The sequence below is a fragment of the Vulpes vulpes genome, chromosome 2 (genome assembly GCF_048418805.1).
Source record: "Vulpes vulpes isolate BD-2025 chromosome 2, VulVul3, whole genome shotgun sequence".
Lineage (NCBI taxonomy): Eukaryota > Metazoa > Chordata > Mammalia > Carnivora > Canidae > Vulpes > Vulpes vulpes.
This window is the reverse complement of record NC_132781.1, coordinates 21,170,994-21,240,966: the sequence shown is the minus strand read 5'-3', so window position 1 is coordinate 21,240,966 and position 69,973 is coordinate 21,170,994. Positions and strand designations below refer to the sequence as shown.

Here is a 69,973-nt window from a genome sequence, read left to right as displayed (position 1 = left end):
TCTATTCTCTGTTCTCTAGGAGTCTGCTCCTTGGGGACAAGTGGATTAGCACGTGACTAGAGCCTTTCAGAGACCTGGCACTACTCCGCACACAAGGAGAGGATGGCCCAGAGACGTCCTGGGTGGGAAGGGAGCTGAGCAAGTGTTGAGGGCCTGTCTCCTCAGGTGTCCTCACGTATGCCTAAGTACATGGCCTGTAAGTTTGGGATAAAAGCTCTAGTTCCATTCTACCTCTCGCCTTGCCCTACTTTTTTTCATAGGTTGGTGTTCTAATTTCTATAAGAGTTCTTGTTCCTAATATCTCTCCATTCCAAATACTGATCTAGAAAAGTAGGAATCAGGAAAGGAAAACAAGAGTCAGTCTCTTTTGTGAGCTGGGCCTTGGGTTCCTTCACTTGATTGTTGTTTGTGTTCTTTTTTAACACTGGTAAGTGTAGACACCACTGAATGCAATAATATGATTGATAGATAGATGATCCCAACTACATACAAATAAAAATGGATGGGGGCGTATACCTGGGTGGCTCAGTTGATTAAGCATCTGACTCTTGATTTCAGGTCAGGTCATAATCTCAGGGTCGTGAGATGCAGCCCTGGCATTTTCAGGCTCTGCAATGGGCATGGAACCTGCTTGAGATTCTCTCTCCCTCTGCCCCTCCCACCCTCTAAAAATTAAAAAAAAAAAAAATAGGTAGAACCAAAGCTCCAGGGCTCACTAAAATACAGAATAAACCAGCCACAGTCCTCCACCAGCTGAAGCACACTGACACCTCAGTCACCTGAGCAGGGAAGGCACAGTCCAGCATAGAGCTCCAGCCCATGTCAGAGGACTAAGGAGCAGTCCAGGATTCTGGGTGTGGAGGAGGGGATAGAAAAAGGAAGGTGAATCCAAGGCACCTGCCCCCATCCAGCCTAGCCAACCCTGCCACTTCTCATGACCACTAGATCCTCCACCCTCTGCTGTGCTCTCCTGCTTTCTACCTACATATTGTGTGTGTGTCTAAATTTATAAAAGATTAATTAATATATTGTTACATATTTACTTATACTAAATATTTCATATAATGTGTATTAATGTGTAATTATATATTATATGACATGTATATGTATGCATATGATATATATGTGTGTGTACATGTACAGTATGTACATGGTGTGTATATCTGTGTATAAGATATATTATACTACCTTAGTGCAATTTTTCTTCAATTTCACCCCAGATATTAGCTGGACTTCTCTCCTCAGAGATACAGGTTTGGACTCTGCCACTTCCATAGCTTTTAAAGATCTGAAGACCTCCCAAGAATTTTTCTTTTTTTTTTCCTCCAAAGAGAATTTTTCTTTTTTTAAGATTTTATTTATTTATTCATGAGAGGCAGAGAGGCAGAGACATAGGCAGAGGGAGAAGCAGACTCCCTGCGAAGAGCCTGATGTGGGATCCAATCCCAGGACCCTGGGATCACCACCTGAGCCAAAGCCAGACACTCAACCAGGAGCCACCTAGGTGCTTCTCCCAAGAACTTTTTTAATACCCAGCCACACTTTTTAAAAACATCTACCTTGGAATCAACATACAAAGCAAAAGATACAAGTGTCTTCAGCATCCAGCACCATGATTCTCTACCTGCTGTGTTTCCATACAGTGTGCAGTTTCTGCTTGGGACCCAAAAGCATCCCTCATGCTCCCTTCCAGCACTGCCTGAAACCACCTCTCCTGTGTGCACCCCAAGTGTGACTACTCTGTGATTCCTATAAACCCTGATTCCTTCTGCTAGGCTCACTCTTGTGTGCTTCTGTATATTTACTCAATTCATCCTCCTCAACATCCTGTAAAACACACTATTATTGTCACCCTACTAAAGATGAGAAAATGGAGGAGTATGGTGTTTATGTTATTTGCAAGGTTATGCCACTCTTAAAGAGCAGAACCAGGATCCAACCCACACACAGACTTGTTCCAGAGTCACTTTCATCAGCTGAATATCATAGCTACCGACCAATAGTCCAAACCAGAGGAGTTAGATGTGTCAAAGAATAACCATTTGCCCCTACATAGCATTTTGCAGATGGTTTTGCATTTGCTCTAAGGGTTTGCATTTTCTAAATTGCATCTGGGAGCCCCAAAAGGAGGCATGAAGCTTGGAGAAGAGGAGGGACTTGCCCAAGGGCCAGAGCTGACAAGGAAGAGAGTCAAATTTGAGTACAGCATAGACTAGGAGCCATTACTGATTTCTTCTGGTCACAAAGGACAGGAGAAACCTGAGGCCAGGAGGGTCACATGAGCTCCCTCTGACCAAGTGATGCTGAGCTTAAGTAGAGTCCCAGCCATTCTGCATCTCTCAGACTCCTTGCCTCTCTTACTGGGGCCAGGACATTTGCCCAGGACCTACACAGCCTCTGTAGGGAGAGAAGACAATTAACAAGAAGAATGAGGCCCAGGTGAGCAGGGCTCACGCTGTCTATGAATCCAGGACTCCAGTGGAATGGCTTGTAGGCAACTGCTCTGTCCTGACAGCCCAGAACAACCTTGGGAGAGGGGACCATGGTATCCATTCAGTGCTTCAGACACACAATTTCACACAATGTAGATATCTTTGGTTAATTAATAAGCCAAAAAATTGTACATGTGTAAAGATCATGCTGTTCCCTCAATGCAGAAAGGAAGGGTCTTTTTGATGGAAACAAAATGGTCTTAGTTCCAACTCTTTATTCATGCATGAGTCATTCCAAAGAGTTTCCAACCCCAGCTTTATGTCAGATTGAAATGACATATCTCAATCTGTACAGAGCGCAGGGGGTTCAGGAGGTTCAGGGCTCACTAATTTGCTGGGTTTCACAATATTTCATCTTATCTTCCTATCAGAAGAAATGTTGAGCACACACCTGCAATATGTTTACTTATCTTTATGCACTATTATATGCACTTATAATGTGTGTATATGCCACCACTGTAAAATTTATGTGTTATAAAATATACAGTGTATGCTACTAATAAAATTTTTTAAAGGAATAAGTAATCTATGATAAAACTTTTTCAATTATATTTGCTGTTATTTTTACATAAGCATAAACACTTGCCCTCCCCAAAATATCACGATTGAATGAAATGAAAGGTAATACCAACATTAATAATACTTTAGTGAGAGGAAAGTAATTGAAAATAAGTCTTTTTTAACATTGTGGTTTGATCATTTATAATACACTGACTTGATAGTCTGGACCTGAGTTGATTTAATTCCTTTTTTTGCCAAGCTCTTTGATGAAGTATATTATGAAATTTGTAAGCACAAACATCATTACTTGATTTGGATGGTGAAGAAAACCTCTCCAATACACAAAGATAGAAGTCGAGGAAGATAGTTGTTGGCTGAGTACATTTTTTCCAGTTCTTTCTAGGTTACAGTATTTTCATGTTGTCAAGAGGTATGGCCTTACTTTCAAGATTCATTTGCCCCTGATGAGGTCCCATTTCTGTAGTTCTCTTGCCTATTCCCTCTGAAGAGCTAGACAGAAAATTTTTGTAGATACTGTCATGTGAATTTGCCATTTGTTCCACTACCAACTTCCCCACGCACAAGAAATCCACATCAACAGGTGGGTGATGTCTGATGGAGACTCCTTTTGAAGGAAGTCACATGATCCCTTCATCTGGTAAAAGAACACCACTTACATTTTATTGATACAAGACATCCAGTTTGGGGATGAATGAACAAAGAAGGACAAATGATCATATTTGTGCAAGAATAAGTTTATTAGGAAGTTAACAAGGGATCCTTACTGTATCTCCGAAGACCAAAAGAGTGACAAGGAAGATTTTTTTCCCAATTATGTTCAGTTTTATAGCCTGCCTTTTGGCTCCATTACACTTTCATGTGATTATTTTGAAATCACATTTAAATAAGTATTTGTTCAAGCAGAACATGTTATGCAAGTGTGTAATTGTGATAATAGATACTGCCCAAACCTGCTGTAGATTTCTCTATGTGCTCAGAAGACAGAAGAAGCTGATAAGTAGACTTTGCTTTCTAAAGGATCCAGCCAGGAAATTCAGTGAAAGGCAGAGTTGACACTTAGAAGCTGGTACTCGTAGAAATTCTTCCTTTGTCCAAAGTGTGGTCACCTTAGGAGATGCTTGTATTAAGTAGAGTTGAGATGTGACTTTGGAACCCTTCTCCTCCTCCTGGCACCAGGGCCACTACCGCACAAAGGTGTTGCAAGGTCCACACCAAGCACGCTGGGCACAAGGATTGGAGACACAAGGCCCTATTGGCTTGTCACATGCATTGGTTGTGGCACATGGGTTGCAGGGAAGCCTGCAGACAGAAGACCATGGGTGCAAGTTAGAGGAAAATGAACTGAACAGATAGGAAAATATTAAGTGTACTTTGTGTAAGAATATAACACTTCCCCAGACTACCTCTGACCAAAAGCTCGAAATTATTGATTTGTTTCCATCAAGATGACTTTCATTCCCACAGCAACCTCATGCATCCCCAAGGGGAACAGTACTAGCTTCCCACTCACTTGCAGTCCTCGCTCTCCAGCAGACCCCGGTATGTGTTGATCTCACACTCCAGCCGGGCCTTGACGTCCAACAGCACCTGGTACTCCTGGTTCTGCCGCTCCAGGTCACACCTGATCTCAGCAAGCTGGGACTCCACGTTGGTGATCATGCACTGCACCTGGTTCAGCTGAGAGCTGTAGCGCGCCTCAGTCTCTGTCAGCGTGTTCTCCAGGGAGTCCCTCTGTGTGGGGAAGACAAAGAATGTCACAGAGCCACTCCCCAGGGGGCTTCTCCATGGGGTTTCAGAGAAGTCACAGGCTTCACGGGTTCAGGAGAGCATGGGCATTACCCTGAACAACACCCACCAGGTTGTGCTGGGCCTGGAGCTCGATCTCCAAGGCGTTGACGGTGCGTCTCAGCTCGATGATCTCCGCCTGGCAGGACTGCAGCTGCTCCGAGCTGGACACCACCTGCTTGTTCAGCTCCTCAGTCTGAAATAGCACAGGGGAAAAGACAGGGTCAGACCCTGCCTCAAGGGTCCCCAGGGGCCAAGGGTCCTGAGTGGCCGCGTGCTGAGATGCCCACCTGGGTGGTGAACCATTCCTCCACGTCCCTGCGGTTGGTCTCCACCAGGGCCTCATACTGACTCCTGGTCTCGTTGAGCACACGATTCAGGTCCACGGTTGGGGCAGCATCCACCTCCACGTTGAGGCGGTCTCCAATCTGGCAGCGCAAGATGTTGACTTCCTGAGGGAGGAAGGGGAAGATGGGAAGTATCACAGACTGTTCGGATGCTCTCTTATAAAAGCACAGATCAGCTTGTAATCATTCTTAAGCTTTCAAAGCTCTGTTCCATCAGATCCTCTTATAACTGTGTTCTATAATCAGTGACCAACCTGTGTATTTCACTTTGCAAAGTGCTTTCACACCCATGACCTCTTTCCACCCCTGTATTTGGGGTACTCCTCCTCATTTAGAGCAGCGATTTGGCCTCCATGCTAAGATGTGTTAGAACACTGTGAGCCCCAAGCACCTAGTTCAGTGTTTTTGCTCATATACCACAGAGGTTCTTAGGTTTGATTCTTAACCACAGCTAATAAAAAGGTTAGAGTCTGGCTAAAGAGGAAATAAAGTATGCTTACTTCGGAACCTACCATCTGGGATGAAATAGACCTAACTGGTGACTTGTCAATTCTATCAATCTAGATTTTGCTGAAGGAAATAAGTATCTGTTCACTTCCCTGCTATTCTCTTCACAGAGCCAGCATAACTTGATACTTGGACTTACGTAGACATCAGGCTTAAATTGAGAACCATCTCCACCACTTACTATATGGCTTCTAGAAGCTTCTAAAAACCTCAAGTTCTTCATCTGTAAAATGAGAACTACCTTTGGAGTTCCAAAGCACTTAGCATAGCATTTGGCACACAGTAAGCTCTTAACTAATATTAACTGTCACTATTTACATTTGGTATTTAAAGTTTGCACAAAATATCCGTCTTCTTTGTCAACTGACGAAGCAGTGACAGTGAACATTTTGCTCAACATTTCCTCTAGGCAACACTGGAGGAGAAGGAAGAGAGTTGATTTTGTTTCCAGCTGAGCCCTCTCTGCTGGGTGGCTGTCCTGGCCTCTCCAGTTGCTAAATGGCATATTGGGATACAAGATCTCTACAGCCTGGTATGCTCTGACCTGGGAGTGGAAGAAGCTGTGGGTGCTGCCTGGTTGCTGGCCTTTCCTCATTACTGGCCTTGCCAATTTCCTTTACTCTCATTCCTACCTCTGGCAGAAACATCCTAATCTCATATCACAGGCTTTAGATTGCTCATTCTCTACAAATCCCTTTTTGTTTAGAGGACAGATTCCTCAGTTAGTTGAGTCCCTCCCACAGCCCATGGCAGTTGGAAACAGGCCTTGGCGAGTTTGAGCCTGTTGTTCTTTGGGGAACTTCACCTGCTCGTGGTTCTGCTTGAGACTCAGCAGCTCCTCCTTCAGGGACTCCACCTGGGCCTCCAGGTCGGACTTGCACAGGGTCAGCTCGTCCAGGATCCTGCGCAGGCCATTGATGTCCGACTCCACCAGCTGCCGCAAGCCCACCTCAGTCTCGTACCTGCGATACAGGGGCATCAGGGACCCACCAAACAGGAATGGGCCTGGCCCTGACTCTGGTTTGGTTTGGTTTGTCACATAACTGGAAGTTGGAGCTTGCAGTCTCTACAGCCTTCTCTTACATTTAGATTTTTAACACTGAGCAGTAGTTCCTAGAGGAAAATGCTCTGGTAAATATTTTTTGATAACTAAGGAACCAGTAGATTTAGAGAATAAAAGTCCATAAACTGTGAGATTTCCAAAATTAATAAACTTCTCACATTCACCTGACTGCATTATGTGCATAGTAGAGCACGGCGGTGGGGGTGGGGGTGGGGCATGACTTCTACACTAGTTTGGGGATGTCATCTTACAGAGAAGCAGCAGTAGGGGAGGGGTCTGAATCTGGAGAAGAGATCTCTGAGCTCTACTGAGCAGTGACTCTGTGGATCCTGGGGGAAACATCTAAGGAAAAGCTTTGTCAATGTTTTGTCAGTGTTGAGGACACACTAAAGGGAAAGAAAGAAGAGATAGGACACCCCACTTGCCCACTCACTTGGTCCTGAAGTCATCTGAGGCCAACTTGGCATTGTCGATCTGCACCACCAGCCTGGCATTCTCTGACTTGTTACACAAGATCTAGAACCCAAAATGATCTGGAATGAGCTTGGTTACTTTTAACCAACAGCAATTCCTACTAATTTTCTTACCTGGAAGGAACAGAATGAGAAATCACAGTGGATCTTACATGAGATTATTAAATGCTATCTATGTGCAAAATGTACTCAATAAATATTTGAAAAATCAAATTTGGATAAAAAGAATACTGAAATGTGCAACCAAAAGTATCAGGAAATACATAATCTTTTTCTTTCCTAATAAGCAATACTAAAAGGCTGATAATAATAACATCTATTTTTAAAAACCTACCATAGCTCTGCACTGAGCATGGACCTTGCTTAAGATTCTCTCTCTCCCTCTCCCTCTGCTTCACCACCGCCCCCCACCCCTGCTAGCCTACACATGCTCACTCTTTCTTCCTAAAAACAAAACAAAACAGAACTACCATAAATCTGGCCTGGTTCTAGGAGCTGAAGATACAAAAAAAATGAGTAAATGCTCCCTTCAAGAAACTTCTAGTCCAGGGAGGAAGATAAATATGTAACTGGCTTTTGGAGGGGCTGGGTCAGGGAAGCAGCCATGCCTTCCCAGCCATTTCCTCCTATGTGGTTTCTACTCTTTCTGATTTTTGTCAACCATTTTTATGCCCTCACTAGACACTGAACACCAAGAGAAGTCCAGAGGCATCCAGGTCAGGTAAATTAGGAACCCAGAAGAAACGACAACAAGAAGTCAGAATAGTCAAAAGTCCAGATGGGAGACAGAGAAATTTGTCCAATTCTTACAAAAGATTCTGCTTTCTCAGCTTCTTTCTAGGGCTCAGTCCTTTTCTCTTACCTCAGGGTAATAAATCTGGAGCTTGGCAATGCATGGAAGCATTTGGAGGCAGCTTTTAATTACAGCTTATTTATGCAAAGTGCTGCTACCTGCACATAGACTAGCAGTATGCAAATATTCAGGCGTAACAGTCCTGAGCCTCATATACAATGGGCACTCAAGAAAAATGGAAAAGCCAGGCTCTTTAACTGAGAATTTGTACTGTCTTAATCAAATCTCAGATTCTCTCCCTACAACTTCCTGCTGGAGGCAATGGGGTGCCCACCCCCTCACCTTCTGCTGGAGCTCCTCGATGGTCCGGAAATAGGACTGGTAGCTGGGACACACGAAGGGCACCTGCTGCTGGCACCACTCCCGGATGCGGCTCTCCAGCTCCGCGTTCTCCCGCTCCAGTTGACGCACCTTCTCCAGGTAGCTGGCCAGGCGGTCGTTCAGGAACTGCATGGTCTCCTTCTCACTGCCATTGAAGGAACCCTCACAGAACCAGCCACAGTTGCCCACATTGGCGGGGATGTTGCAGGCCCCAGGCAGGGTGCAGGTGTGGCAGCTGGGGGGCACGCAGGGCCGGGAGGAGCAGGTGGAGCGGCAGCTCAGGTTGGGCAGGCAGCAGTTGTAAGGCATGGTGCTGGAGGGAGCAAGGCACCTGGCTGAGCACAGAGTTCAAGTTCTACAACCACAGAGCTGTGGGTCTCCTTCTCCTGAGGAGCATTTATACCCCCTCCACAGTGGGTGTGGACATGGAAGGCAACCCTTTTTTTCTTACTCATTTGGTGATTGTCAAAAGCCCTTCCCCTTGGTTTTGTTATGTTTCCTCAGAAGAGTCCCTCACCTCATAAAAGACTTTACTTGGGCTTCTCGCTAAGTCAGGACTCCTCTTCCATGCTGTGCATCAATGAAGTAAGAGCTTCATGGAATGACTTCAAAGAGCTGGACTCATGAACGCCCTGGTCTTCATTAGTGGGGCGTGGCAGGTCCAGGGACACTGTTGCTGCTTTGCCACCTGGCTTGATGGCCCTGACTCCTTGGCTTCTTGCTAAGATGAGAAAGCACAGCTCTTGCCCATGTATCTTTTGCCAGGTCAGATTTCCAAATGCCAAATTCATGGTTCTCAGAAAGAGGAATAGATACTTAAAACACCCTGGTTCCCAGTGGCCCTGTTTCTTCATGTGGCAGACATCATATCCATGAAAATGTAAATTAACCAAATAACAGATATTCACCAGGATAACAGTATGTACAGGGCATGGTACAAAATGGAAGGTAGGACCAGGGCTATGGTCAGAAACTTTGTTGAGCACTTGCACAGGCTTATCTTGGTACTTGACCTTTTTCACAAACATGATCTCATTAACACCTTACCATGATCCTTCAAGGTACATAATATTATTCCCATTTTACAGATGGGTAGATAGAGGCATAGAAAGTAAGAAGTAATACATTGTGAAGCCAGGATTCCAACACATATCTCTGTTCTTTCCATCACTCCATGCCACTTAAATACAAATGAACCATCTCCTTCCCTAACTTCTTAAGACAGATCATTTCTTCTTCCTCTGTGAGCTTTCATCTCACCTTGAGCATGGCAGTGCACAGCTCCTGTGCTCATATATCTCTATATCTCAGTTCCCTGAAGGTAGGGATAGGGTCTAATTCTCTGAATCCTCAGCTCTAAGTGCATGGTACTTAGTAAACCCTCAATAGTGTGTGTCAAGTGGATGAAGGAATGAACATGAGATAATAATCTAAAGTGGGAAATGGTAAGTGGTAAGTGCAAAGTTGAGGTAATGGGGCAAGAGGGCACTGCCAGGATGGGAAGTTCACAGGTACAGATGTGTGCTGGGAGACAAGGCTTCTGAGACTCAAAGGAAGAACATGGGCCCTACAGGTGAAAGAATGGTGTGGACACACAGTGGACAGGAGAGCCCAAGGTCTGGTTGGTGAGACTAGTGCCTAGGAGGGGAGAGGTGTGAAGAGAGGTGGTAGAAAAGAAAGCGTATGGGGAATGAAGGCCATATGGTAGAAGTTCTCTATGACAAAGATTACCCTGGAGGAAGAAGTTTTAGGAAATGTTTAGCAAACATTTATCTGTTTTAGCAAAATGAAGGTAAGGCTGGAGGCAAAGGGACTAGCAAGGAGGTGATTGTAGTAGTCCAGGCCAGTGGTGAGGAGGGACCAAATTTAGGTGTGTGCAGAGGAACTGTAAGAGAAGAAATGGTGTAAGAACCATTTTCAAAGAAGCAATTTGTTTTGAACCAGCACCCATTTAGAAACATGAGATGTGGAAGAGAGTCAAGAATGAAACCAAAATTTGGCAAGCAAAATATTTAGGAGAAAAACTTTATCATTCACAGAAACACAGACTATTTTGCTCATCAAGGATGAGCAGGCCACTTCCTTTAACTGACATTCAATTGAGCCCTTGCCATGTGCCAGGAACAGAGCCATGTACTGGAGACGCAATGGTGAGCAAGAGAGGCAAACCTACAACCTAGTGAAGAATGTACACCAACCAGGTGCAGGATGCATCTGTGATGAGGCAAGTCCCAACTGCCATAGGAAAACGCACGAGGGGACCTAACTAAATTGAGTGGAGGTCTAGCAAGGCTTTCTGAGGGACATGCACATTGCATTCAGGCATGCTTCCCATTTTTCACACAAAAGCTTATATAGGAAATGATAATACTTTATGGCTCACTGGGGCAAAGTGACTAGGCTGCCTTGGCCACTCCAGGGACTCAGAGCATCAGTACTATGGACCTCTCTAACCCGTTCATCTCAGTAAGGTTGGAAAGCTCTGCAATAGAGAAACCAAGAGAAGCTCAGTAAATACTGTTTAAGCCAGAGAGTGACATATGAGGGTGGAGAAGAAGCAAACTCTTCCATCATTTCATTCTGCTTAGATATAAATGACCTATGCCCTCCCTTAACTTCTGACAGATCATTTTTTCCTCCTCTGTGAGCTTTCATCTCACCTTGTGCATGACATCGTCATTACTTACATGCTTATCTATCTATCTATCTATCTATCTATCTATCTATCTATCCATCTATCTATCATCTATCTATATACTTGAGTTCCCTGAAGCCACACAAGGACTTTTATATGAAAGACTTTGTATACCTCCTTGAGGAGCTTCCCCTCGGAAGGTCAATGGGGAGCCATTGAAGGTTCTAAGAAGAGTGATCGAGTTTCATTCTTGATCAGCTACATTTGAAGGAATAGCGGAATCTATACAGGGAAATGTTTATCAGGTCCTTGTAGTGGCAAGCCTTAGTAATCTTGACAGTAATATTAAGGACAGGTATGATCCAAGTGCAGATGTGAGAGTTAGAAACATGAGCCAAGGGAGAATGTACATGGAGAAGAGCAACAAGGACCTAAGGACCAAACTTTGGGGAATTTCTCCAACCAGAGAGTAGAGAAGGAAAAGGGTCAGAAAGAAGTGGAGAAACAGTGAGAGAAGAATGAAGAGAGACAGCTCATGGCATCAGAGGCCAAGAAGGAAGTTTCAGAGGAGAGGTGAAGGTCAAAAGTGTCAAGTGTGGCAAAGGGGCCCTGTAAGATCATAACCATGGAGAGGTTCTTGGATACATTGACCAACAAGTTGCCAGGACCTTTCTAGGGTCATATAGATGTGCTTACTGTATACGGTACCTGTGTTCTTGAAGTAAGCCTCACATTGAACTTTAAGCTATCAAGATTTTAAACACCCAGAGTTGAGATTCCATTGTTTAAAGAAGCCTTGCCATAATCAGTTTGTACACCTTATTATAAAGCTTGTGATCTTTGGTCTTACAAATACAGACTTTCTACAATAATTAGAGTGTCCTTTAAGTAGTTTAAAGATGTCTAGCTTGTTCTGATTTGATGATTCATAATAATTGGTGATTTAGGAACATCTACCCAAGATACATACACAGTTGGAAATGCCCATGCACACTTGATGGGTTGAGCACTGGGTGTTATACTATACGTTGGCAAATTGAACTTAAATAAAAACAAATGTATAAAAAGAAAAAAATGCCCATGTATATAACTCAATTTCTACTTTGTTTCAAGGCATAAGATAAGACTTATTTGATATCCTAAAGAGATACTATGAAGAAATAATTCAGTTGTGTGCCTAGATGTGTTGTCTGGGGAGGGGATGGGCTCCTTATTGTTGTTCTAGCAGAGAACAGAGCAGAACTCAGAGAAGGATGCTCACAGCAAAAGTACAAGACTCAGCTGTAGTTGCATATCCAAACCCAGACTGCCATGCATTTGACTTTTCCTTCCCCCCTTCCACTCCCTAATGTAGATACCAAATGTCAAAATTGTCAGAGACAGGGAAAATCTTAGAACAAGAGTTATATCAGGGATCTTTTTTAAAAAATATTTTATTCATTTATTCATGAGGGGACACATAGAGAGAGAGGCAGAGACATAAGTGGAGGAAGAAGCAGGTACCTCGCAGGGAGCTCAATGCAACACTCCATCCCAGGACCCCGGGATCATGCCCTAAGCTGAAGGCAGATGTTCCACCATTGAGCCACCCACGTGTCTCAATATCAGGGATTTTAATGATCATCTTATCCAAGCTTCTCATTCTATAAATGAAGAAACTGAGACTCAGAATGGAGAAATGGCTTACTTCAGATCATATTGTTAGAAGCTGAATCTGCTCATCTCCACTGTATCCCCAGTCCCCATCACCATAGTGCAGAAATACTGAATAATTTCACAACCAATATGGTCTGTCCACTGCCCAGGGGCAAAAAATCAAAGACAATAAGAAAAGGGGGGGAGAGAAAAAACCCACTTGTTACCCATAAATATATCATGTTGAAGGAAAATAAAGAGTGAATATGGAAATAATAGAATTCAGTGATTCTAAGTTTCCTTATTGCCATCCTGCTTTCAATCATTGTTTCTTTTTTTTCAATCATTATTTCTAAATTGATGGTATAATTTTGTTCCAATAGTTTGGAACAACTTAAATATTTAAGTAAAATGTCCCATCAGTTGGAGTGACTTAGAACACAAACAATAATGATCCTACTCAAGAGCAATATATTTACCCAAAATAAAATACACAAATATAGTCATAACAAACCTAAATATTATATGATTTTAACATTGAGGACAATTGAAAGATAAAAGAACCACATTATAATGACAAAACTGGATGCTTTCATTTTTTTATTTTTTAAAAAAGATTTTAATTAGGACTGCCTGCGTGGTTCAGTCTGTTCAGTATCTTGCCTTCAACTCAGGTCATGATCCCAGGTTCCTGGGATCAAGCCCCACATTGGGCCCCCTGCTTAGCAGAGAGCCTGCTTCCTCCTCTGCCCCTCACCCCTATTCATTCTCTCTCTCACTGTCTCAAATAAACAAATAAATAAAATTATTTTTAAAATATTTATTTATTTATTTATTTATTTATTTATTTATTTATTTTAGAGAGAGCATGGGGAGAAGCAGAAGGGGAGGGAATAAGGAGAGGTAAAGAATCCAAAGCAGACTCCATACTGAGTGTGGAGCTCTATGCAGGGCTTGATCTCACAACTTTGAGATCATGACCTGAGCTGAAACCAAGAGTTGAACACTCAAAAGATTGAGCCACCCAGTTACCCCAACATTGGATGTTTTTAAATGGTACAGTTTTGAATGCTTTTCCCCCTTCTCTGTACTTTTTTGTTCGCTCCAAATTTTTTGAAAATATATCTATTCCTTCTACAGAAGCAAAAGAAATAAAATTTACATTAAAAAATCCAAAAGGAAATTCTTACAAGTCTTATAAAGAAATGAGAAGTCATAAAGGACACAGTTAAGTCATAAAGGATCCAGGATCCTATTCAAATATAATCACTAAGTTACTTGAGCTTGTTGTTCTAGAAATAAAGGCTTTGTCATGATTGACATTTACACCTTTGTGATAACTGCTGACCTCGCCAATTCTGAAGAGGAGCTATTTAGGGAGTGATGAAGGAACACCAAGCTTCCTATGGGATCAAACAACGTGTAGTTCATAAAGTGACTGAGGTTTGGATATGAGCTTCAAGCAAAGAAAATGTCAAGAGGAGAAATCCTTGGAAAAATGTTCTGCCAGTTGGCTGCCAGCCAAATCAAGTAGTCCAATTCCAAGATCAAGTATAACCTCACACTGAGTATGCCCTAAGAATAGACTTCCCACACAAATAAAGTATTTTAAAATTTCTCCTCTGGAAATTGTGTCTGAGTCAGATGAAGCCTAGAATCTTAGAATGTTGGAGCCACCAGGGGCTCAAGTGGTCATCTCACCCAACTATGTTGCAAATGGGAAAACATTGACCCTCAAGAGGAGGTGACTTGCTCTAGGTCACAGAGAGAGTTGGTGAAAAGAGTCTAGGTCAGAAAACAGTAAATGTAAGGGACAGGGGACAAGACCTTCAGTCCATGTAACAGAGCTGGAGCTCAGACTACTGGAAAAACCCATATCTCCCAAAAGACTGTGCCCTTAGTGGAAAGGTGACTAGAAAAAAGAAAAAAGTATGCTTGTCATCAAAGCAAAAAAATTTTTAGACTGAACTGTCTCTTGTTGGGCTCTAAATTTAAAACATCATGCTATGTAAAAGAAGCCAGTCAAAAAATACCACAGGTTTTATGTTTACATTCATAGCAATACCCAAGACAGGCAAATCTATAAACACCATCATGGTTCCCTAGGTCTGAAGTGGGGGATACTAGGGAGCAACTACTGAATAATGGGTACAAGATGTCTATTTGAGGTGATAAAATCTTCTAAAATTCTGGTAATGGTTATAAAACTCTATGAATGCATTAAAAACCATTGAACTGTAAACTTCATATGGGTGAATTTTGTGGTATATGAATTATATTTAAGCTAAATGAATTACACTTCAATAAAGCTATTTTTTAAAAGGAATTCTGAAGTGGAAATAGGACAGAAGTAATATTGAAAAAATGCCATTGAAAAATGGCTGAGGATTTTCCACTGGTGTTGAAAGGCATGAATCAATTAAAGAAGCACATCAATCCTACTTTGGAAAACAAAACCAGACCCGCCCCTAGACATAATATAGTAAAGCTACACAACACTTAAAAAGACAATCTTAGAAACAAAGAAAGGGAAAAAAATAAAAGGATCACCAAAATGGAACCACACTTAGACAGGAAGTATGCTTTTCAGTGCTGATAACAAAACCCAAAAGATGATGGTGTAACATTTTCAAAATGCTAAAGGAAAATAGCCAGCCATTGGAATTCCACACAAAATTAAACCACTGTTCAGGAGGGGCCACTAATGAGACACATTTTCACACAATGAATGAGAGAACTCATCACTTACAGGTTCCATAAGAACTACCAGAAAATGTATTTCAGAAAACAAAAAATTAAAACCAGAAAGCAGGAAGAAAGTACAAGAAGCACTGTGAGCAAACAAACCAGTAAACATGCATGAAAGTCTAAAAACAATAGTAATAATGATGAATTTTGGAGTATAAAGACAAGGTAGAACTTAAAAAATTAAGAACATAAATCAAAACACCTTTGCACCTTGCAATCTTTTAAAAAAGAGAGACATAGGCAAGTATGTTCTTGCAACACTGTTTATAATGATTAAAGGAAGAAACACCCTAATTGCTTATCCCTCAGCAGTGGAGTAAGTAAATAGAAACAAGATCTGTTTTCATTATGAAATACCGCAAAGAAATTAAAATAAATTACAAGAATAATGCATATTAACATAGTTAAATCTCAGAAACATAATGTTGAATGGAAAAAATTAATGGCAAGATTTATTACACTTATATTTTCTAGCTTAAAGTGCTACATTGAAACACACACTATACATGGGTACAAGCATGTATAATTTTTAGAAATGTTTTATTTTATTTTTTTTAAGATTTTATTTATTTATTCATGAGAGACAGAGAGACAGAGAGAGAGGCAGAGACACAGGCAGAGGGAGAAGTAGGCTCCATGCAGGGAGCCCGATATGGGACTCGATCCCGGGACTCCAGGATCACACCCTGAGCTGAAGGGAGGCGCTAAACCGCTGAGCCACCCAGGCATCCCTAGAAATGTTTTAACTGGCGAATGATACGCCATCAACTTCAGAATAGCAATTACCTCTAGGGGGACAGAGGGAGAGAAGATGGATAAAGGTGGGGTTTTATGTCAACTCTTAACATTTTATTTCCAGAAACCAAACCAACCAAATAAATGAACAAAAAACCCCACAGCAATAGTGTAGACATAGCACAAAGTTAACATCTCTTAACTTGATTGTGGATTTATAGGTGTCTTATTATTTTTCATACTTTCATATGTTTGAAGTATTTCATAGTCATTTAAAATAAGAAATAACAGCAGTGCCTTGTTACACCAAGTCGTGAATCATAGATCATTGGCAGTAGGCTTCAGCCCATGTGTGTTATCCCTTATGCGAGGTGAGTAGTAACACTGAACCCCACGCAGACATCTCAGAAATCAGTTCGGCCTGGTTCTAGGACAAAGTGATTTCCCTGGCACTCCTTTCTCTTCTTCACCAAAGAAAGCACCATGGCAGAGACCAAGACTCAGGATAGCTGCCCCCAGACCCCAATTGTCCCACTGACACAGCCTTGTCTAACAGGCAAAGTTTCATTTGATACTTTATACAATGAACAATAAGAAAAAGTATATTTACTGTGCTGACAAATTGGAGCTCTCATTTGCAAGGCAAAGAACGGGGTGTTTGGGAGGCACCTGTCCCTGATAAAGGCAGCTGCTGGTTCCTGTGGGTAGACAGTGATCCCAGCACATAGGAAGAATGGATGGCATAGAGTGCATAAGATACTCATATGACACATGCAGGTGGCTCCTGGGCAGGAAAGGCAAGAGGCCGAACTACACCAACTGGACCTGAGACATTCTGAGCGCAGCACGAAGTATCACTCTGTCATCTTCTAGGGCTGTGCCTGAGGTCTGGATAAGGGAGCTCCAGCAGCACCACAAATATCAGCAATAGCAAAGCAGATGCTAAGAGAACCACAGTGTGTTCAGACAAGGATTTATGACCAACATTGGAGCAACCTTCGTCACAGCAGGGGGACATAGTGCCAGCTTCATCTCCAAGAGAGAAGACATAACTAGCAGTTTGGCCCAAGATAGGACAGCGGCCTTGCACGAGCCACAGAACACACAGCTGCGGGAGCCATCGAGCATGACCAGACATCATTAGGTACCAGCAGGGGCAAGGCACTAGCATAACTGTTGCTTTAATACCGGCAGACACAGAGACTTAATATCCTAGTTTCATTCTAAAGAACTTCTGGGGTAAGGAAGGGAGCTGGTTCCAAAATCCAAATTTAGTCCTTGTGGTTGGTTACAAAAAGTCAAACAAGAATAAAAACACTTTAAAAATCTGCTGTGTACTACCCAGATATAAGAGATGCCCTTTTTACTGTTAAAAGTTCCTCAGTATTTCCCAAGGCAAGTTTTAGAGATGTCTGGAGTACTAAAAGCATCATCTTCTCCCCTTGTGATAGTGTTGAAGGTTGTATAAGATCCAGGAGCTTGTTAAGGATGGGGTTCATTCCCTCACAGGCATACCTCATGTATAACTGACACTCAGAAAATGACCTCTGAGCTCCTTACTGTGTGAATAGGAAAGAAAATGAGTCAGGCTTCTGGGTGGTTCAGTTGGTTAAGCATCTGCCTTCGGTTCAAGTCATGATTCCACAGTCCTGGGATCGAGTCCCACATCAGGATCCCAGCTAAGCAGGGAGCCTGCTTCTCCCTTTCCCTCTGCCTTCCGCATTGTTCATGCTCTCTCTCGTGCACACACTCTTTCTGTCTCTCTCAAATAAATAAATAAGATCTTTAAAAAGAAAAGAGAAAGAAAGGAAAAGAAAGAAGAAAAAGAAAGAAAGAAAGAAAGAAAGAAAGAAAGAAAGAAAGAAAGAAAGAAGAAAGAAAGAAAGAAAGAAAGAAAATGAGTCCTACAGCTCCTGGTATTTAGTTGGTGTTCAGTAAATGTTAGCTCCTGTTCCTCTTCTATCTAGCAGGCACTTAGAAAGAAAAAGTGGAACTTTCTAGAAATGTTAATAGTGTGGTACCAGTCAGCTCCCGTAATGAATATTCACCATATTTGGATGAGGCCTCTTACCTTAGTGGTCCCACCGGTTCCTGGCTGGCCCAAGTAGATGGACGCCAGGCTCACTGCACCTAATGAATGTTAATTAATGGTGATGAAGCCCTCTGGGGAGAGGATTAATGACACAGTCCTCCTGTGCTTTCAAGTGGCTTTATAAGAAGCACATACAGAGTAAACACTTTGGAAAGAATGAATACAAATGAGAACCATCACTGCTTTGCAAGAGGAAAGTTTATTAGATTTACAAAGGGATTTAGGGACCTGTGAGGAAGGTCAAAGCAACAGAGAGAACCACAACACACCTCCTATGACACCTTCTCAGCCCAGACCCATCAGACCATCAGGTCACAGAATAACAGAGAGAGCAGCCTTGAATAAAGGGGATCTGGTGGGCTAGACTCAAAGCCAGGCCACACCTGGGCATTTGCTCTCCTTCCAGACCATGATTTATGGAGATGCCTGGGGCAGCTTCTGGGGCTGATGCTTGTCAGAGAAGCAGGACTGGTCCGTCAATGGCCTTTCTGTTTTCATGCAATCCTCTTGCTGGTCCCGGGATATCTAGCATCCAAAGGTGTTGCAGGGCCCACAGCGGGAGCGTGGGCCACAAGGGGTACAGGGATTGGTGACACAGGGTCCGATGGGCTTGTCACATGCGTTGGTCGTGGCACAGGGGTTGCAAGGCAGCCTGGGACACAGAAATAATAGCTTGTCAGCATGAGAGGTACAATTTTAAAAAGGGAAGAGCTCAACCCAAGGAGACAGAAAAAGCAGAAACTGTTCTCTGACATCTTGGGAAGCCAAAGCCTCGTTTGAATTGCTCTTTTTATCAAACTCTGAGACAGTTGGCAGAAAAGAACAAAAAAGACCGAAGGTGGAATTCCAGCCCTGATTCTATAAGCCTGGAGTCATGGGGAAGTCACTACACCCGCCTAAGCCTCAGGCTCCTTGCCTGTAAGATAGGATTGGTAATACCTACCACACAGAACGTGTTCATGAAAATACTGTCAGGTGACAAGTACTGTACTCCATGAGCTAACAAACTGTCTTCTTTATAGATGTTCATCTATAAGATAGTTATACTGTACCCATTCTGCCTCTATCAAATGATTCCAACAAGGATCAATCCTAAAGCACATCCTAAAGCACCACTCAAATATATGTGATGGTTTTTACAGTTTTGTTTTCCCTTTTGCTATGACAGGCCAACCGCGAATGTAGGTTTTATTTACCCATCAGCTCCAAAAGCTTATAATTTGGAGAAAACAATCAAGTCTCATGAGTATCTTCTGAGACAGAAAATGCCTTCCAGCCAGGTAATGACAAAAAAAAAATAAATAATACCTTCCATGGTACACCACTGCAACAGAAAACTCTGGTCTATGCAGACATATTGGCCTCTGAAACTTGACCTTCAAACTCTCTGTTTTGTCCTTGAGTAAAACTGCATGTGCCTTGCAAGAATGTGGCTGCTCCCTACTCACTTGCAGTCCTCGCTCTCCAGCAAACCCCGGTATGTGTTGATCTCACACTCCAGCCGGGCCTTGACGTCCAACAGCACCTGGTACTCCTGGTTCTGCCGCTCCAGGTCACACCTGATCTCAGCAAGCTGGGACTCCACGTTGGTGATCATGCACTGCACCTGGTTCAGCTGAGAGCTGTAGCGCGCCTCAGTCTCTGTCAGCGTGTTCTCCAGGGAGTCCCTCTGTGTGGGGAAGACAAAGAATGTCACAGAGCCACTCCCCAGGGGGCTTCTCCATGGGGTTTCAGAGAAGTCACAGGCTTCACGGGTTCAGGAGAGCATGGGCATTACCCTGAACAACACCCACCAGGTTGTGCTGGGCCTGGAGCTCGATCTCCAAGGCGTTGACCGTGCGTCTCAGCTCGATGATCTCCGCCTGGCAGGATTGCAGCTGCTCCGAGCTGGACACCACCTGCTTGTTCAGCTCCTCAGTCTGAAACAGCACAGGGGAGAGGACAGGGTCAGACCCTGCCTCAAGGGCCCCGAGGGGCCAAGGGTCCTGAGTGGCCGCGTGCTGAGATGCCCACCTGGGTGGTGAACCATTCCTCCACGTCCCTGCGGTTGGTCTCCACCAGGGCCTCATACTGACTCCTGGTCTCGTTGAGCACACGGTTCAGGTCCACGGTTGGGGCAGCATCCACCTCCACGTTGAGGCGGTCTCCAATCTGGCAGCGCAGGGTGTTGACTTCCTGAGGGAGGAAGGGGGAAGAATGAACCCACAGGGGAAAAAAAATAGGCTATAAATAAATTCTTTTTGAATGAGTCCAGTTTGGTGGGGAGAAGATTGCAATGGAACTTAGGAAGTATGAGTTGAAGCCCAGTTGATACAGAATCCTGCTAAGTTACCTCTGTGTGATTCACGCTTCCTTTCTGAGTGTCTCCTCCTTCTCATGATGAGGCTGCTTGAATAAGTAATTGCTAATGTCTCTTTCCATTCCATTCTATCATTTCTTTCTGATTTTTCCCTTTGCTCAGTAATGAGTCTGGCATGGTACCTGGTTTATAATTATTGCTACTTAAACATAGAGAAACCAGGTATAACTCCTCCCATTTATTTCATGGTCGTGTACCTTTATATATTGTCTACTTGGGGTAGTTTCCTTTGCTTCAAAACATCTAATCTTTGATATGGGTATCTGATGTCCTACTATTACATTCAACCATGAAATCTGAGTCAACCACTATTTGAATTCCTTCCTCTCTCATTTTTCCCATCCATCCCTCCCTCCATCCATCCATCCATCCACTGAGTTCTAGTATCTAGGTGACATATAATATGAGGAAGTTTGCTGTCTCCTTCTAGTCTTAGTCCTTAATATGGCACCTACACAAGATAATAGATCTTGTCAAGCATTAGGAAATATTTTAAAGATCCTTGTATGGATTTTTGACCATATATCTGGCCCCAAATGGAAATAAGTCAGTTGACCATATTCTCTTAAGTAAGAGAAGTAAGCTTATGACCCATGCCCCCAGAATCCCCCAAGTGTGTTTTGAACAAGCAGCAAAATGTTGTGTTAGTTCTAGGGTGCTTAGCAGAGACCAACCTTATGCTGCTCAAAGGAGGTATAGAACTTCCATATGAGATGATGTGGGCTAGAACTTCCTCACCTGCTCATGGTTCTGCTTGAGACTCAGCAACTCCTCCTTCAGGGACTCAACCTGGGCCTCCAGGTCGGACTTGCACAGAGTCAGCTCATCCAAGATCCTGCGCAGGCCGTTAATGTCCGACTCTACCAGCTGCCGCAAGCCCAACTCTGTCTGGTACCTGCACACACAGCGAAAGATCAAAGGGAGTGAAAAAAGAAAACTTTTTCAGGGCTTTACTAGGCTGGCCTAGTCAGATGTATATTACATTTTTTAAGTTTTTGAACTTTTTCTTAAAAATTCCCTTTTTGGAAGGGGAAAAAAAATACCACCATGCTGAATAAGAGGATCTATTTCCTGAGATCCCTGAGATCCACAGAGAAGGTTTTGGTGGGCGGGGGGGGGGGGGGGGGGGGTGTCTATGTACAGTTTTAATCTGATATTGACTGCATTTGTTCTAAGAATTTGCACAGACTGCTATGGACTAAGCCCTGGCTTGCCTCTTTAAGTGAGATGGTGAACTTCATGAGCCTGTTGTATAGATTATCTCACCATCCTTTCCAACCACCTTGAAAGCAACCTGGTCTTATGATAAAAGCACTGAAGTAGAAATCAGTTAGCTTCAACCTTGCAATTATGACCATGGATAAATTTCTTCATGTCTCTGAGCCTTCATTTATAAAATGGAAACCAAACTAACACTTCACAGGGCTCATCTGAAGATGAAGAAATAGCATAGTAATTACAAATGTGTTGTAAACTATAAAGTCCCACAAAAATGCAAAGAATTATTATGATTGCACACAGAAAATGATTGCAATCATATGATTGCACAGAAAAAAAATGATATTCTGAAATCGATTTTGCCTCCTATTTTTGCGATTTAATAACTTTTTTTCTGATGGGCTTATAGTGACAAACCTATATTAAAAAACAGGTGTTGGGATGCCTGGGTGGCTCAGAGGTTGAGCGTCTGCCTTTGGCTCACATCCTGATCCTGGAAACCTGGATTGAGTCCAATATCGGGCTTCCTACATGGAGCCTGCTTTTCCCTCTGTCTATGTCTCTGCCTCTCTCTCTCTCTCTCTCTCTCTCTCTCTCTCTCTCTCTCTCTCATCTCTATCTCTATCTCTCATGAATAAATAAATAAAATCTTTTAAAAAAAAAAGAAACAGGTGTTAAATTCACTTTTAAACTTGGTCTACATGTTAAGTTGAAAAAAGAGAAAGAATGGGTGATTTCTTTCACTCCTTAAAAAGAAGTTTAAAATGCAGCACTCATGCATTCAGTGAGGAAACTGACTTTTAACCCAAATAACCTAATGCAAGAATCTTCCCAATGCCATCCCAGACAACTGCTGCTTGCACGTGCCCAGGACAGAGTTCATCATGTTGCAATCCAGCCTGTCCATTACTAGACTGCTCTGATCATTAGAAAAAATCTTACTTGGTCCTGAAGTCATCTGCAGCCAGTTTGGCATTATCGATCTGCACCACCAGCCTGGCGTTCTCAGACTTGCTGCACAGGATCTGCGGACAGGATTCATTATAAAATGAGTTATATTAAGAAGGAATGCCTTCTAATGAAAAGCCATTTTTTTCAAACACACATTCTTTCCAAATAGCTTTGAGTTTTCTCAGATGTTCAGTTTGGGGACAAAAGGAGAATTCATTAAAAGCACTGTTCATTTCAAAACTAAAACAATCAGGGAAATGTGTCCTTTGTCATTAATTCTTCTCTCCGTGGTCTGCCTCTGGCTTCCTGCAGAAATTGAGCATACTGGGTATTGGGCCTCCCTTAAAGTGACCTGTGTCCCAGTTTGCTCAGAAATAGGGGGGCTCCTGAGATGCTAAACCCAGAAAAATCCCAGCCAAACCAGGACAGGTTGGTTTTCCTACCCTCACACTCCCTTATTCCAGTCCTGCTGACCTCTTTCCACTCTCCCTCATATTACCCTTGTCCATGCTTTTGCACAGAGCTTCTCCCTGTATCTGGAATGCCCTAGGATGTCCTCACACACCTAGCAAGACCCTTCCATGACCCACATTCCCCCTCCAGCCCCAGCTCCTCCTGCAGGGGGTCACTTCCTCCACACGCCCCCCACAGTACTTTGCACTGAGCCAATTATGCTTCTCCCCTTCACTCTAGCCATGTGTTCCATGTCTATCTTCCCTATTAGACTGTGAGCTCCTGAAGGAAAGAGACTGCCTTACTCTGCACTTTATCTCTCACTCAAGCACTGTGCCTTGTATTCAGTAAATGAGGGCAAATGAATGAATGCTCCTCAAATTGCATGTCCCTTTCTGGCATTCACTTTGCCAGCACTACTGAGCAGTGGACAGGTAATCTCCTTGGAGAATCAAAAGTTTGTGCCATTGAATATAAACCCCTCCTCATCCATCAAGCCCTGCTCAGATATTCCTCTTCTGGGAAGTCTTCCCTAATCTACACCACGTATCAAGTCCCACCTCTGTTTTGACTCTTTCCTTATCTCCACCTCTATGCTTGCATTTCTGGCCTTAAATTCTCACATGCATACTTGCTCTAATGGATGGTACAGGGTCTGTGTATATTAGTGAGGCTTATGAGGTCAATAGCTCTTTTGCTTTTCTATGGACACAGTCTCTTGCTCTTTAAATATTTGAGGATCTACTTAGGAAATTCCTAGCTCCAAGAAATAATTCAGGGGCATATTTTTTTAAGGCTTTAGGCCTAAAATCAAGACCAAGATATCATAATAGAACTAAAAAATTAGTTACTCTGTTTTTAGGTAAGAAGCAATGTAGGATTGCTATGACTGATCATAGTCTAATGTCTTATCCTGCCCCAGTCCATAGCCTTCCCTGTAGGGTTTTCCAAATAGATTCTCTAAGATGATTCGATGTGTCCTACCTAAGCCAATGAAGTCGGCATCTTTATTATCACAGCTTTGAATAGTCTTAGATCCATTTAGAAGTCGGTATGTTTCATTTAAATAAATACTTAACTAAATCGGCAATGTGGTGCCCACCCCCTCACCTTCTGCTGGAGCTCCTCGATGGTCCGGAAGTAGGACTGGTAGCTGGGACACACGAAAGGCACCTGCTGCTGGCACCACTCCCGGATGCGGCTCTCCAGCTCCGCATTCTCCCGCTCCAGCTGGCGCACCTTCTCCAGGTAGCTGGCCAGGCGGTCATTCAGGAACTGCATGGTCTCCTTCTCGCTGCCATTGAAGGAACCCTCACAGAACCAGCCACAGTTGCCCACGTTGGCGGGGATGTTGCAGGCTCCAGGCAGGGTGCAGGTGTGGCAGCTGGGGGGCACGCAGGGCCGGGAGGAGCAGGTGGAGCGGCAGCTCAGGTTGGGCAGGCAGCAGTTGTAAGGCATGGTGCTGGAGGGAGTGGAGCTCTGAAGGGCAGTTTCAAAGGCTGATTCCTCTCACTGGTGTAAGCCCTGGTCCTTTTCAGGGCTTTATATTCTGTCAGCAGTGGGTGTGGTGACCACATGCAGCATTACCCCCTTTTACCGTATTTGCCAATTTTCCCATTTGTTATTTAGCCACCTCACGCGAGTCCTTTACCTCATAAAATGCTTTATTCTGGCTTCCTGCTAAGTCAGGACTCCTCACCAATTATGCTGGTTAGTTAAGTAAGACCTTCAAAGTGACCAACCCATTACCTTGCCAACAGCATCGATTGTTCACAGGGTGTTGAGTTAGAGTGACAGCTGTACCCTGCCCCCCAGAGAGGGGCATGTCTATGCCTCTTTCTCCTAAAGGAAGAAACATCTGTGTCTTACCCAACTCCTGTTCAATGAGGATTCTGTGAGAAAAGCCATTTAAGAGAGCCCACCCAGAGACTAGACTGTTTGATAGAGAATCCTGGAAGCTGAGATCAGAGCAACCCACGAGGCCATCCTGTTCAACAGCCTTTTGCCCTTCCATCCAAGCAAGATGGAGGCAATTCTCCTCTCTCTTTACAGGGCTGTTGGAAGCCTCCCTGCCCACACCAGGCTCCATTTCTACTCTTACTCAATGTTCATAGAAAATTAAGGAAACTAACAACTTGGGAGAACCCACCCTGTATGAAGACTGTACTGTGTGCTTACACACAACATGAATGCTATCAGAATGGCTGATCATTGAGCACCCACTGTTCAAAGCACACAAACCCCCTATAGGGTTTGTAGATGAGAACACCAAGTCTCTGAGAGGCTGCCTGTGGTCCCAGAGCTCCTATGTGGTAATCCAGCATTCAAACCCAAATCTCTCTGATTCCAACAGCCATGCTCTCTCCATCACACCAACTGTCTTCCAATCTCCTCATACTGAGATGTGATAGTGCATACATAGATTGAGTTCAATGAAGTTCAATCACTACTAGACAGTATCCCCTCCTAAATTAGAGCGGGCCAGGAAACAAAAGCCTGTTCTCTATCCAAAGGTAATTTCTATTCTAATGGAAGGAAGTCTACTAAGTATAATACTTGCTAAAAGCTTGAAAAAAGGAAACCCCTGATTTGATGTAGAAACATCTGAGCCCAGTTCTCCAAAGGATGTAATCCTGAAAAAACACCACATCACAACATGTTTAATAGCATCTTGTGATCATCAATACATCTTGGCAAACAAATGTTCTGCCCTTGTGCTATTCCAGATGAAGATACAAACTATGAGGATTTTATGTTTAATCTATCACTGCTCAAAACAGGACAGATACTCCTTAAAGCAGTTCCTTTTGGAGGCTACTTACTAATTTCTCCTGTATACCCACCACTCAGATCACCCCTTCTACAAAGTTAGCCTCACAGTCTGGGACACTTTTTTTTTATTTTTTTGGTTATCCACATTGAAAGCAAATCTTCATCTTCTGAAGGTGTGTTTATTTTTGAAGCCAGCCAGATATCTTTTGGAACCAAGCCTAGTGAGTGGGATAAACAACCAAACTTAGTAGCATCTTTAATGGGTCAGAAACACATTATGACTATAAAATAATAATGTATATTTTCTTGGGTGATTCTGAAAGTCATTTACAATGTGGAGCTTCAAATATGCTTCCATAAAATATAGCAGATTTGGAGCAAATGTGTGATCTCCCAGAATGTAATTCTTTGAAGACACTGCCATCCTTAACCACATTCACAATCCACAACTCTCTGCCCCTTCTGCCTGAATTTCTACCTTTAGAGAGATATGGAATGGGTGTGCTGATTTAAAATTATACCAAACTGAAGCCCTATTGGATCAGATCAAATAACATAAAGCAAATAGATAGACTCATTAGCTTTTCTGTTTCCGCCCCCCCCCCCTTCTTCTATGCCCCAAATTTCAAAAGAGAAAAATCTAGACAATGGTAGTTTTTTAAAGAATGGGAAAGGAACGCTATGTTGTAGATTGGCAAAAATGCCCATGGGGATCCCTAAACCATTACAGCAGCTTCCACCTCAGAGCAAAATGATCCAGAGGTAAGTATCCTTGTATCTTCAAAAGTGGAGGTCAGAGTTTAGAAAACATGACTACTCCTACCTCTGGAGTAGAAATAATCATGATTGTTGCATAGCTGCATGGTCATTAGATTAAAATAACTGAGAGGATTTGGATTTATTGAGAAAAGAGCCAAGTTTCAAGTTATTTCCCAGGAATTACAGAAGGCAGTTGCTTTTTATTTATTCCACTTACTGTGGGCTGTGAATCCTTACCTTTACATACACAATGCCATTGTCTCTAGTCAATGACCCTTCAATAAACATGATGAGCAAATCAACTCCTAACAAACAAAAAGATTTTATTATACCTGCCCATGTAATTGTGGCAGACGCCGTGGTAAGGCTTCTGGTCACCAGATGTGAGAAAATTGCAGTTGAGGTTTAAAGATACTATTTATTATGGAAGCCAAGGCTATTTCTGTGGGAGAGATCACATCCAAACTTATCAAGTGACACTTAACCACAGAGTGGAATCAGGGCAGATCTACCAAGACTATCCTCCCCATGGCAGAACTTTAAAGGTATTAGGAAGTCTCCCCATTTTTTTCGAAAACTGTCTTCTTTGATGGCCAGGTACTGGAACTTAAAGTTCTCACCATAAGAAATGTATTTTGCATTCTTTGGAAAATGCAAAGTAACATATTGGACCACTTACGGATTTATTCTATTTTAATGTAGACGAATGGCAAGGGGAGGCCAGGAGTGCTGTCACTGGGCACACACAGACCAAGATACGGATGATTACCTGAAAGAGATGAAGAGTGACCCACTGGAGAATTTAAAAAGCAGAAACACTGTTTTATGCCAACACCAGCCTATCCTGCTGGGCCAGCCTTAGTTAGAACTACTTATAAGAACATGATATAAAGCTTCCATAGACTGTTTCCTAAAGGTGTCTGTTGCAAATTTGTCAATCACTCAGCCTTATCACATTGAGGGGATAAATTATGATAGTGATCCAGGAACTAAAACAACAAGATGGGCTTTGGGAATATGCTCAAACAACATTTCCAGTGAGGTACAAGCAGGGGAGGACATGAAGAATAAGCCAGGTCAGTAGTAATGTTGGCTGGGCAAAGAGAAGTACAGCACCCTAAAATAGAATTCAGAGCCCAATAAGCAAATCCTCTCCAGAGCTGTCATTGTTTCTCTTACACTCAGTCTTCAACTCCCAATGGGAATGGAGCTTGGAAGTCTTTAGGAACCAAGCCAAACCAGAAAAATGCATTTTTCCAATCTAGAATAGAGGAGTCAAGAAGAACATGAAACAATCCAAGACAATGTAATTTAATAGTCCTAGTCTTCAGGAAAGACTGGGTTTGGGAACCACTCAGAAGAAGCATGAAAACCTGTTTATGTGACTGCTTCACAGATCAAAGGGAAGAACAGATGCCAAAACATTTTAAAGAGTTACACAGAGGACAAAGCAAATTAAGCTTCATGTTTAGTATGAATATGTTGTGTTGAACTGTGCACTAAGTTTACTATCAAGTTGGTGATTTGAAACAGATGTGAAAGAGCCACTGAAATATGATTTCTTCCCCCAGCATCTCACAGACTCTGCCCTCTCTGTGGTCACCAGGGATCTCCCTATTGCTATGCCCACTGACTTTTCTGAATCCTCAATTTTCCTGGCCCTTCAAGAGAGACAGTATCTTCACCTAATTAAAGCCTAGTGTAAACCATAGAATACTGTAAATGGAATAAATAAGGAACAGTAACACTAATGAGGATTCATGAGAAGGATGCCATTGACCAGCCCTTCATCAAAACCTCAACTTATTTTGACTTCTGTATTGCTTCAGCTGCTTCCCACTCCAGCTGCTCATAACAAGGTATCACCTCTCTCCTTGAGGACTGGGCCAAACCAAGGAGGACCCTCGTGTCAGGGACTTTGGAGAGGCTAAGGCTCTGTCATTTCTCCCAGTGGTTCCCAAGGTTATCCCTAGTCTAACATCATCCCTCTTGACAGTCTTAACAACTCCTACAGCTCTAATGGATCATCTCTGCTTAGGTAACTCCCTGACATCTCTCTCAAATCCAGTCATTCTCTTCTAGCTCTCTTCACTGGAGCCCCACTGGTGTTTCACTTCTCAGGCTCAAAAACATCTTTCATGTTGACCTAAAAAGTAGGTATTTAATCAGTACTAGTTTCCTTCCTTCTCTCTCCATTGTTCCTCTATTTCTAATCAGTTTCCACATCCTGGGCTGAAATCTACCCCTCCCTGGGCCCTCCACTCTCCCTCCATCTCAGTCAGTCCTGTTGTCTCTCATCAGTCTCCCAACTGTTCTTCCTTCTTTCCTATCCAACCCCACCAATTTCTCGGACCCATCACAACCCAGCCTATACATAGCTGCTCGACAGATCATATGCCAAACTTCCTTACAAGCAAATCTCACAAATAACCATGAAAAGCACCACCAGATATGGTCCTCTATGACTACTTTGCAGTTTCATCTTCCACCATTTCTGTGGGAAATGCTTTGCTCCAGCTACAAACTTTTCTGTTAAGCTCTAGTTACATCCTGCTTCCTCATTTCCTTGCCAGGCAAAGCTCATTTTTGGAGAAACTTTCCCTCTTGTCAGACCTGCACACATCCATTTGCCTAAACACAGCTCATCAAACTTTATTTCAGAATTATGCTAATATCATGTAGTAATCATTGATTGAAGTTGGAACAAGTTTTAATAACCTCATGAATACTTATTAGCGTTACTGTTCCTTTATTCCACTTACAATATTCTATGGTTTACACTAGGCTTTAATTGGATAAAGATACAATCTCTCTTGAAGGATAGGCAGACAATATGTGTATGAATGGAATGTTTAGGTTTTCAAAGCCCTGAATGAGGGCTACCTCCTCATAAAGCCTTTCCTTACCACTCTTTCACACTTCAAACTATAGAAATGATCCCTGAAAGTATAGTCTTTCTTTCACACTTCAGAAATTCATCATTTTTCATTTACACCCCTCTTGAGCCACACTGCTGTTTGTCTGTATGAAGGCTGGTTCTTTGTCTTGTTCACTCTAGATTGTGAACATGCTGTGGGCCAGGCCTGGGGCTCACTTATCCATGTGCTCTCAGCATCTATACAGTATTGACACACACAGAAGATGGTTGATTGCAGTTGTGTAGGTTAAATAGTGTCAAATCAAATGAAAAATTGAGATGGTAGCTGATTAAATTGAGAGCTTTAATAATTTAGATAGGAGTCAAGTAGGGAATAGGATTAATGTCTGTTGGAGGAGACAATGAACACTGGCCTTTCTTGAAATTATAGAAAATAAAGTGATATAGAAGTTAGTTATAGAAGAACATTATAGTAGGAGCAAAGACCTAAAGGAAAAAGTGAACTTGAAAAGAGGGAGGTGGGGAGAGGTGCTTGCCTTCATTTAAAGGGTCTTTGGATTACAAAGTGTTGGGGATAACAAGCGGGTAACAAGAATGACAAAGATAAGTTGGAGTCCAATTAAATGTAATGTGGCAACCTAATACCAAATCAAACTGTCTTATGTGCAACTGAAGACCCAGGACTTGAGCTAAAATGAGAACTTCAGGGGTCGTCAGCATAGAGGAGCTAGTCCTCCTTGAACAGGGATGGAGAAAAAGAAACATGGCAGAGGATCTAGGCCTATCCCCCGGTTGGGACAGAAAGGGCAAGTCAGGTTAATTGGGAGCTGGGGAACCTGTAATAGGAGATAAAACAAGAGTTATAACCCAGAAGGGGGGGGCAGGGCAAGATGGCAGAAGAGTAGGTTCCCCATGTCACTTGTCCCCACCAACTTACCTAGATAACTTACAAATCATCCTGAAAACCTACTAATTTGCCCTGACATTTAAAGAGAGAACAGCTGGAATGCTACAGTGAGAAGAGTTTCCCCCTTCTACCAAGGTAAGAAGATGGAAAAAAATTAAATAAAAAATAATCCAGTGGGGGAGGGGCCCCGCGAAAAGCCAGGCTAAGGCCGGGGTGAGAGCCTCCAGGACAGGAAAGCCCAGTCCTGAAGATGTAGGAACTTTAAAAATCTTCCCAGATGGAAAGGCGCTCGCAGGGAACTCGGGCAGAATCCCAGGAGGAGCAGTGGAGCCTCCAGGTTCCTGGGGTCATTAACAGAGGGGTGCGCCCCGGGGAGAGCGAGCCACACACCATGAACCGAACACCGTAAAGAGCTGGAGGGTGCCCGGTGGGACCTCGGGAGCAGCTCTGGCCGCGGCTCAGGCAGAGGCTCCGCAGAGAGGGGGCTGCTTGCCCTGGGAGCGCCATTCCAGCCGCACAGGCCCTGGAGGCCAGGGCGCCGGAGGACATAGCCCAGGATCCGTTGCTCCCCTTGGGACAGGTGGAGGCGGGGAGGGCACAGGACAGAGAGGACCCTCTGCTGCTGGGCGGCCCAGCCCCGTGCAGATCAGTGCCCCCCACCCCCGGAGCATCCAGGCCCGTGAAGACTGGGAGACTGTGGTAGTTACTGCGGGAGCTGACTCCAGGGCTGCAAAACTGGCCGCTGCCAGTTTTGTTGTTCCTCCCTGTGTCACCTTGTGCCCGGGATGGAGTGGGGCTGCCAGGGACCAGGGGCTGCCAGGGACCAGGGGCCTCACAAGATAAAGAGCTCCCAGTGAGCCGAGAACCTGGCAGGGGGCGGGGCAGCTCCCCCACGTGCACACACCTGAGAATCAGCACAGCAGGCCCTCCCGCAGAAGACCAGCTGGAAGGACAGGGGAAGAGCAAATTCTTGACCGAGCAGCTCTGGAAAGCTCCAAGGGAAGTAGAGGGACTTACTGTATATAGAATCAGAGGATACCCCTCCTTGTTTTTCCTTTTGTTTTTGTTTTTGTTTTGTTTTGCTTTTGCTTTTGTTTTTTGTTGTTGTTGTTGTTGTTTTCCTCCTTTTTCTTTCTCTTTTTTTCCTTCCTTTTTCAAGCACAACTTGTTTTTAGCCACTCTGCACTGAGCAAAATAACTAGAAATAAGAACTCATCACAAAAGAAAGAATCAGAAATAGTACTCTCTCCCATAGAGTTACAGAATTTGGATAACAATTCGATGTCGTAAAGCCAATTCAGCAGCACAATTATAAAGCTACTGGTGGCTCTGGATAAAAGCATAAAGGATTCAAGAGACTTCATGACTGCAGAATTTAGATCTAAGCAGGCAGAAATTAAAAACCAAATAAATGAAATGCAATCCAAACTGGAGGTCCTAATGATGAGAGTTAATGAGGTAGAAAAACGAGTGACATAGACGAAAAGTTGATGGCAAGGAAGGAAACTGAGGAAAAAAGAGAAAAACAATTAAAAGATCATGAGGAAAGGTTAAGGAAAACAAATGACAGCCTCAGAAGGAAAAATCTATGTTTAATTGGGGTTCCAGAGGGTGCCAAAAGGGACAGAAGATCAGAAAGTGAATTTGAACAAATCATAGCTGACAACTTTCCTAATTTGGGGAGGGAAACAGGCATTCAGATCCAGGAGATAGAGAGATATCCCCTAAAATCAACAAAAACCATTCCAACACCCCAACATTTAACAGTGAAACTTGCAAATTCCAAAGATAAAGAGAAGATCCTTAAAGCAGCAAGAGACAAGAGATCCCTAACTTATGTGGGGAGAAATATTAGATTAACAGAAGACCTCTCTACAGAGGCCTAGCAGCAAGAAAGGGCTGGCAGGATATATTCCGGGTCCTAAATGAGAAGAACATGCAGCCAGGAATACTCTATCCAGCAAGGCTCTCATTCAGAATAGAAGGAGCGATAAAGAGCTTCCAAGATAGGCAGAAACTGATAGAATATGTGACCACCACACCAGCTCTGCAAGAAATATAAAGGGGAACTCTGTAAAAGAAAGAGGAAGTCCAAAGAAACAATCCACAAAAACAGGGACTGAATAGGTATGATGACATTAAATTCATATCTTTCAATAGTAACTCTGAATATAAATAGGCTTAATGATACTGTCAAAAGGTGCAGGGTTTCAGACTGGATAAAAAAGCAAGACCCATCTATTTTCTATCTACAAGATGCATTTTAGACCTAAGAACACCTACAGCCTGAAAATAAGAGGTTGGAGAACTATTTACCATTCAAATGGACTTCAAGGGCAGCCTGGGTGGCTCAGCATTTAACACTGCCTTAGGCCCAGAGCCTAATCCTGGAGACCTGGGATCAAGTCCCATGTCAGGCTCCATGCATGGAGCATGCTTCTCCCTCTGCCTGTGTCTCTGCCTCTCTCTCACTCTCTCTGTGTCTCTCATGAATGAATAAATAAAAAATTTTATAAAATGGTCCTCGAGAGAAAGCAGGGATAGCCATCCTCATATCAGATAAATTAAAGTTTATCCCAAATACTGTTGTAAGAGATGAAGAGAGACACTATATCATACTTAAAGGATCTATCCAACAAGAGGACCTAACAATTGTGAATATTTATGCCCCTAACATGGGAGCTGCCAAGTATAGCAATCTATTAATAACCAAAGTTAAGACATACTTAGATAATAATACACTAATCCTGGGAGATTTCAACACGGCACTTCCTGCAAATGACAGATATTCTAAGCACAATATCTCCAAAGAAACAAGAGCTTTAAATGATACTCTGGACCAGATGTACTTCACAGATATCTATAGAACTTCACATCCAAACGCAACTGAATACACATTCTTCTCAAGTGTACATGGAACTTTCTCCAGAATAGACCACATGGTGGGTCACAAATCAGGTCTCAACTGATACCAAAAGATTGGGATTGTCCTCTGCATATTTTCAGACCATAATGCTTTGAAACTAGAACTAAATCACAAGAAGAAATTTAGAAGAAATTCAAACATGTGGAGTTTAAAGACCACCCTGCTAAAAGATGAAAGGGTCAACCAGGAAATTAGAGAAGAATTAAAATGATTCATGGAAACTAATGAGAATGAAGATACAACCATTCAAAATCTTTGAGATACAGCAAAAGCAGTCTTGAGAGGGAAATACATTGCAATACAAGCATCCCTCAAAAAACTGGAAAGACTGAAATACAAAAGCTAACCTTGCACCTAAAGGAACTAGATAAAGAACAGCAAATAAAACCTACACCAAGCAGAAGAAGAGAGTTAATAAAGATTCGAGCAGAACTCAATGAAATAGAGACCAGAAGAACTGTGGAACATCAACAAAACCAGGAGTTGGTTCTTTGAAAGAATTAATAAGATAGATAAACCATTAGGCAGCCTTATTAAAAACAAAAGAGAAAAGACTCAAATTAATAAGATCACGAATGAAAAAGGAGGGGCCAGAACCAATACCAAGGAAATACAAACGATTTTAAAACATATTATGAGCAGCTATACGCCAATAAATTAGGCAATCTAGAAGAAATGGACGCATTTCTGGAAAACCACAAACGATCAAAACTGGAACAGGAAGAAATAGAAAATCTGAATCTGAACAGGCCAATAACCAGGGAGGAATTGAAGCAGTCATCAAAAACCTCCCAAAACACAAAAGTCCAGAGCCAGATGGCTTCCCAAGCAATTCTATCAAATGTTTAAAGAATAAACAATATCTATTCTACTAAAGCTGTTCAGAAAGATAGAAAGAGATGGAATACTTCCAAACTCATTCTATGAGGCCAGCATCACCTTAATTCCAAAACCAGACAAAAACCCCACCAAAAAGGAGAATTAGAGACCAATATCCCTGATGAACATGGATGCAAAAATTCTCAACAAGATGCTAGCCAATAGGATCCAACAGTACATTAAGATTATTCACCATGACCAATTAGGATTTATCCCCGGGATGCAAGGCTGGTTCAACCCCAGTAAGGCAATCAATGTGATAGATCATATCAACAGGAGAAAAAACAAGAGCCATATGATCCTCTCAATAGATGCAGAGAAAGCATTTGACAAAATACAGCATCCATTCCTGATCAAAACTCTTCAGAATGTAGGGATAGAGGGAACATTCCTCAGCTTCTTAAAAGCCATGTATGAGGGGATCCCTGGGTGGCTCAGCGGTTTAGTGCCTGCCTTCGGCCCAGGGCGTGATCCTGGAGTCCTGGGATCGAGTCCCACATCAGGCTCCCCGCATGAAGCCTGCTTCTCCCTCTGCCTGTGTCTCTGCCTCTCTCTCTGTGTCTCTCATGAATAAATAAATCTTTTTTTTAAAAAAGCCATGTATGAAAAGCCCACAGCAAATATTATTCTCAATGGGGAAACACTGGGATCCTTTCCCATAAGATCAGGAACATGACCGGAATATCCACTCTCACCACTGCTATTCAACATAGTACTAGAAGTCCGAGTCTCAGCAGTCAGGCAACAAAAAGAAATAAAAGGCATTCAAATTGGCAAAGAAGTCAAACTCTCCCTCTTTGCAGTGACATGATACTGTACATAGAAACCCCGAAAGACTCCACCACAAGATTACTAGAATTCATAAAGCAATTTGGTAGTGTGGCAGGATACGAAATCAATGCCCAGACATCAGTGGAATTTCTATACACTAACAATGAGACTGAAGAAAGAGAAATTAAGGAGTCATTCCCATTTACAATTGCACCCAAAAGCATAAGATACCTAGGCATAAACCTAACCAAAGAGGTAAAGGATCTATACCCTAAAAACTACAGAACACTTCTGAAAGAAATTGAGGAAGACACAAAACCCACAGGAAATATTCTCAATGGGGAAACACTGGGATCCTTTCCCATAAGATCAGGAACACGACCAGGATGTCCACTCTCACCATTGCTATTCAACATAGTACTAGAAGTCCTAGTCCCAGCAGTCAGGCAACAAAAAGAAATAAAAGGCATTCAAATTGGCAAAAAAAAAAAAAAAAGTCAAACTCTCCCTCTTTGCAGATGACATGATACTCTACGTAGAAAACCCAAAAGACTCCATCCCAAGATTGCTAGAACTCATACAGCAATTTGGCAGTATGGCAGAATACAAAATCAAGCCCAGAAATCAATGGCATTTCTATACACTAACAATGAAACTGAAAAGAAATTAAGGAGTCAATCCCATTGCACCCAAAAGCATAACATAGCTAGGAATAAACCTAACCAAAGAGGTAAAGGATCTCTACCCTAAAAACTACAGAACACTTCTGAAAAAAATTGAGGAAGACACAAAGAGATGGAAAAAGATTCCATGCTCATGGATTGGAAGAATTAATATTCTGAAAATGTCAATGCTACCCAGGGCAATTTACACATTTAATGCAATCCCTATCAAAATGCCATGGACTTTCTTCAGAGAGTTGGAACAAATCATCTTAAGATTTGTGTGGAATCAGAAAGACCCCAAATAGCCACGGGAATATTAAAAAAGAAAACCATAGCTGTAGGCATCACAATGCCAGATTTCAGGTTGTACCACAAAGCTGTGGTCATAAAGACAGTGTGGTACCGCCACAAAAACAGACACATAGATCAATGGAACAGACTAGAGAATCCAGAAGTGGACCCTCAACTTTATGGTCAACTAATATTCAACAAAACAAGAAAGACTATCCCCTGGAAGAAAGACAGTATCTTCAATAAATGGTGCTGGTAAAATTGGACATCCACATGCAGAAGAGTTAAACTAGACCATTCTCACAACACGCACAAAATAAACTCAAAATGTATGAAAGATCTTAATGTGAGACAAGATTCCATCAAAATCCTAGAGGAGAACACAGGCAACACCATTTTTGAACTTGGCCACAGTAACTTCTTGCAAGATTCATCCATGAAGGCAAGAGAAACAAAAGCAAAAATGAACTAGTGGGACTTCATCAAGATAAGAAGCTTTTGCACAGCAAAGGATACAGTCAACAAAACTAAAAGACAATCTACAGAATGGGAGAAGATATTTGCAAATGACATATCAGATAAAGGGCTAGTATCCAAGATCTATAAAGAACTTATTAAATTCAACAGCAAAGAAACAAACAATCCAATCATGAAATGGGCAAAAGACATGAACAGAAATCTCACAGAGGAAGACATAGACATGGCCAACAAGCACATGAGAAAATGCTCCGCATCACTGGCCCTCAGGGAAATACAAATCAAAACCACAATGAGATACCACCTCACACCAGTGAGAATGGGGAAAATTAACAAATCAGGAAACCACAAATGTTGGAGAGATTGTGGAGAAAGGGGAACCCTCTTGCACTGTTGGTGGGAATGTGAACTGGTGCAGCCACTCCACAGTTTGTGTGGAGGTTCCTCAAAGAGTTGAAAATACATCTGCCCTACGACCCAGCACAATTGCACTGCTGGAGATTTACCCCAAAGATACAGATGCAGTGAAACACCGGGATACCTGCACCCCGATGTTTATATCAGCAATGTCCACAATAGCCAAACTATGGAAGGAGCCTCAGTGTCTATCGAAAGATGAATGGAAAAAAAAAAAAAGAAAGATGAATGGGTAAAGAAGATGTGGTCTATGTATACAATGGAATATTACTCAGCAATTAGAAATGACAAATACCCACCATTTGCTTCGACGTGGATGCACCCAGAGAGTATTATGCTGAGTGAAATAAGTCAATCAGAGAAGGACAAACATTATATGGTCTCATTCATTTGGAGAATATAAAATAGTGAGGATGACAGATCATGAGAGACTCCTAACTCTGGGAAATGAACATGGGGTAGTGGAAAGGGAGGTGGGCGGGTGGTTGAGGTGACTGGGTGACAGGCACTGAGGGGGGTACTTGACAGGATGAGCACTGGGTGATATGTTATATGTTGGCAAATTGAACTCCAATTAAAAAAATATTAATAAATAAGTAAATAAATACATAAATAATAACCCAGAATGTGTGGATTTATGTAAATCATTGAAGGTACATTTTGAGGGAAAGCCAGGCTTCTATATTGGTCATTCAGATATAGAAGACAAGTTGAAAGGGGAGAGGGCAGCTGCTGTTTAGGAGTAGTTTCTACAGAAGTCCGTCTTTAGGCAGTTTGGGAGAAGGGAAGCAGAGAATCAACCCCTGGTGATGAGGGTCACCATGAGAGGCAGCAGTGAGGTTTGAGGTGACACTTAGTATTGCCAAGGACATTGCAGCCAAGACAAGATGGGCATGAGTGTTGGAAGCCAGGTTTCTGCATGGTCTCCCCTTGGTAGGAGCCTCCTAGGATGACAGGCTCCCTTCCGCATCAGTATTTTCCTGGAACATAATGGCTGGTGTCAATCATTTAACCCATTTCATCCTAACAAAGGGGTATTTTTAGGAAACAGCCACGGTAGATACTTTACAGTGCATAAATATGAATGAGAAACAAATTTGCTATGCCAGAGAAATAAAGTTTATTGGGAAGTATATGAAGTAGCTTCCTTGTATTCCAGAGAATACCAAAGAAGCTAGAAAAGCAGAAAACACAATACATACAGGAAATGCCCTAAAAGTAAACCCTGGAGCTTGGATTACAGGGAGCTGGACATCTTTAGAAACAAAGACACTCAAACTTCAACAGGAAGGGATTTTCCAGACATTAGAAGTTGATGATGTGTGTCTTTTCTTGTTGAATCTGGAAAGAATTTCCATGTCTAGAAATATATTTGGCATGTCTAGGTTTCTAATTGGCAGCTGAGCTCCAGCAAAGGCAGGACCCAAGGACCTTTCCTGTGCTTGATCTGAATGGCTTCATTGTCGTCTTCAAAGAGGATGCAAGTTCTTAATTTTAAGAGCAACGTGTTTGAGAGTTGCCACAGGACCCACAGGAATTGCCGCAAGCATTGGTGGTAGCACATGGGTTGCAGGGGAGCCTGGGAGGACACATAGATTTAGAATGGATTGAGGATGGTTGTGGAGAGAGCCCTATGAATTCCACCCATGAATTTTCAGTGGTTGGTGATAGTTGGAATCAAATTTTATTGTTATCAAATCCTTCTCCCCATCCCAGAATACCATGTGCTAAGGTGGAAAACTGTCCTTTTGAAAAATATGCTCCTTAGATTTCATGGAACCAACACAATCCACCTTACCCAGAAATTATTGTCATAACACTCTCTCCACCACCACTTCTCCGTCGTTAGCTCCCTGAGGCAGGGATGTATGCCCTTCATCTTTGACCTTCAATATCTGCTTAACTGTCACCTAGTGGACTCTTCTATAATTCCATGTTGTTTTGTGAGTTGAAAATGTGGACCGCATGTATATGCCTACAATGTCTTGTAGTCCCACCACATGTTTTCCAGAGTTCTTTGTCTCCCACTCACTTGCAGTCCTCGCTCTCCAGCAGACCCCGGTATGTGTTGATCTCACACTCCAGCCGGGCCTTGACGTCCAACAGCACCTGGTACTCCTGGTTCTGCCGCTCCAGGTCACACCTGATCTCAGCAAGCTGGGACTCCACATTGGTGATCATGCACTGCACCTGGGCCAGCTGGGAGCCATAGCGCGCCTCCGTCTCTGTCAGCGTGTTCTCCAGGGAGTCCCTCTGTGTGGGGAAGACAAAGAATGTCACAGAGCCACTCCCCAGGGGGCTTCTCCATGGGGTTTCAGAGAAGTCACAGGCTTCACGGGTTCAGGAGAGCATGGGCATTACCCTGAACAACACCCACCAGGTTGTGCTGGGCCTGGAGCTCGATCTCCAAGGCGTTGACCGTGCGTCTCAGCTCGATGATCTCCGCCTGGCAGGACTGCAGCTGCTCCGAGCTGGACACCACCTGCTTGTTCAGCTCCTCAGTCTGAAATAGCACAGGGGAAAGGACAGGGTCAGACCTTGCCTCAAGGGTCCCCAGGGGCCAAGGGTCCTGAGTGGCCGCGTGCTGAGATTCCCACCTGGGTGGTGAACCATTCCTCCACGTCCCTGCGGTTGGTCTCCACCAGGGCCTCATACTGACTCCTGGTCTCGTTGAGCACACGGTTCAGGTCCACGGTTGGGGCAGCATCCACCTCCACGTTGAGGCGGTCTCCAATCTGGCAGCGCAGGGTGTTGACTTCCTAATGGAAGAAGAGAAATAAATGAGCCACAGAAATGGATTTGCTGTCTATCTTCCTATTGTAGGAAAGTGAGTACAACCCTAACAAAAATGCACTGAAGGGAATATCCTGATCATTCCCCAAGGCTGACACAGATATGATGTAGGAATAAACCCAAAAAGGGATCACATCAATTTCTTTCCCCAAAACCTGAAAGAAGCTCACATTTCCAATAAGAGTAAGTCCAAACCCCCTGGCAAGTGCAGGTCCTACCTCATTTTCCATCACATCCCTATAGGTAATACATACCCAGCCATATCAACTCATGGGCCAAACCCAGTATACCTGCTCTACCACTTCTGTGTCTTTGCTCAGCATTTTCCCCCAGATTGAAACACCCAAATGTGAAATCTTCTTTCTTCCCATGACATGCCTCTGAGAAGAATTCCTTATCTCTTTCCAGGTAGACTGGATTATTCCCTGAATATACTGCTTGTACATCTTATATAGTACTTCTTTTCCTCTGCCTGTATTATATCATTGTCTTTACGTGGCCATCTCCCCAGGCTAGACTGGGAGCTCATTGAAAAGAGGGGACATGTCTTATTTCTTTTTTCTTTACCACCAAATTCAGAAATTAATAGTGACAAGAAGAGATCAGGGCCCAATAAACGAGTGCCCTTCTTCAGCATCTCCAATACCAGCCCAATCTTCATCCAGCTGCTTGAAAATAACGACCCCACCTCATTCCATGCTATGGATATAGCATGATCATTCTCTGGCTGATCTTGAGTTCTTCAGAGAAGGATCCCAGCCCAAGAAGCTTGATGGTAATTGCCTCCCACTTGCCGATGCTAAAGGCTTGGCTCTAAAGATTACTTTTATTTTCCCCTTTTCCTCTCACCTCCTCATGGTTCCTCTTGAGGCTCAGCAGCTCCTCCCTCAGGGACTCCACCTGGGCCTCCAGGTCGGACTTGCACAGGGTCAGCTCATCCAGGATCCGGCGCAGGCCATTGATGTCTGACTCCACAAGCTGCCTCAAGCTCAGCTCTGTTTGGTACCTACACACATCAGGTTGGGAGGATGAGGCAGGAAAGAATCCCATCCCCTTGTACTGTGTTTTGTGTGGATAGGTTGGTCTCCATCTCTTTGAGATAATACAGTTTTCTGCTTCTTTTCTTTCCTGTCTCTCTAAAGCTCCACACAGACTGCAGAGGCCCCTGACTCACCCTAACACGAGAAGTTGCCCATAGGGATTCATGAAATGGAGTCTCTCATTCTCCTCTCAATTTTGTTGGTTAATATACCACCATTCCCAAAGAACCAATCCATTCCCCAAGAATAGTTCATGTCAGTCTCTGAATTTGGGAGCTTAGGGGGGCCTTCTGGAAAGACCATATTGATTGAAGAGCATGCAGTATATGAATCTGGATTCTTATTTGAAAATGGTTTTATATAAGGCCAGGCTTGAGAAGAAAAATGAAAAGGGTGAAATGGCTGCCTCCTCCCTTCCAGGAAGTATTAGTCACAGGGGACCATGTAAGAGCCATAGGGATCTTAGATGTCACCTAGCCTGAGAGTCTCAACATACTTGGTTCTGAAGTCATCAGAGGCCAACTTGGCATTGTCGATCTGCACCACCAGCCTGGTGTTCTCAGACTTGGCACACAGGATCTGAAAACAAGATTCTACTGTGAGGGCCACTTGAACTTGAGAACATCTTATTGTTCAAGGACAGTCGGCTGCTATTTCACCCTCACATGGCACCTCCTCACCTTCTGCTGCAGCTCCTCGATGGTCCGGAAGTAGGACTGGTAGCTGGGACACACAAAAGGCACCTGCTGCTGGCACCACTCCCGGATGCGGCTCTCCAGCTCCGCGTTCTCCCGCTCCAGTTGACGCACCTTCTCCAGGTAGCTGGCCAGGCGGTCGTTCAGGAACTGCATGGTCTCCTTCTCGCTGCCATTGAAGGAGCCCTCGCAGAACCAGCCACAGTTGCCCACATTGGCGGGGATGTTGCAGGCTCCAGGCAGGGTGCAGGTATGGCAGCTGGGGGGCACGCAGGGCCGGGAGGAGCAGGTGGAGCGGCAGCTCAGGTTGGGCAGGCAGCAGTTGTAAGGCATGGTGCAGGGAGAGGTGATGGAGAGCAGGTAAGCTAATATAGCTAGATGTGGTGAGGTTTGAGTCTCTCCATCCTCCGTAGTCCTTTTATACCCTTATTGGTGGGTGGGGGTTGGCATACAGCATAGTTTCCCTTCCCCATGCTTCAGTTAATTTTTTCCTCCAAAATATGCTAGTTAGTTGCTTCCAAAGAGTCCCCTCAACCCATAAAATTATTCCATTCAGCTTGTGTCACACCAGATTCCTCCTGAGTGCTAGTGGTTGGTAAAATCAGAGTATCATCAGATGGCTTCAAAGAAGACAGGAGCATCACAACCCCAAATGGCTCTTCCCATTACTCAGAGGGGAGGAGAGCGAGGGACATGGGGTGGAGTTGTTTGGGACTCTGCACCCATGAGGTTCTGCCACTAGATTCCCTGGAAAGAGTCTGGAGTGAACAGTCTCCCAGGTGGCCCTAGAGGTGTGACTCTGCCCACCTGAGAGGGCACACCAAGTCACAACCCATGAGAATGCACCTTCACTCTGTTGTCCCTAAGAAGTGGGCATCATCTCTGATGAGTGTGCACCTCTCTATCACCTCTGGGATCAGATAGATACCTTTGGACACTTCCAAACTCTTGGGAGTCTTCCTATTGCCCAAAAAAGAATCTTAATGAAGTAGCCCTCCTCATTTCATCTCTATTTCTTGTCACTTTATCTGTCCTTTGTTCTACACAGAAACAAAATCATGAGCTTCAGACAGAAGTTCCAAAAAATTATTTGTGCAACCCAATATACATCATTTATGAAGGATATGTCTAGATTTCAAAGGAAGTATGAAGGTAACAGAAAATCACACATTTGAAGCTAGCCTACCTGAGTTCACATTCTTACTGATGACATGAGCTCAGAGAAGTGAGTTCCCTTTTGACCCATTTTCTTCATCTTTTAAATTAAAAATATGCTGCCCACCTCATCATTTTATTATAAAATTTAAGTAATATAGTGTATGAATACAGTTGGGGGTGGGATGATGATTATTTCTATAACCTTCCTCCTTCCTATTCTTGGCTCAGATGGCTCAGATGTAGAATTTTCTGAAAATTCAGTTCTGTTGAGAAGACACCTGAGCACATTGCCCATACCTACCCAATGGTGATAAAAACCTCATTTACCTACTATGCAAATGCTAGGAGCACATAATTATATTCGTGAATTAATCAACAAAAATGCAAAGATTCAGATGCAATGAAACGCCGGGACACCTGCACCGATGTTTATAGCAGCAATGTCCACAATAGCCAAACTGTGGAAGGAGCCTCGGTGTCCATCGAAAGATGAATGGATAAAGAAGATGTGGTTTATGTATACAAGGGAATATTACTCAGCCATTAGAAACGACAAATACCCACCATTTGCTTCAACGTGGATGGAACTGGAGGGTATTATGCTGAGTGAAGTAAGTCAATCAGAGAAGGACAAACATTAAATGGTCTCATTCATTTGGAGAATATAAATAATAGTGAAAGGGAATATAAGGGAAGGGAGAAGAAATGTGTGGGAAGTATCAGAAAGGGAGACAGAACATAAAGACTCCTAACTCTGGGAAACGAACTAGGGGTGGTGGAAGGGGAGGAGGGTGGGGGGTGGGGGGGAATGGGTGACGGGCACTGAGGGGGACATTTGACGGGATGAGCACTGGGTGTTTTTCTGTATGTTGGTAAATTGAACACCAATAAAAATTAATTTATTAAAAAAAAAAAGAACATAAAGACTCCTAACTCTGGGAAACGAACTAGGGGTGGTGGAAGGGGAGGAGGGTGGGGGTGGGGGTGACTGGGTAGTGGGCACTGAGGGGGGCACTTGACGGGATGAGCACTGGGTGTTATTCTGTATGTTGGCAAATTGAACACCAATAAAAAATAAATTTATTATTAAAAAAATCAACAAAAATGCAAATTTTAACATTAAGTTGGTAGCCAGAATAAGAAGTTGACAGAAGGCCTATTGTCCCTCCGTTCTCTGATAAGTTACTGATCTTATGGATTTGGTTATCTTATTTGGGTTGGTTCTTGAGGATGACAGGTTCTCTACACTGGGTTGTATTGCCATCAAAGCCTTCTTTTGTACAGGCATTGAAATGGGCTCTACTCACTTTCTGGGCATCTCCCAGCCTTGTGTTTCTGTGCTAACATCCATAATGATAATGGTGGTTTGGGTGATGCTTATGATTTTACTTACCACTTCATGAATAACTTATTCTGTGCCAAATAAGGCACTAAGTGCTATGGACATTTCTCATTTGACTCTCCCAACAAGCCTGTAAAATTGGCCTATTAAAATTATTCCCATTTTACAGATAAATTAGCAGACTGAGAAAGGCTCAGAGTTTTCCCATGACACAGCCAATAAGTGGCAGAGCTGGGATTTGAACAATTCATTGTCTAACCCTTAAGCCTGGATACCTAAACATAGTGCAAACATTCCACAGAGAAGTTGCTCTGATTTTGTGAGGGGAAGAAAAATCTTAGATTCCTTTCTTCCCATTGCCCCTCTCTTTATAGTTTTTGCTTCTGATTCTCACTGGGGCCCTGTCCCAGCCCCTCCCAACCCTATCAATGCCCCAAAGTCTTTCTGTCCAAAGGCCTCTCTCATTTAGCTACTCTCTATGGTACCCTCTTGAACCAAATTACACTATTTATTTTCTTCATAGGCAAATGGCTGCCCTCTTGCATAGCTGGTGGTTGATATGTCCAGATTGGAAATTGGATTGCCTTTTTAAAAAATATTTTATTTATCTATTTATTAAAGAGAGATAGAGAGCACAAGTAGGGGGAGGAGCAGAGAGAGAGGGAGAAGCAGACTCCCCACTGAGTGGGGAGCCCAATGCGGGACTCTATCCCAGGACCCTGGGATCATGACCTAAGCCAAAGCCAGACACTTAACTGACTGAGCCACCCAGGCACCCTACATTGCCTTTTCTTAGTATCTAAAAACAATCAAAATGTACAATGGCACAGCCTAAAGTGATTTAGAATCTGAGAGAAAGCCTACTTGCCTCACCCTGACCTTTTAGTCCTGTAAAATTCACCCCAGAGGTAAGATCTATTTCCTAAGAATCAGAGAACTCTAAAGCTAAAAAAAAGACCTGAATTTATGGAGAAGAAAACTGAAGCCCAGATGGTAAGACAGAAAATAAATGAGCAGCAATATGTCACTTTCTCATCAGGTAGTCCACTAGAACCCTTCACATATAGTATTCCATCCTCACCCCAAACTCTGAATGTTTCAATGCCATTATTGTCACCATGTATCAGAAATAAAGAATCTGAGAATAAAGTGAACTTGTCCAAAATGACACAAATAAGTAGACTCAAGTCTTCTGGACCCATCCCACCTCATTGTGAAGTAGAGAGATGAGACACTGGCACAGACCAAGGTGTGACAAAACACAAGAACTGGAAGAAAATAGTAGGTAGCTCATGAATTCCAATGCCAACTCTGAGCCTGGACAGGAAGACACACCTAGGCTTCCTGCATATTGCTTTGCTCCTCAGCAAAGTGGAGGTTAAAAAGTGACAAATCCCACAAGCTTGTGGTGAGGTGTGCCTCCTGGAAGTAATGAGATGGGCTTTTACAGAAAAAAAAAAAATGCTACACATTCCTGGACAGTCCTGCTCTTCCTGTTGATATCGACAGCAGCCTCAGGCCTCAAAGAACTCAAACAATGACTTTAACCCCAAATTTAAAATTGCAAAAACGTGTCTTAGCTGTACCCATAGCATATACTAATTTTCAAGGAAACAGGGAAGGAATCAGCAAAAATATTCAGGACTTAAGCTTGAGGATAGGTTAAGTATCTGAGAATGATATTGCCAGTGGGCTAAGAGTTCAGACCAAGACAGCCAAGAGCCAATTAAATAGGTCACAAAAGAGCACTGGATGTACCAACTGAAAAGGGCCTAGGGTCCCATCAGAAGATGGGCCTGGAGTCAGAGTATCCAATAATGCTGAGTAGAGCATATACTCCAGGTGTTGAGCTAGGTGGAGGATTTAAAGAAAGAAGCAGTGGTGTGAGAGACAACAAGACAGTATACAAACTCTACTGTTGGGCATGAAACAGTAACAAAAATGATTATGCTTTTCTACTTTTAAGAAGCTTATCTATATGTTAAGTCATCAACAATCAAAATAATAGTCCTGATAAAAATATCTGGTTTGCAAAGTGTTTCCATAAACACAGTCTTCCATGATCCTCTTGGTAAGTGTATAAAACAGGTAGAGAAGAGAGTTACCTCCACTTTGGGGAAATTGAGGCTCAGAGAAGCTACATGTCTTGTCCAAGGACACAGAGTTGATGAGAGGATAAGTGAGAACTAGAACCCTAGCTTTGGCAAGTGGGTCACAACCTGGCTCATTAGAACCACCTGTAGAGATTCTAAAACTCCATTAGGAGATCCATGGGGATCCCTGGGTGGCGCAGCGGTTTGGCGCCTGCCTTTGGCCCAGGGCGCGATCCTGGAGACCCGGGATCGAATCCCACATCGGGCTCCCGGTGCATGGAGCCTGCTTCTCCCTCTGCCTGTGTCTCTGCCTCTCTCTCTCACTGTGTGCCTATCATAAATAAATAAAAAAATAAATAAAAAATAAAAAAATAAAAAAATAAAACTCCTAATAGCCAGGCTGCATCCCAGACCAGTTAAATCAGACTCTCAAAGGGCAAACTCAAGCTTCAGCTTTTTTTAAGTTCCCCAGGTGATTCCAAAGTACCACCAATGTGGAGAACAACTGCCTTCGTGTATGATGATGATGACAGAGTATCTGGAAACAATTTAAGAGCCACATGGAAGTATTTAAGGGGATGTAGAATATATTTATTTACAAAATTATGGTTCAGCTACAAGGATTGAGATTTCTATTTTGAGAAAAAATCATAACAGAATTTACAGATCCAAAAAGCTTTGCCCCCGGCCAGAATCTTCCCTTGTTCTAGTGATGGTCTCTCTGTTCAAAGCATGTTTGGGAGTTTTGTGTTTTGGCAATGTCTGTATCTTTTTAATATCCAGTTTGTTGATAGCAAACCTTTGTCTTTTAAGGATGGATTTGATTTTTTGGAAGCCATTCAACAAGAAATTTTGTGAATAAGATGCACAATCAAGTTAGATAATTTAAATAAAACACCTCCATATGATTGTAACTCATAACTGATTTGAAAGCCAAAATTAAAGAGACTTGCCAAAATTAAGCTGGAATCTGTGTGTAAGGAACAACTCTGAAGAATGTAATTGACTTGGATATATTCATTCTGCCCTGATTTTTAAATCATTCTCCATACCTTATAGTGGTGTCATATGCACCTATAAATAGAACCTGGTTCAAGTCTCATAATTACTAATAACCAACTGTAATTTCAAGCAAGTTTTCAAGGTTCTGTTTCCTCATTTGTTAAAATGGGTTTAATTTGAGGCATTTTATTAACGTAAGTTCCTAGTATTTTGCCTAACTCATAGCTTATATTCAACAGATGTGAATTGTATTCATTTCCTATTACTATCACCACAAATCTAGTGGCTTAAACCAACATAAATTTATTATCTATAGGTCAGAAGCCTAACATGGGTCTCAAATCAAAGTTTTATTCTCATTGGGCTTAAAATTAAGGAAAAAGTTTACAATAAAATGAAAAAGAATAAAATACCTAGGAATAAATGCAACTAAGGAGGAAAAAGACTTATACACTGAAAACCGCAAAACATTACCAAAAGAAATTAAAGAAATACAAATAAATGGGAAGATCGCTGATGTTTGTGGGAGATTTAGTATGTTTAAGATGGTAACATTGCCGAAAGAAATTCCTATCAAAGAGATTCAATGCGATCCCTATCAAAATTCCAGGGATGTCTTTGGCAGAAATAGAAAAGCCCGTCCTAAAATTTATATGAGATTTCAAGGCACCCCAAATAGCCAAAACAATCTTTAAAAAAGAACAAAGTTAGAAAACTCACACTTCCTGATTTCAAAACTTACTACAAAGCTGTGGTATTCAAACTGTGTGTCAGACATAGAGACCAATGGAATAGAATAGAGAGTCCAGAAATCAACCTTCACATATATGATCAAATTATTTCAAAAAGGATGCCATTCAGTGAGGGAAATGGAGTCTTTTCAATGAATTGTGCCAGGAAAACTGGATATTCACATGCAAAGAATGAACTTAGACCCTTACCTCATATACAAAACATGAACCCAAAATGGATCATAGACCTAAATGTAAGAGCTAAAACTGCAAAACTTTTAGAAGACACCATAGAGGAAAACTTCTTGACATTGGATGTGGCAATGATTTCCTAGCCACAGCACCAAATGCACAGATAACAAAAGAAAAATAGGTAAAAACAGAGGCCCAGAAAATGTAAAAAGTTTTGTGAGCCAAAGGACACTATCAAGACAGTGAAAAGGTGACCCACGGAATGGTAGAAAATACTTGCAAATTATATTTCTAATAAGGGATCAATATCCAGAATGTATAAACAACTCCTATAATTCAACAATAAAACTAAACGACCCAACTGAATACAGAGCCAAAAGACTTGAATAGACATTTCTCCAAAGAAGATATACAAATTGTCAACAGGCACATGAAAAGATGCTTCAACATCACTAATCATCAGGTAAATACACATCAGAACCATAATGAGGTACCACTTCATGCCGCCTAGGATGGCTTTTAGGAAAAACAAAAGTGAAAAACCCAAAATTTAAAAAGTGTTGGGGGGATGTGGAGAAATTGGAACCCTTGTACACGGCTGGTAGGTATGTTAAATGGCACGGCCTCAAACAATTAAACATAGATCTAGTAACCATAAGATCTAGTAACTCCACTTCTAGATACATACACAAAAGAATTGAAAGCAGGGACTTGAATAGATAGATAGATGATAGATAGATAGATAGATAGATAGATAGATAGATAGATAGATAATAGATAGATAGATAGATAATAGATAGATAGATAGATAGATAATAGATAGATAGATAGATAGATAGATAGATAGACATAGACATAGACATAGACATAGACATAGACATAGACATAGATATAGATATAGATATAGATATAGATATAGATATAGATATAGATATTGATACCGGTTCACTAGTTCCAAGAGCCAAAATACCTATCCATATGAATGGACAAACAAAATGTGATATATACAATGGAATAGTATTTGCTCTTTAAAAGGAACAAAATTCTGATACACAGATACTACAACATACATAAGGCTTGAAAACATTATACCAAGTGAAATAAGCCAGACATACACACACACACACACACACACACACACATACACACACACACAAATACTGTATGACTCCATGTATATGAGGTACCTAGGGTGGTCAAATTTATATAGACAAAGTGGAATAGAGTTACCAGGGGCTAAAGGCCGGGGAGTTAGGGGATTTAATGGAGGGTTTCAGCTCAGATGGTGAGAAAGTTCTGGAGATGGATGGTGCTGATGGATGGACAATAATGTGAATGTACTTGATGCCCCTGAATTAAACATTTAAAAAAAAGATAAAATGGTAAATTTTATGTTATATATACAGATATATTTTTCCACAATAAAAAGAATAAAATCAAGGTGTTGCCAGGGCTATGCTCCTTTCTGGAGACTCCAACAGAGAATCCATTTCCTTTTCTTCTCCAGCAGCTAGAAGCTACCTCCTTTCTTGGTTTGTGGCCCCCTTCCTCCATCTTCAGATCCTGCAATGAGGGATCCAGTCCTCACATCACATCACTCTGACCTGTGTCCCCAGTCAGATCTCCCTCTCACTGTCTTCTGCCTCCCCTTCCATTTTGAAGGACGCTGGTGATTACATTGGGGCCACTGGATAATCCAGTTTAATCTCCCCATTCTAAAGTCAACTGTTAGCAGCTTTAATTCCATCCGTGCCTCTAATTTCCCTTTGTGGGTAGCCTAACATGGGTTCCAGAAAACAATATGGGCGTCTTTGCAGAGAAGGGGAGACAGGTATTCCACTTACCACAGCAGCCACAGCATTACTTTTGCATTATTGTAATCTATGCAAGCAGGATGTGGAATAAAGGAACAAAGAAAAATTAGGGAGGGCCTCTGACCTGAGATTAACCTTGCATTTGGAGGAAATCACAGACACTGTAGTGGACCATATCAGACAAGGGATTCCAGGTCAGAGTCTGCTCACAAACCAAGCAGTAAAATGTGCAAATTTGAATCCACCCTGGAAATTGAGCTTTAAAAATAAGGGTCAGGGGGTTGATTATGGTAGAAACAATAAATAGTTGCTTTATCAGATATATATGTAATTTTAAACCATCTGGTTATTTCATTGCACAAGATTATGTTTCACCAAAGCAGGGTCTGATATCTGCCTCAGAACGCCTGGTATGATGGAGAGGTTCATGGGAAAAGGTAGAAACCTGAGTGGTATCTGATACTTTCATGTCAAAATGGTCCTCTGGGGTCAATGTTTAACATTTCCTTGGCTCTTTTCTGAAGTTAAAGATTCAAGTTCAAGCCTTTCTTGAATCCTGATGTCATTTTCAGTATTTGGTGATCTGTTTGCAGCACAAGCCTGAGTGTTCAGTGTCAGGGACATGCCTTCTAATACCACTATTTAGGGACTAGCTTTATCCCCTTAAGTAAGTTATAAATAACTTTCAGCCAAGACTATGTCTTTCTTGATGTGTCTCTCCCTTCCTCACTATCCAGGGTGTACAGAGTAGGGATTCAACAGGTACTGGTTGGAATTGACTGAGAGAGGTGGAAGTATCAGATGAAGAGTTGGGGGGTGAAAGGTGTCTTAAGCCACCAAGTTGAGAGGAGAAGGGAGCAGATGAAGCCCCAGGGTGATAACGATTCACCAACACAGGAGGAAGGAGGAAGTCCTAGGCATGGCAGGCAGGCCAGAGCATTCCTTCGCTGAGTGTTTCTGAGGCTGCCTGGAACACCCGGGCCACCAGGACCCAGATAATACAGCACTGGACCTGAAACTCCTGCTAAGAAAATATGAATTTTCCAGAGCCTCTTTCTAGCCCCTAGGTCATGCCTCCTCACTTCAGATTTAGATGCAATCAGCTCTAGATGTCCAGGTCAAAGAGGGAGAGTGGGAAATATGCAGGAATGGTCAAGGGGAGATGGAGGCTGCAGCATTGCAGCTGCCCAGCCCTCCATCCTGCCAGCCTGCCTCACCCATGCATCCAGGGCACCAGGCCAGCCATCTGCCCGCCAGGCATAGAACGGCTCTTGTACCCAAGAGTCAGGCCATTATGTAGCCTGATTTTCAAGTGGCTTTTTTATAGAGTGCTCAGGTGATGGGTGCGGCAGAATGAATGAATACCAATGAGAAAGGCATCTGCTTTGCCAGGGAAATCAAGTTTATTAGCAGGTTACAAGGGAACGCCCTGGCACTTCCGAGAGTTCTCTGGGCAAGTGAAGAAGGAATAGATCCCACTGAAGGAAAGGGTGGGCAAGGAACCATCTGTAGTACGTTGGGTGAGTTTCATGGCTGCCTTACCAGGGCAGCTTCAGCTACACAATGTGTTTTCTGCCCCTTTTTGTCGAATGAACTAGTGCCGGGTCAAAGTTCTGGAACCTTGGGCCTTGCCTCCTTGCTCCTCTGGCAGCCCGTGGGCCTTATCGGACGAAGGAGTTGCAAGGCCCACAGCGTGGGCGGGGGGCACAAGGCGTGCAGGGGGCACAGGAAGTAGAGACACAGGACCCGGAAGATCCACATGCATTCGTTGTGGCGCAAGGGTTGCAGGGCAGCCTGGAGAAAAAGAATGATGCAGAAAAGGTGAATTGAGGGAGGCTTGTAATGTATATAAGAGAGACCCCAAGAGTGGAATTCCTGTGGGATTTGACCTCACCTGTAACAAAGAAAGCCACAGGCTCACCTACTGTAAAGCTCCCTGTCAAACTGCTAATGATCTTCCTTCTACACAGCACCCTAAGTTCTAGACAGAAACTCTAGAACTCTGGTATTGACTCCTAACACTGTCCATTCCTAGCTAGTGATCTTGGGAAAGTCACTTAGCTTCTCCAAGCCCCAGTTTCTTCACCTACAGAATGGAGAGAATACTGATCCAACCTGCTTGGCAGTAACTATAAGGTCAGGTAAGGTAATGTACGGAGATGCACCCTCTACGCAATACAGTCTTATAAAATGTAAAAAATATCATTGATCTTATATCTATAGGATCGCAGTAGGATGCAAAGGACTGGTTGTACAATTTCAATTTGTGTATCAAACTGAATGTTTAATGATGCCCATATTGTGTTTTCTGAGTTCTATTTGATCATGTCTGGTGTGGAGGCATAATTTCCTTTGAAAGTATGGAGTCCAACTGAGATGCACACTTCATCAGATACCTCCCGCTGGCTACTCACTTGCAGTCCTCGCTCTCCAGCAGACCCCGGTATGTGTTGATCTCACACTCCAGCCGGGCCCGCACATCCAGCAGCACCTGGTACTCCTGGTTCTGCCGCTCCAGATCACTCCTGATCTCAGCCAGCTGGGACTCCACATTGGTGATCATGCACTGCAACTGGCCCAGCTGGGAGCTGTAGCGTGCCTCAGTCTCTGTCAGCGTGTTCTCCAGGGAGTCCCTCTGTGTGAGGAAAATAAAGAATGTCACTCCCCAGGGGGCTTCTCCATGGGCTTCACGAGGTCAGGAGAGCCTGGACAGTACCCAGAACAACACCCACCAGGTTGTGTTGGGCCTGGAGCTCGATCTCCAGGGCATTGACCGTGCGTCTCAGCTCGATGATCTCCGCCTGGCAGGACTGCAGCTGCTCCGAACTGGACACCACCTGCTTGTTTAGCTCCTCAGTCTGAAAGAGCACAGGGGAGAAGACAGGATCAGACCTTGCCTCAAGGGTCCCAAGGGGCCCAGGGTCCTGAGTGGCCACGTGCTGAGATTCCCACCTGGGTGGTGAACCATTCCTCCACGTCCCTGCGGTTGGTCTCCACCAGGGCCTCATACTGACTCCTGGTCTCGTTGAGCACACGGTTCAGGTCCACGGCGGGGGCTGCGTCCACTTCCACATTGAGGCGGTCTCCAATCTGGCAGCGCAGGGTGTTGACTTCCTGTGGATGCAGAAAAGGCAAGAGTAATTCTCCTTAATGAAGAATGGACTTTGCTTGCTGAAGCCCTGTTAGTCTATTTCCTTGAAAAAGAAACTTTGAGTGGAGCAGTCTATGACAGCTCAAAGCAAAATGCTCTGTGCTCTGTGTGGCACAGCTCCCTCCTCACACAACCATGCCATGGCACTTGGATTCAAGAAGAATTCCCAAGGGTTTGTTTGATGCCACCAAAAGATGGACCAATGCCCAACTTTCCCACTTTGCAGATTGGCTACAGAAGAGCTCATAATACAAAGAATTGACTGTGCGATTTCAGATTGTAAAGCAAACAATTTTTGCTATCAAAGAAGATCATGGCATGGCTCCTCCAGGATAGAGAAGGAGGAGCCTCAGATCATTTTTCACTAAAACTTTGAAAGAGTAGAAACTCAGATTCACCAGGCTTGATTCAGTGGCCTTTGGGGAGAGAGATGACTTTGCATAGCGTGAATACAACAATGCTGAGGCTCATTTTAGAGCTCAGTAACCAATCACAAGCTGACAGAGGGACTCTAGGAAACTCACACAATATACCAGTTTTGAGTGAAAGATAAATTTTAACTGGAAACATGGATAAGTTTCATCTCTGTTTTTTCATTCATCATGAAGTTTTGGTGTTTTTAAAGGAAGTTGTAAAGTCAACCCCAACCTCATATTCCAGTTTCTGACATCCCAAATCATTCAAGTCACCCTCTGCCTGAGGCTGAGCCAGGTTTTATCATTCATCATTTCTGGTCTCACCTCCTCATGGTTCCTCTTGAGGCAGAGAAGCTCCTCCTTCAGGGACTCCACCTGGGCTTCCAGGTCAGACTTGCACAGGGTCAGCTCATCCAGGATCCGGCGTAGACCATTGATGTCTGACTCCACAAGCTGCCGCAAGCCCAGCTCTGTCTCATACCTGCACAAGGACAAGGTCAAAGCAGTGACCAGCAGACCTTCAAGACTCACAGGATTGATCTTTGATAGCCCCATGTGCTTAGTCTTTCCACTTTCTGCAATGAGTAGACCCAGGAGACAGAGGGTTCTGGAGGCTCAATCCAGACCAAATATTGCTCCAAAAATAAACAGATTTGCGTCCTCATCTATTTTTGGGATTCCTTGTTTGGTTCCCCTCAATCTCTACAGAATGCTTCATAACCAATGGATGGAACTGTTGTTCAGTAAAGTTATGGACACCCCTTCCCTTTAACTGGAAACTAAACAAAAGGAGTGGACACCAGTGTGGATTCTGAACTACTCACTTGGTTCTGAAATCATCAGCGGCCAGCTTGGCATTGTCAACCTGAACCACCAGCTTTGCATTCTCAGACTTGGTGCACAGGATCTGGCGAATGAGAGGGTGCTTAGTGAGAACTGAAAACAAATATGAAATCACCAACTTCTTTAAAATGGCTTAAAAACCCATTTTGAAGGTCAAGGGGGAAGCAAGAATCGCGATGGCATAGAAGTAAGAAACACACTTCTCTACTACAGATTGAGAATCATAGCAAACTCCTCTTGCTCAGGGAAAACAGCACAGCCCCTTACCTTCTGCTGGAGCTCCTCAATGGTCCGGAAGTAGGACTGGTAGCTGGGGCACACGAAGGGCTCTTGCTGCTGGCACCGCTCCCGGATGCGGCTCTCCAGCTCCGCGTTCTCCCGCTCTAGCTGACGCACCTTCTCCAAGTAGCTGGCCAGGCGGTCGTTCAGGAACTGCATGGTCTCCTTCTCGCTGCCATTGAAGGAGCCCTCGCAGAACCAGCCACAGTTGCCCACATTGGCGGGGATATTGCAGGCCCCAGGCAGGGTGCAGGTATGGCAGCTGGGGGGCACGCAGGGCCGGGAGGAGCAGGTGGAGCGGCAGCTCAGGTTGGGCAGGCAGCAGTTGTAAGGCATGGTGCTGGAGGGAGCAAGGCACCTGGCTAAACACAGAGCCCAAGTTCTCCAAGGAACTTGTGGAATTCCTTTCTCTGGGGAGCATTTATATTTCCTCCACAGAGGGTGTGGACGAGGTATGTAATGTCTTTTTTCTTTCTCTGTCTTCTCTGGTTTTCAAATGCCCGTGCCTCAGTCTGTTATTTGCCTTCCTCAGAAGAGTCCCTTGTCCCATAAAATTCTTTACTTGGGCTTCTTGCTAAGTCAGGACTCCTCTTCAGGCAGTATACCCATAAAATCAGAGTTTTGTGGTAGATCTTAAAAGAGGCCACACAGTCTAGCCCAGGTATCTACCCTTGTTAATTGAGAGTTGGTCCATCCAATGACATTCTTCTGTGTTATGTGATCCTGTAAACCCATACTCAGACTCGTTTCCTGGCCCACCTGGCGTTTCTAGGGAGGGACGGGGATTGAGTCAAAGAAGAAGTTTCAGTGAACTCCCTTTCCATCTGCTTTAAGGGAAGAATCCTTCAATGGTACAGCTTCCCAAGCATTGGAAGCCTTGAGGTGAATAAGGACTGAGTCGGACCATGGCTGCGAAGGATGGGCAGCTATTTATGCCCATCTTTTCATGTGCCTGTTGACAGTTTGTATATCATGTACGGGGATTGTAGAGGAGTTTTAAAGGAAGAGGCTCTGATAATTAAAGAACAGTTAAGGCTCTGGAGAAAGAGATCATTTGGAAAGAGGGCTGAGAGATTCATATAAATGTATTTGAAATGTCCAGGAAAACTATTTGGCGCAGATGTGGAAGGGAAAAATGCTTTGCTAGTCAAACCTTACCACCAAAACATCTATAGCATTAGACCAGCATGAGCAGATAATCAGGGAAGTCTGGAGATTGCCCAAAGGAGCCTCCTCAAGGAGATCAATCTTAAAATTTCATGTGAATTGACTTTATATTCCATCATATGCCCATATTAGCTTTAATATAAAAACAAACAAACCAAGCAGGAAACCTGGGTGGCTCTTTGGCTCAGGTTGTGATCCTGGGGTCCTGAGATCAAGTCCCATTTCAGACTTGTCTCAGGAAGCCTGCTTCTCCCTCTGCCTGTGTCTCTGCCTCTCTCTGTCTCTCATGAATGAATAAATAAAATCTTTTAAAAAAAACAGTTTTATGATTTCCGATTAAACTTTCAAAGATTTTGCCCAATCCTCTCAGCAAAACCAACACACCCAGAAGATGCACCACATCCTGTCCTGGGCTCCCATCCCCAGCCTTACTGAGTTACACACAATCTGGCTTAAGAACCAAATGTTAGAAGGTACCACAGAGGGCTCTGTAGTGATATTATTTAAGTCCAAGGACTTGGGCACCAGGACAGAAAGTGCTGAGACACAGCAGAAGCATTTTGTAAAGCAAGCTTGGAGTCATTTGGGGTTGATTTGGAAGGTGAGGCAAGGCACCAGAAGGTCTGTGGAAGGGGGTGGCCAAAGCTCTGAGTATATAAATGTTGCGTAATTATAGGCACCACTGGGATACCCCCTGCATCTTGGGTAGCAACATCTCAACTTCCACTGTGGCTTTGGCTGCCAGCCAGAGTGGCAGTTTTATTGACAACTTATTGGAGTCCTTCTCCCCAGCAAGCTTTCATGATGGTATTCATGCAGCACTCCGCTTGGGTCTCAGATGAAAGGTCCTCCATCTACCCTCTCCAAGGCCATTATCTCGCTGCTTATTATGATGCCATTCAGACGGAAAGCCCCACCACACTACAAAGAAGCCTCAGACTTATAATAAAACCAAAATTTCTTTGTTTTCTTCCCAGGCAATTAAAGGGGCAGAAATAGGTGGGTCCTGAGGCATGCACCCCTGAGACTTTTCAGAGGAAGGACTCAAGGCCAGGCGTAGGGAGCTTCTCTCTCTCTTCAGCTGGGCTTGGAACAGATGGAAAACCTGTCAATCAGACTGATGAGCATTTGTCCATAGGGAACGGCACTGGCCTCCTGCTTCCTGCCTCTTGTCAGCCTGCTCCAGAGCACTGGCTTTCTAGCCTGGAGCTGCTTCTCAACCCTGCCTTCCTCCTACCCAAAGACAGTGGCTCCTGAGCACAGACCAATGGCAGCAGGTCTACAAGCTCTTTGGTTGAATCCACTATTGGCCAGCGCAGCCTCATGGGGGCTTTAGTCCAAGGAGAGTGTTCAGGCCTAAGAACAAGAAGATTCAAGAATTGGGTCAACAAAAAAGCAATACTAGAATTTGCATACTGTGCCAAGGGACCAGAGAAATGGAAATCAGGAGCCGTGTGTTGAATAAGAGATATGAACAGATGTGAAGAGGCCAGGAAGGAATTCTTAGCACCGAGAGGTGACATGCCACTCAGACAAAGCTAGCCCATCTTCGAATGAGTGAACCTGGAGAACACAAAGCCAAGGGGACCCAGATCCATGGACAAAAGACTGGCCCACGTTGCTGAGTGTCCTGCATGATGTAAATCCAGATGATTCTGGAAAGATCTACAGACATGGAACCACAACTTCTCAGGCCTCCAAAAGAAGTGGCATTCCCTGAGGTGCCCATACCAGAGCATCACCTCCACAATCCAGGCTGAAATTTGTTTGTGGCTGAGAAATACAGTGTTATCTATACCATGCAGCATAAGGTGAGAAGGGAACAATGCCACCTGTTCCTGAATGAGTAAGGTGTGGACAGGAGAAAGGAAGAAAGAAGCAGAAGCAGTCAGAGCTGCACTGGCTTCAGGTCATGCCCAGCCAGCAACCACATCAACCGGAGATTCCTTTTTCCCTGGCAATTGCCCCCAGTTGAAAAGGCACCAGAATTCAGGAGACGCACAGCAAATGGAGTGACCGGTGAGTGAACATAATGCTGCCATCTCTTGTAAATCTAGCCTCTGTCTTGTGGTGTTTTCAAAATACCAGTAGGCTTGAGTGAATTTGCTTCTTGAATTAGTGGGGAAAAGGAACTCTAGCCCTGTATGGTCCTCAAGATTTCACACAGGCTAGGAGCTATTTGTACACTCTTGATTTCCTAATTGATATTTCAATTAATTTGTAGTAACTCAAAAAGAAACTGAGGTGTCAAGGAACTATCAAGCCCACTTTATTTATTTAGATCAATTTTATTCAAAACATGTTTATTGTGCAGCTTCTCCAAGCTGGGCACAGGAAACAGAAGAATCCTAGTTCTGGTAGAGGATTATATTTTTATGAGCAATTCAGTCCCCACAAATACCTGAGAAACAACAAGAAGTTAAGGAGTTGAGATATTTAAGAGGTGTGAGATGTACATATCTGGAAATATGTTTGTATCAAATGTAATTAGGAAATGACATATACCACGTTAAAGGCAGAAGTCATTTACTGAACATCTGCCAAACACCTGGCACAGCCAGGGCTGGGGACGGAGACGCAGGGATGGTAGGGAGATGACATGCCACGGTCCTCTGTGAGCTCTTGATCCTACTGAGCAGACAGATGGATCCACAACAAACTCTAATGTAAGGTGATACAATTGGGCCCTTCCTCCAAAAAATTTCTTCCTTCCTCCTCCACTTCTTCCCACACCTATTCCTATCAGTTTAAACCGGTTTCTGACTATATCCAGAGATGGGGGGATGAGACCATTTCAGGTTATTTATCTGCATCCAGAAGGAGACTTGGTAGTGACCCCACTCTCTAGATGACTCAGGAATAGATTTCAAACATGTGGTCTCATCAGGACCCTAATCCCTTTAAGAATCCAGTCTTCCACCTGGCCTGGTAATTGGTTTTTTGATATTTGGTTCTTGTTGCTTTGGAGATCATAACTGACTGATGTGGCTGCCCCAAGGCACCCCCAGTGGCTCCATGGCATTAGGGTGAGCTTCCAAGCAAGTGCAAGAGATTTTCAGAGATGCAGTATGGGTGGGAGAAGGAGGAGAGGCAATGGTAAATCAAGCAAGTGAAAAAGGATATGCCAAAAGGCCTGAGATTCATGTAGGGAAAGGAGGATGACCTGTGATCCTGCTGGTGAGAAGACACAAGTCTGCCACCCTCCGGATGAGAGAGGTCCACTGCAGGGCAGAGGCATCTCAGTGGATGGCCTTGGGGCACATATTTAGGATGTCCGGCAACCCAGCGGGGAGAAGAGAGAGGCAAGCAAGGGAGCCTTGGGCACAAAACCCAACATAAAGGGGAAGCCTCAGCTGAAGGAGGCCAGAAGCTCAGTCTGAAATGTGATTGGGGAGGACCCCGCAGGATAGGAGTAAAGACCAAGAAGATTCTCCCTGGGGAGATTCCTAAGCCCTATAAAATCCATGTGAGCCAGCATCAGACAGTGGGTCTGAATGGACAGTTTTATGCAAATGTACCTCCAGCCTCTAGCAGTTGAGTGCATTGTCCCAGGGCAATGGACTTGAGAGACAGATCACTGGGAGAGCTTGGGGGCTCATTTTCCTCCCTAACCCTGAACTTCTCCCCTTGCAAAATGGGGGATTGTCGAGGCTGCTCTGCCTATCCCAGGAGTTTGGGGATTTCAAATTGAAGAGCCTGTGTGAAGGCACATTGTAAGTGGTGAAGGGATGGATATGCAAGCAATTCCGACTGTTTCTCTTCTCCTCTTCCTCAGTAGACAAAGTCCTTTTAACAATGTCAGGGGGTGAGTTGACCTCCTTTTGTGATTTCTAGTCATTAAAATTGCCAAGGTTCTCAGGCTATTTTGAAAAAATGAGTGGGAAATATCAGAAAGGGAGACAGAACATGAAAGACTCCTAACTCTGGGAAACGAACTAGGGGTGGTGGAAAGGGAGGTGGGCGGGGGGTGGGGGTGACTGGATGATGGGCACCGAGGTGGGCACTTGACGGGATGAGCACTGGGTGTTATTCTATATGTTGGCAAATTGAACACCAATAAAAAATAAATTTATGAATAATAAAAAAATAAATATGGTATAACCTTGATTTCTTGCACTGCCCTTTGAGGCAGAAATTCTCAGCAGTAATTCCACTAGCATAAACACTCTATAGTTTCCTTCAAGAAAAAGGAATCAAAACAATGGGGTGATTATGGTTCTGTCATCCTGCTGACACATTGGAGACCTGGCCTCTGTGAAGCAAGGTGGTTAGGAGCATAGTTGCTAGAGGTAGGCCACCTAGATCTGAATCCTGGTTTCACCACCTACTAGCTGTGCGACCTTGGGCATGTTACATAACCTCTCTGAGCCATGGTTTCTCACTCCAAAATGGGGATTATATGAGTTTATATACATTAATTTATCTATAACTTAGATGAGTGCCTGATTCATGGTAAAAGCTCGATGAATGTGAGCTTCAGTGGTGGTGATGATGATAATGATGGTGATAATGATGGTGATGACGGTGGTGATGATGGATTGTTTGGTCTCCAGGGAAGCTCTTCACACCTCCCCAAACATAGTGATCCTTCCACCCAGCATTTCCTCTCAGGAACCCAAACCACTTCATACACACCACACACACACACACACACACACACACACACACACAAACACACACACACACACACACAAACAATGTCTCATCAAAGCTCCTCTTTTAATTATAAATGACAGAGCACTGGATGTGAACTTAAGAAATACAGGTCAATTACCCTGAGGCCCCACTGACTCATTTCATGTCCCCAGAAGAATCCCTCAACCACTCAATGACTCACCTTCTCTCTTTCTCCTTAAAAGGGAAAAACAATGCTTACCTACTGCCATGGTGCAAGACTAAGTGGGTTTGTTTTATTATTAGACTGCTTTGAACTTGTTGGATGAAAGGAGCTTTTTTAAGTACAAAGGAAGAGCCAAAGGTATTTGTGCCAGGTGCTAAATTAAGACTTAACAAGATTGTTCTTTCTTATTGGGACCTACCCTCAGAGATATGTCACCTGTATGCAAACACCTGTACAACTGGGGGAAAAGAGCAGAGGAACATTCCTCCAATGATGGGGAACTCACTGCTTCTCACCTTTGGTCAGCTCTGACTCTGCTTTCTGGAGATATGCTGTTCTTGGCCATGGCTGCCTAAATATGGAGCTTCTGGTTCATGTGTCTACTGCCTATAAGTCCAAGCCAGGCAGCTGCCAGGGGGCTTGCTAGTGAGGCCCACGAGGGAGCTTGGGTGGGTCCATTTGGCCTTTTCTATACTGATAGTCTGACAGGCTCAGCAACCACCATGATTTAATGCATTCAGTACTTCACAGCATGCAGAGGATCACTTTCTTGATCGATGAGGCACTCTTCACACATGGGATCTGTAAGAGACTTCGGTCATCTCCTTCTGCAGTGTATCTCATCTATAAGAGGCTCAATCCCCAAATAAGCCCCCTAACCCAGTGACTCTCAAATTTGAGTATGAATAGAATCACCCAGAGGACTAAATAAACCAGATTGCTTACTCAGAAAGGTGAGTGATGCCCAAGACTTTGCATTTCCTAAAAGTCCCCAAGTAAACTTGGTACTGCTGGTTGGAGGACCACACTTTAAGAACCACTACCCTAACCCTTCTCATGTTTAATTTTTTTTCCCTTCAAAGCTTCCAAAGTACAGGCTTTGGACCTAATTCAAAGAGACTGGGATTCGAGTCTTGATTCAGCCATTAGCTGCTCCCTCTTTGCAGGGTTTGGTGGGACCCTGTGTCACAAGATCCATAAAGCCCCAGCACTATGCCTTGCTCACCATGCTTACTTTAAATAGAGTATTCTAGGAGGTGCCAGCAGAACTTCTGACCTGAGCTTTTCCTTTGCACAAGGACCAGAGGCTTCATCCTGATAAGGGGGATTTTATTTGGTGCCTGTATTTTAAAAGTTCTGTGAATCTGGCTCTAAATAGGCTTTAGATACCCAGTTACAGCTGGTTATCTCTGAACTGTGCTATTTTGCTGCAGGCCCATTCTTAACTGCAGTCCTCACTGGCTTTGCCATCTCCCAGAACCCCTCTAAGGTGAGAGATCCCCAACCCCTGCTTCTGTGGAGACAGCTGGCTCAAGGGGCCCTCAGCAACACTCTTGATGCGGGGTGGAGACACCGATCACAGGTCTTGGGCTCTTCATGCTGCCAAAGTGAAGTTTATTAGCAAAATAAAAACAAAGATATCTACCACAGCTCAGACTGTGAGGCAACAGAAGGAAGCAAAAGGAGCATCCAAGACACCTTAAGGAGAGGAAGCCCAAATCCAGAGGCCAGGGCTGAGCTGCCAGACTGGAAAGCCCAACAGCAGAGAAGCACTGCCTGGTGTCAGTCTCCTGTCCAGCTGGCTGGGGGAGCAAGGCCTGGGGTGGCAGGCCTGCAGAGTGGAGCCAGCCGGGCTGCAGATGGTTCCCATTTCCTGATTCCTCAGGCTGAGGAGTGTGTCAGCATCGAGATGATGAACAGGTACCACAGGAGGCCCGAGGGGGCCCAGAACGGCAGGGAGAGCAGGGGGTACAGGCTGCAGGGGCTGGACAGAGGGTGCTGGCTGCTGGGGTTGCACATGGGTTGCAAGGGAGCCTGCGGAGAGAAAAAGGTGTTTGGAACACTGCATCAAAAGTGCATGAAAGACTAAAGTACACAGACACTTTCCAATTGGGAAAGCAAAGGAGAATGTAAACCTTGGAGGTCCTGCTAGGCCTAGAAAGGGGTAGCGACATGGCCAGAATTACAGCAGAGGTAAGATCAGAGCTCGGGGGACCTCTATGCAAAAAACAGCCCTTCCTGCCGCGGGCAAAGGAACAAGGGCAAGAAATGCAGAAAGGCTGGCTGGGCAACAGCAAGTCAGATGTCCACTGCCCTCCCGATTGACGCACAGGCCCCAGTCTTGTTCCTTATTGCTTCATGAGGTGTTCTATCCACCTTACCTGTTACACAGGACAAAATGAAAGAATGGCTGCAAATGCCCTTAGCAATTTTTTTTAACACTGAGTATGAAGAATCCCTATTATGAGAATACTTCTTCCAAAGAGAATTTAGCGAAACCTAAATGCACTGAGCTCTCAGTATTTCAGCTCCCCGTAGCAGTGATTGGCATCTGGGAATGTGACGTAGTCAGCAGAATGGATGGCATGAGCTAAAAAGCTCCCACATGCCTTCCTCTACATCCAGGCAGCTCATCAAGCTTACCGGATAGCAAATTTGTCCCCTTGACATCCCTCCTTTCAAGTCCTCCCCACAAAAGGTCTCTGCTTTTACACATGACATTGGCACAAACATCAGGGTACACACTTGCAGTCCTCGCTCTCCAGAAGTTTCCGGTATGTGTTGATCTCACACTCCAACCGAGCCTTAACGTCCAGCAGCACCTGGTACTCCTGGTTCTGCCGCTCCAGGTCACCCCGGATCTCAGACAGCTGCTCCTCCACGTTGCTGATCAGGATCTGCATCTGGGCCAGCTCCGTGCCAAAACGGGCATCGGCTTCACACAGAGAGTTCTGCAGACAGTCTTTCTGTAATACCAAAGACAGAAGCAGATGGAGAATCGTGGACTGCAGCCCCAGTCTCTCCAGTAAGACTGTGACACCCCAAGGTGTTGCCAGGCCTGGAGAACAACCTAGTTCCTGTTAGCACTCCTCAGCTGGAAGAACTAATGACGTGCCATTGCTCATCATTGTAGACCTCAGGATAAATTTGCAGGACCTCGCTCATCTGAAGGAATGTTCATTCCCTCAACAGCCACATCTATGAGAAAGTTCTTGCAAAGGCAAAGAAGTCAGGGTTTGAACTGTGTCCTGGTCTGTACTTAAAGGAGGCAGGGACTGAACCAGGAACTGCTCTTGGGAATGGGAACCAGGCTGAGTCTTCCAGGTGTGCAAAGGAGCTCACCAGTGTGTGCTGGGCCTGAAGCTCCACCTCCAGGGCGTTCACCGTGCGTCTCAGCTCCAGGATCTCTGACTGGCAGCACCGCAGCTCCTCGGAGCAGGACATGTCCTGCTGGCTGATGCTCTCAGACTGAAGCACAAGTGCACAGAGACATGATCAGCAGCCTGCCCGTGTGGAAGCCCGGGTCCCTCCCTGCTCCGAGGCAGCACCCTCACCTGATCTTGGAACCACTCCTCCACATCATTGCGGCTGGTCTGCACCATGGCCTCATAGTGGCACCTCATGTCCTCCAGCACCCTGCCCAGGTCCACGGTGGGCTCGACATCCATCTTAATCTGGAGCTTGTCCCCCAGCTGGCACTTTAGGGTGTGGACTTCCTTTGGGGACAGGAGAAAGACATCCCATTCATGAAACCCCCACTGCCCTCTACCCAAAGCCTCATGTCCCACTTCCCATTCTCCCCAGTGATTTCTCTGTGCGCCTCTGAGGATGGGGCACCACCTGCATTAGCCTAGCAACTTCCAGAGGCTGCAATGAAGAGCAAGTTCCCACTGAAAGCTGGAGCTTACCTCCATAGCTTGTGAGCCTTAACCATGAGGCAGGGCCTACAGAGCTTCCACCCTGAGCAGGAGGAAGAGCTTCATTTCTTCCCCCAAATGAGCCTGAACTTACCCCCAAGAAAATCTTACACAAAGGCCACACACCTGCTCATGGTTCTTCTTAAGGCAGAGCAGCTCCTCCTTGAGGGACTCCAGCTGGGCCTCCAGGTCACACTTGGCAAGTGTGAGGTCATCCAACATCCTGCGCAGGCCGCAAATGTCAGCTTCCCCCAGCTGGCAGAGCGAGTGCTCTGTCTGGTACCTTTAGCAGGAAAGATACAGGACTCAGGGTTAGAGGGCAGAGGGGCCCCAGGATATTGGTAGCCACTCCACTGGCCATCTTTCTTTGGTCTAATTGTGAGTTGGCATTTTCTATGTGGCACACTCCCAGCCCAGAAAGCAATGGGGTGTTCCCCCCACTCATTTGACATTAAGCACCAATGACAAGCCGGACAAAGAAGCCAGTACTGAGGGTGCTGGGTAGATACATGTCCAGCACCTGCCCTCATGGGCTCATGGCCAAAGGGAAGGTGGCAGCAGAGTAACCTGGCAATTGCCACACCAGGTTGTCCCTGCAGACCCTCATCTTCCCCCACCCCTACTGAGGCAGACTCTGGGTTCTCTCTCAGATTAGAAGCCAAAGGCCAGAATGGGAGGATGGAAATGGCTTTCTTTAGCTCCAGAGGAGTGAGGCTTCCACCGAATTTTGAAGAAAGACTATAAAACACATTGCCTCTTCCTGCTCCCAGGTTTGACCTTCTCAGGTGGCATAAACTTTTCACACATGGGTGCCTCCATCATAGACCATGAAGCATGACTTTTGTTGTGAGTTACTGGTGCTCACAAATTGGGTGGGCTTCAGTGTGGAAATATCCTCACAGAGGCAGCTGAATTTGGTAGGAAATGACCTCAGGGTAGGAAATATGAGGTCGGGTCCCAGTTCTTCCACTCAGTAGCCACATGACTTCAGGTAGGTTGCTTCAGGGCCTGGAGCTTTGTATCCTCACAAAGACAAAGACATCACTGCCCTGCCTACCTCCCCAGTCCTTGGAACAATAGCAGCAAGTGTATGATACATTCTCAATCACGTTGTGAAGCATAAAAGCTACACAACTGAGGGGCAAAGGAATGTTCTTTCAAGATCTTGGGCATAATGCCCTCTGCTTTATCCTGCTATAACTGTCAGTTTGGGAGCTTAGTCAATTATATCTCTGATGCCAACTGTAACACAAGAGAGAAGAAATCAGAGTAGGTACCTGGCTCCTCCCTCTGCCTGTTGTACCCCAACTCACTTGGTCCTGAAGTCATCTGCAGCCAGCTTGGCATTGTCTATTTGCACAACCAGCCTGTTGTTCTCAGATTTGATGCACAGAATCTGGGGGAAAGAAAATAGGCCTGGTAATTCACTATCTCCAGAGCCATCAATGGCCTCGAGTCAAAAGAAGTTCCATTGGCTGAGATTCAAATGACAACATCCCCTTGGACAACACAAACTCCCAAACACATAAGAGATGCTAGTGTGGTATAGGAGAGGGGGTGTGTATGAGGATGCTTGGCAAAGGCAAAAGGCATAGAGCCAAAAGAACTGGGAAATGGAAAGGAATAGTGAACTGAACATATAACAGAGACTTAATTTTATTTTGCCAGCCATAATATTTAGCCTGATATGAACAAGATCTGAAATCTAGGCCACAGGACAATGGGCTGATTATAAAAGGTTTAAATAAAGGCAGATGCATTCTTAATAAGAAGTCCCTTATGCTGGTTGGTCAACTTCCCCAAAGGTCTTCTGTGAATCTAGCCAGGTTTCTGTGGCCCCTACTTGACATTTTTTGTCTTCCTACCTCCAAAACTAAAATATAGGTCCTTAGGAAGCATTGCATTGATTATTAAAGGGGCCAGAAGATATGCAGAAGAGACCAATGCTACTGAATAGCCATATACTGGTTCATGAAGGGCAATAGAACATGCTGCCTTGTACTGCGCCAGAAATTAGGTTGCGCTGATTTTGCAACTACAATGTTAAAATTCTAAGTACTGAGACTAAGTAAACATAAATTCAGAATCCTGAATTCTACATCTCATCTTTTACATGGTCCCATTCACCTCCACTCAAGAAATTCTCTTCCCACAATAAAAAAAAATTTTTCAACTGAGGCTGTTTTCACTCCCAATCCAGGCCCTTAAAATTTTGTGCAAATGTCAGTAATCTTTTTCTGTAAAGAGCAAGACAGTAAATATTTAAGGCTTTGAAGGCCATGAATCTGTTACAACTACTCAACTCTGCCATTAGAGCACGAAAGCAGTCATATGCAATACACTAAGAAATGAGCATGGCCATGTACCAATAAAACTTTATTTATAAAATCAATCAGTAGGCCAAATGAGCCATAGTTTGCCAACCCCTCATCTGGAGCACTACAAACCTCACCTTCTGCTGGAGCTCCTCAATGGTCTGAAAGTAGGACTGGTAGTCTGGACACATGCTAGACTCGTGGCATTTGCTTGCCTCTCGGATAGTGGTCTCTAGCTCTTCATTGTCCCTCTCCAGCTGGCGCACCTTCTCCAGGTAGTTGGCCAGGCGATCATTCAGGAACTGCATGGTCACCTTCTCATGGCCATTGGGAGCGCCTTCCCCATAGTTCTCACAGACTCCAATGTTGCCGGGAATGTTGCGGGTCCCTGGCAAGGGGCAAGCAGTGTGGCAGCTGTGGGGCATACAGAGGCTGGGTTGGCCCAGAGGGGTTGCCCCCACACGCAGTTGGTTGGCATGTGCCATGGTGGCTGACAAGTGCAGAGATGCAGCCTTGGCCTCTGAAACCTGTTTACTGCGGAAAGAACTGCAATGATGAGAAGTCATGGTGCTGAAAGCCAGATGTGTGCTTTGCCCACAGTTGGATTTGCTTGAAGTCAAAGCCTTCCTTCTCTTCCAGACCTTATATATGCCTGTAGTGGGTGTTGGTGCAAGAAAACAGGCATTTTCCTCATTAATATTTATGTTGATTCTTATACAATCACTCTATTAGTCAGTGATTTTTGTCTCATATAAAGAGTTAATGAGCTCATGAAAGAGGCCTTCACCCACACAGGATACTTCCCCTCATTCTAGGGTCCTAGGACACAGAGAAAATGTGGCCCACATTCTGTGGTTTAAGTCTCTTTACCCTCTGCCAGCTTATATCTGTGAGATAATTGAGAACCAGAGACATGTAAAATTCCTTCAAGATCTTTCCAACTCTAGTATTCTTTTCCTGCCTCCAAATGTTCCCATCATGGCAAAGTCTAAAATAGTGATCAGTCAGGCACGGCACATTGAGAAAAGCAAAACAAATTAAAATTAGTTTGTTTCAGCAGATGTGTATGGAGTCTCTACTGTGAGATATAGCTTAGCCTGCCTGGAGGGAGGGGGTTAGATTTCAATAAGAAGAATAAGAAAATAAATGACCTTTATTATAAAGGCAATAAGAGAGGGTGCTTAAAAAAAAAAAGAAAAGCTACATAGATCTTAAGAAGAGAGCTCACTGAGTGACCAGAGAAAGACTTCATAGAGCAGGGAGCATTTAATATGTGTTTTTTTTTTATTTTTATTTATTTATGATAGTCACACAGAGAGCGAGAGAGAGGCAGAGACACAGGCAGAGGGAGAAGCAGGCTCCATGCACCAGGAACCTGACGTGGGATTCGATCCTGGGTCTCCAGGATAGCGCCTTGGGCCAAAGGCAGGCGCCAAACCGCTGCGCCACCCAGGGATCCCTAATATGTGTTTTGAATGATGGTTTCCAGAAGGGACTGGAGGAGACACCATCTCTCATAGAGACCAAAATTAACAGAATCAAATGTGTCTGGAAAATGGAAAATATTATAGCTGTGCTGGCCCTTATAATGAAGACACATGCCAGTGCTGGAAAGTTGCATTTAGTCCAGGTTGTGGGAAGCCTTAAATGCCAGGGCCATCCCATATATAGTCTTCAGCTAAAGGCAAATCAAAGGTAGGAATCTGCCTCTGGAAGCTGACTCTCCTCAAATATGAGGAAAAATAAATATTCCAGGTTCCTTATGAAAAGGAGATAAGAGTCTTCTGTATAAACATTAGAGGATAACATCAGGCCAGAACGACAAAAAAGAAACTTAACTTCCAAATTGATTGTGGTGTCTAAAAACTTAATAGACACTTTTTAATTACCCATGGGTCAAAGGAAACATCAGATGAGAAATTAAAGTATTTTAATCTGAATTAAAATGAATATACAAACAGATTTGGGCAATTAAGACTTTCCCTGTGCAAGCGTGAGACAAATAGGCAGTTTGGAAAGTGGCGAGGGGGGACACTTAATGACTGAGACAGGATAATCTGTGATTCCCAAGAAATAAAATTATGTTTTTGTGCATTAGAGCCTAGAGGCTAATTAAGGCGGGCAGTGATTAGTACTTTATGGTGTCTATTCTCAGGCACCTCCCCCTCCTTTCTGGCATCTTGCTTTGTAAGACACTGGTCCTCTCACCCACTGACTCCCTCTTCACCTTGTTTAAGAAGATACATACTCAAGAACTTTGATCTTTCATCTTTTGAAACTTCGTACATTTCTTTGAAATGCACCTACCTTGATTGTCCATTACTTAGCAGACTCTAAATTAAAATTTAAATTTCCTTAATCTTTAGACACACTCAGAGCATCAGAAGTTTTATGGCCTCCTCTATTCCTAAACAAATAAGCCAGTGGCCAGTTGTTCAGTAAGCCATGGAAAAGGGCAGCCAGCCAGCTTCTAGGCTATGCTAACGAAGACGCTGCTTTGACCCCATTACTAAGATGAATGAATTCACCAGGAGGGGCCCTTGAGGCAGCAGGTACATGTTTTAGGTGGCTCTAAAACATGGAATCTGAACCAAAAGGGATCTCAAAGTCCTCCAGTCCTTTTTGGCATTAAATCCCTCCTGATAACTTTCCAATTCATTGCCCAGTCCACCACTCTCCAGAAGGCCCATCCCACCATTGGCCATCTGGGCCCCTGTAGGTCACAGTTTCCCAGGCTTTGTGCAAGATGCTTGAGTCAAGAGATAAATAATAGCTAACTCTGTCTTCAGGGGCTTACAATACAGAGGACTGTGTAGAAAGTTCTTTATGCAGAGACATATCTACCTCCTGCTGTTTATGTCTATTGCTTTCATTTGTTCCTGCATTCATTCAATAAACATTGAGCCAGTACCCATTCTGTGCCAGGCAGGCTCTGAGGCTGGATGCTGGTGGTATATTAGCAAGTAAATCAAAGAGTTTGCCTTTCATTAATTTACTTTCTAGTTCTACCCATGGGGTCCCACAGAGGATGAGTCCCTCCCACATGGCAGACCTTCAGCTCTTTGTGGCAGATTGTTCTCATCCCCCTCGCCACCCTGAGTACATTTCTCTGAATACACTCCATGGAGTCTCTACTACTCTTAAGTGAGGGCCCTATAATGGAATTTCTGGTGAACTGAGATTAAGAGGCTGCCAGCAGATGACCAGCAGACCTTCTTGCCGAGGACTGTTATGTGCAGTAGGCTAGTGCCACCAACTCTTCAGCCATGATATCCACTCATCTATCAGTTGGTCCCATATACAATCAGTAAGACCCATGGAAACACTTCCCCTTAACTACTCTATGTACAAATATGGGCAATATTCACCAAGGCAGGGTTTACCACCATCAGTGAACTTGTTCCCATGAGCTACTCCAAGTGATTCAGTATTCATATAAGCTCCTCCAATACTCAGAGCCCTCTCAAGGCACC

The 69,973-nt window shown here is 43.9% G+C and overlaps 5 protein-coding genes across 5 annotated transcripts; all 5 read right to left on the bottom strand.

The window, feature by feature from the left end:
- Positions 1-3,732: 3,732 nt before the first annotated feature.
- On the bottom strand, positions 3,733-8,966 carry LOC112910787 (keratin, type I cuticular Ha3-I). The gene is made up of 7 exons (XM_025987083.2): positions 8,325-8,966; positions 7,150-7,232; positions 6,459-6,615; positions 5,090-5,251; positions 4,870-4,995; positions 4,525-4,745; positions 3,733-4,313 (listed from the first exon to the last, which is right to left on the bottom strand). The coding sequence occupies exons 1-7, from the start codon at positions 8,670-8,672 to the stop codon at positions 4,196-4,198; spliced, it is 1,215 nt and encodes a 404-aa protein (XP_025842868.1). The 5' UTR covers positions 8,673-8,966; the 3' UTR covers positions 3,733-4,195.
- Positions 8,967-18,388: 9,422 nt separating this feature from the next.
- Positions 18,389-24,755, bottom strand: LOC112910785 (keratin, type I cuticular Ha3-II). Its single transcript, XM_025987081.2, has 7 exons — positions 24,300-24,755; positions 22,728-22,810; positions 21,306-21,462; positions 20,222-20,383; positions 20,002-20,127; positions 19,657-19,877; positions 18,389-18,860 (listed from the first exon to the last, which is right to left on the bottom strand). The coding sequence occupies exons 1-7, from the start codon at positions 24,645-24,647 to the stop codon at positions 18,734-18,736; spliced, it is 1,224 nt and encodes a 407-aa protein (XP_025842866.1). The 5' UTR covers positions 24,648-24,755; the 3' UTR covers positions 18,389-18,733.
- Positions 24,756-38,027: 13,272 nt separating this feature from the next.
- On the bottom strand, positions 38,028-41,899 carry LOC112910804 (keratin, type I cuticular Ha1-like). The gene is made up of 7 exons (XM_025987107.2): positions 41,445-41,899; positions 41,261-41,343; positions 40,574-40,730; positions 39,529-39,690; positions 39,309-39,434; positions 38,964-39,184; positions 38,028-38,510 (listed from the first exon to the last, which is right to left on the bottom strand). The coding sequence occupies exons 1-7, from the start codon at positions 41,790-41,792 to the stop codon at positions 38,426-38,428; spliced, it is 1,182 nt and encodes a 393-aa protein (XP_025842892.2). The 5' UTR covers positions 41,793-41,899; the 3' UTR covers positions 38,028-38,425.
- Positions 41,900-51,172: 9,273 nt separating this feature from the next.
- LOC112910782 (keratin, type I cuticular Ha3-I) lies at positions 51,173-55,016 on the bottom strand. Its single transcript, XM_025987076.2, has 7 exons — positions 54,469-55,016; positions 54,183-54,265; positions 53,683-53,839; positions 52,744-52,905; positions 52,524-52,649; positions 52,206-52,426; positions 51,173-51,585 (listed from the first exon to the last, which is right to left on the bottom strand). The coding sequence occupies exons 1-7, from the start codon at positions 54,814-54,816 to the stop codon at positions 51,453-51,455; spliced, it is 1,230 nt and encodes a 409-aa protein (XP_025842861.1). The 5' UTR covers positions 54,817-55,016; the 3' UTR covers positions 51,173-51,452.
- A 6,845-nt stretch (positions 55,017-61,861) lies between these two features.
- On the bottom strand, positions 61,862-67,112 carry LOC112910805 (keratin, type I cuticular Ha7-like). Its single transcript, XM_072747265.1, has 7 exons — positions 66,638-67,112; positions 65,499-65,581; positions 64,312-64,468; positions 63,823-63,984; positions 63,611-63,736; positions 63,014-63,234; positions 61,862-62,302 (listed from the first exon to the last, which is right to left on the bottom strand). Exons 1-7 carry the CDS (start codon positions 67,064-67,066, stop codon positions 62,167-62,169), a joined length of 1,314 nt encoding a protein of 437 aa, XP_072603366.1. The 5' UTR covers positions 67,067-67,112; the 3' UTR covers positions 61,862-62,166.
- Positions 67,113-69,973: the final 2,861 nt, after the last annotated feature.

What these genes read in the sequence shown, in the direction of transcription:
- LOC112910787 (XM_025987083.2), bottom strand. Translation starts at nt 8,672, where the DNA reads ATGCCTTACAACTGCTGCCTGCCCAACCTGAGCTGCCGCTCCACCTGC. An exon ending in TCGAGGAGCTCCAGCAGAAG is followed by an intron (nt 7,233 to 8,324) that starts GTGAGGGGGTGG and finishes TTTGGGTTCTAG; the next exon opens with ATCTTGTGTAACAAGTCAGA. An exon ending in TCAGATGACTTCAGGACCAA is followed by an intron (nt 6,616 to 7,149) that starts GTGAGTGGGCAA and finishes CCTGTATCGCAG; the next exon opens with GTACGAGACTGAGGTGGGCT.
- LOC112910785 (XM_025987081.2), bottom strand. Translation starts at nt 24,647, where the DNA reads ATGCCTTACAACTGCTGCCTGCCCAACCTGAGCTGCCGCTCCACCTGC. An exon ending in TCAAGCAGAACCATGAGCAG is followed by an intron (nt 20,384 to 21,305) that starts GTGAGGAAGTTC and finishes TTCCTCCCTCAG; the next exon opens with GAAGTCAACACCCTGCGCTG. An exon ending in AGGAATGGTTCACCACCCAG is followed by an intron (nt 20,128 to 20,221) that starts GTGGGCATCTCA and finishes GTGCTGTTTCAG; the next exon opens with ACTGAGGAGCTGAACAAGCA.
- LOC112910804 (XM_025987107.2), bottom strand. Translation starts at nt 41,792, where the DNA reads ATGCCTTACAACTGCTGCCTGCCCAACCTGAGCTGCCGCTCCACCTGC. An exon ending in TCTGATGACTTCAGAACCAA is followed by an intron (nt 40,731 to 41,260) that starts GTATGTTGAGAC and finishes TGATGTGTGTAG; the next exon opens with GTACCAAACAGAGCTGAGCT. An exon ending in AGGAATGGTTCACCACCCAG is followed by an intron (nt 39,435 to 39,528) that starts GTGGGAATCTCA and finishes GTGCTATTTCAG; the next exon opens with ACTGAGGAGCTGAACAAGCA.
- LOC112910782 (XM_025987076.2), bottom strand. Translation starts at nt 54,816, where the DNA reads ATGCCTTACAACTGCTGCCTGCCCAACCTGAGCTGCCGCTCCACCTGC. An exon ending in TCAAGAGGAACCATGAGGAG is followed by an intron (nt 52,906 to 53,682) that starts GTGAGACCAGAA and finishes CTGCATCCACAG; the next exon opens with GAAGTCAACACCCTGCGCTG. An exon ending in AGGAATGGTTCACCACCCAG is followed by an intron (nt 52,650 to 52,743) that starts GTGGGAATCTCA and finishes GTGCTCTTTCAG; the next exon opens with ACTGAGGAGCTAAACAAGCA.
- LOC112910805 (XM_072747265.1), bottom strand. Translation starts at nt 67,066, where the DNA reads ATGACTTCTCATCATTGCAGTTCTTTCCGCAGTAAACAGGTTTCAGAG. An exon ending in TTAAGAAGAACCATGAGCAG is followed by an intron (nt 63,985 to 64,311) that starts GTGTGTGGCCTT and finishes CTGTCCCCAAAG; the next exon opens with GAAGTCCACACCCTAAAGTG. An exon ending in AGGAGTGGTTCCAAGATCAG is followed by an intron (nt 63,737 to 63,822) that starts GTGAGGGTGCTG and finishes CTTGTGCTTCAG; the next exon opens with TCTGAGAGCATCAGCCAGCA.